We start from the raw sequence: 72,089 nt of genomic DNA, 5'->3' as shown, positions 1-72,089 counted from the left end.
AGTATGTCTCTTTGGTTTGCAGAGTCGTTCAACTTAGATGTAATCGATGCTATTAATGTCTTGCTTTTATCTTCCGATCGTTCTGTTGCATACTTATATATTGCTTATGTATTGTCTGTGAATTGGTACTAACGTTTCGTTTGGCTAGTGCATAGCGATGCCGTCGTATGTCGTGTACAAGGGTAAGGTTCCCGGAGTCTACGACGACTGGGAGGAGTGTCGGAGACAGGTTCACCGATTCAGCGGTAACAGTTACAAAGGGTACACCACTAGGGCCGAGGCCGAATCTAGATACGCCCGCTATCTAGCGGGAGAGGGGAGGGAGCGTTGGAGGAACCGGATGAAGACGAGTTTCATCGTGATGATGCTCATCGTGATGACCGCAGCTCTCTTCTATGTGATGGTAGTTTAGATGATCGATATCGACTTGTAATGTGAAGACAAACTCGCTACTCGCGGTCCGAGACTTGTAATATAATGTTCTATCTTTGTTCGGTCTTTTCAATTCGGAGACTAATATGATGAATTGTATTCAGAGACTAATATGATGAATTGTATTCAGAGACTAATCTTCTATTGTATTCGATGAATCTGTTGTTGATGTGTGCTGTCTATATTTGTCCAATTATACATTTTGTAACCTGTGCAAAAAACAGAAAATAAAAAATAAAAAAACCTAATATTCATACTAATGGCGCATCACATCACAGTGCGTCATTAGTATGCCAAAGGATACTAATGGCGCATCATTAAACAGTGCGCCATTAGTATGCCGAAGTTACTAATGACGCATCTTGTTGTTGTGCGCCATTAGTATGCCAAAGCACCTGGGTATACATGGCCCCCTGGGAGGCATACTAATGGCGCACTGTTGTATATACTAATGGCGCATCTGAGGTCCGCCATTAGTATACCAGATACTAATGGCGCACCAGTGGTGCGTCATTAGTAAAATATATTAATGGCATGGCACTAATGTCGCACCACTAATGCGCCATTAATGGCCAAATTAGGTGCGCCATTAGTAGGCCTTTTCCTAGTAGTGTATACTTCTACTTATTTGAAAGTTCAAACAATAGGAGTAATATTACCAATGCATACAGAATTAAGCTAAAACATCATCCTTTTGGAGAGATAATTTATAATATTATGTAACTATTCTATAGGAATTCCTTTTCTGTATCACATGGACAGATTTTTCACCAGTAATCCTTGCATGAACACTTGTATTATTTCAAGTGATGAAACCTATTATTGTCCCTCACAATTATCTCTGTATCAACAATGCTAGTTTTTTTTTGGGAAAAGGAGGTTAAACCCCCGGCCTCTGCATCAGTCGATGCATGCAGCCATCTTTATTAATTATTCCACAAATGTCTGACAAAGACATTCATCAATCCACCCGAAACCACCACTCACACCTACAAACTCGATAATGTAGAGTCCCCCCCCCCATATCTAAAACTGATGTTGTCGTCAATCCATCCACATAATATATCGGGACCAACACAACCGGTACAGCAGACCTAAAGCGCACACCACATGCACACGCTTTAGAAGCCGCCATCATCATCGGATCACTGACCCATATTCAGGAGAGACATCTGCATCATCCTTGCCAGTCCGAACATCCGTCGACGCCACCATGGCGCCCAACGACGCCACCGCCCTGCGCTCATCCGTCCAGACGCGAAGACTCTAGAAGACTGTCATGTGTAGCACCTGCCAACCAGGCATGACTCAGCGTAGCACCTGTCGGTCAGCCATGACTTGACAGCTCGACCAAAGCTCCGTGCAAGACGAAGCAGCTCCACCTTCTGCCTCTGTCATCCAGTGCTGCTTCACAAACGATGCTCCCAAGAGAGAAACAGCACCGTAGTACCGCCATATAAACTTGAAAGCTTAGTGATAAGGCAGCATGTGAAGGAGTTAAAAGCAAGGGCAAGCTGTCGGTGTCAAAACCGGCGGATCTCGGGTAGGGGGTCCCGAACTGTGCGTCTAACGCTAATGGTAACAGGAGGCTGGGGACACAATATTTACCCAGGTTCGGGCCCTCTCTATGGAGGTAATACCCTACTTCCTGCTTGATTGATCTTGATGATATGAGTATTACAAGAGTTGATCTACCACGAGATCGTAGAGGCTAAACCCTAGAAGCTAGCATATGATTATGATTGTTGTTGTCCTACGGACTAAACCCTCCGGTTTATATAGACACCGGAGGGGGCTAGGGTTACACAGAGTCGGTTATAGAGAAGGGAATCTACATATCCGAATTGCCAAGATTGTGTTCCACGCAAAGGAGAGTCCCACCCGGACACGGGACGAAGTCTTCAATCTTGTATCTTCATAGTCCAACAGTCCGGCATACGCATATAGTCCGGCTGTCCAAAGACCCCCTGATCCAGGATTCCCTCACAAGCCTCTCACTATGCTGAAACACCTCTGATTCTTTCTCTTCTTCCTCAACATCATAAAGTGAATATTGTCTTTCTGGCATGTACCCAGAAGCTTGCATTTATTTTTTAAGCTTGACTAGTAATGCTCGGATCTTGCTATTCTCATGTTTGGTATCCTTGGCATAGAAAACATGCAGACCATTTTTCCATGTGATCTAGCTACACCATGGATCTTCTTGATTCTGTCATTTTCATCTCAGCTGGACAAGTTTAGAAGATACATTAAATCAAGCATCGCCACAAGAACGAGATGGAGGGCACACACTTTTTCTTTATAGAAAAGGAGGATGACCCCCGGCCTTTGCATCTGGGCGATGCATACGGCCACTTTATTAATTATTTTCACAAGACCTTACAAAATCAATATAATAATAAGACGAGAGCCATCGTCTAAGCAACAAACTGTCTCTACACCTATCTAGTTGATGAAGGGGCGCAGATGGCCTGGGCCTAATATCAAATAGACATCGCAGCCAAGCCTAACATCTAAGACCTAAGACCCCAACCTAGCCACTTGCCGGGTCTGGGGCACACACTGGTCCGGCGTTCTCTCAGAGGCCACCGCCACCAACTGCCACCGCTCCATCTTCAGAACTATACTGATGCATCAACCTTGCTCGGTCTAGCTATCGTCGATGCCACCATGGAGCCCAACGGCACCTCCTCCCTGCACGCAAACAGCTGAACACGTCGCGGTGGCCACTGATACACCTCAGCGCCATGCTGCCAAGTATCACCAGCCGACACAGCTTGAAGTCCTTGAAGGATCTGTCGTGCGTAGCACCTGCCGACCAGGCATGCCCAAGCATATCACCTGTCGGTCAGGCATGACTTGACATCTCCACCGAAGCTCCGAGCAAGACGAAGCCGCTCCACCTCCTGCCTCTGACTTCCAGCGCTGCTCCACAAACGATGCTCCCAAGAGAGAAACGACACCGCAGTGCCGCCATCGTCCGATCTGGAACACCAGATCCTAGGGTTTCCCCCGGAGCAGCACGAGTGGGTCAACAGTAGTTACACGACGATGCCTTCATCAAGGTAACGGCGTAGAACGCCGCCATCGCCTGCCGTCGGCTCAGTTTTCACCGGCAACCATGTCTCCCTAACTCGCAGCCGGGACTAGATGATGGATCTCGAGGTCCGATCACCAAGCTTCTGGCCGGCGACCGCCGACGAAGAAGATGGCCACCACCACTGGCTACACCGGCCAGAACTGATCTGTCATGGGTGCCGCCAAGCAGTCCACCAGGCCCTCGACGTCGTCGCCGATCTAAAGCCAGATGACATGCCGCCGAAGACCGCATCACGCCGCTGCCCGATCCAGGCCAGCCACCGTAGCAGCCGCCCGTGGCCCGAGGCAGGGCCGACCGCCGCCGCCATTGAAGCCAACGCCGTCGCTTCTAGATCGGCCGCACCTCCACGCATGTTGGGGTCCCGCCATCCCTGAGATGCGGGAGGAAGGAAGAGCCCCCGCCACCGTCGTCGGCCTCCGGGCGCAAGCCAGCGGCGTCCTCCGATGGCGGCGGGAGGAGGGAAGGAGGATGGGCTAGGCCCCGACGGCGGCTAGGGTTGGGGAGCCCGAGTCGCCCGAGCGGGGGCGACCCAAGCGGGCCAAAGGATGGCTGGGCCTACCACGCAACCGCACTTTTCTGATTTGATTAATGAGCCGGAGGGCACACACATGGGTTTGGTGATCTCTAGGCGAAAGCCTAGCATCAACTTTAGTCGATGCCAACCATGAAGACATTCTCAGACTTTGTTACCCTTCTTGGAGGCGTCATCGTGGAGTCCCTTCACCTCCCTTCTCACATGCTTCTCGAGCTCTTTATGTGAAAACCTAAGTTTTGACTTTGACCAAACTGGATGGCGGCGGTGTACCTGTCGCTCCTCTTGTGGGGGTGTCACCATGGAGGTCCGGTCTTCCGTTTGAAGGAAGCGCCTTGCATGTTTTTGCAGATTCGCTGTTGGCTAGGCGGGTGCGTGGCCTCAGAGTCGGTGTGAAAGGCCGGAGCGGTGGCTCGGGGATTCATCTTCTAATGCAACGCGTCAGATTTTGGTCGCTTGGGGGCAGAATTGTCGGCAAGGATGGTGCGTGGCCTCGGGCCGATGGGGATGTGTGAGCGGTGGCTCTGGAATTTATCAGTGTTGCAGGACTTTGATTTTGGTCGCTTGCATGACATATTCGTCGTCAAGGCTGATGCGCGCAGCCTTGGGCGGGTGGGGATGCCTGAGCAGCGGCTCCGGAATTTGTCAATGTTGTAGGACTTTGATTTTGGTCGCTTGGATGGTAGAGTCGTCGGCAAGGCTGGTGAGCAGCCTCGGGGTCGGTGTGCGTGCGTTTGCTTGAGCTTTTAGAAGTCGGAGCAGTGGCTCCTAGTCAGGTTGTAGGGTGTCGACCTTGGTTGCTTGTGTTGCAAGGACATCGACTCGTTGGTTACACAATCTCGATGCTTGTGTGTGGTGTTCCCAATGTGTGTTTTGATTTTTGATCGGTTTTCTTTATAAACTTGATCGATATCTATCATCGTAGAGTCCATATCAGATCAATCCGAAAACGATAGTACGTGAATCATCTGTCCCGGGTCACTGTGGCCACTCGATGGAGCGCAAGAAGAACGGACAAGATGATGGGGTCAAATTGGATCAAGAAGAACGGACAAGGCTCTTCATGTACGGTTGAGAGATCAGACATCTATGAATACTTAAAAAAAAAAATGGTCCGTCTCTTAAAAAAACTAATCGGCCCGTCTCGTATTTGAATATCTGGACCGTCGAGACTCGCCATCAGACGGCCTCCATCCACCACCTCCTTCTCAACTCCAACGCCCAACCCAGTCCCAACCCCAACCCCATGGCCGCCGCCGCCGCGGTCGCTGTCGCCACTGCTGCCGACTGGACCGTCGTCCGCCGGCGCGGCGGCCGCCGTCGAGGTGACGCGCCGGTCAACACCTCCCACCTCGACGCCCCGCCGCCACTCCCGTTAACCCCGATCCCGTGGTCGCCCTCCGACCCGTCCCTCGACCCGGCCCGCGTCTCCCGCCTCCTCGACCGCGCCCGCGCCGCGATCTCCCGCGTCGAGGCCTCCCGCCTCTACCGCCGCCTCCTCCTCCCCGACTCCCCGCTCTGCCGCCGTCTCGCCTCGCTCGCCCCCGCCCGCCTATCCCTCCTCGGCGTCGGCAGCTTCGAGTCCTCCCCCGCCGCGCGCCTCCAGCTCGCGCTCGCGGCCCTCCTCCGCCGCGACCTCCTCGCGGGCGCCTCCGCCACGGCCGACCTTTTCGACCCCGTCCTCTCCTCCGTTGAGTGCGCCGTCGCCGTCGCCCTCGGCTTTGCCGTTCCGAGCCTCGACGACGGGTGCGGCCGCCGCGTGGAGGAGTCCACCCTCTTCTACATGCCCCACTGCGAGGCGTCGCTCTACGACGCGCTGCTCGCAGCCAACTGGGAGCCCCGCGCTCAGCTCCGCCGCGTCTGCGTCCTCGGCAACAGCTTCCGGCGGTATGCTCTGCAGGCGGAAGAGAACCGCTCGGGACCGGCCGCCAAGGCCAATCTCGTTCTAAAGGCAGGGCGGTTCGCGTGGGAGCAGCGGATCGACGACGCCGGGGATGTGGACGACGAGGACTGGTTCGCCCGTGCGTTCAACGAGACGAGCTGGCATTTCTTCGAGGTGGACCAAGACGTCGACCAGAGGAAGGAGATAAGTTCCCAAGCTTTGTCCTTCGAGAAATTATCACTGTAACCCAATGTATTAGTACTTGATTCGAGATGCATTTGGAGATTCAGGGTTGGCATCCTCACAAAATTTATCACTTCAATTCTGTGATTGTATACTAGTATTTGATTGGAAATGAATTCACAAGATTCAGAGTAAGCATCTGAGCATAATTTATCACTGTAATTCTATGATTGCATTACTTGATTGGAGATATATTCAAAGGTTCAGAGTTGGCATCTTAATGAAATTTATCACTGTAATTCTATGATTATATACTACTACCTTTGTACCAAAATATAAGACGTTTTTGTAGTTCGATTTGAACTACAAAAACGTCTTATATTTTGATATGGAGGGAGTACTTGATTGGAGACAAATTCATAGATTCAGTGTTGGCATTTAACACTGTAATTCTGTGATTGTATTACTTGATTAGAGATGCATTCCAAGATTCAGAGTTGGCATCTTAACGAAATTTGGAGTTTACTTTATCTTGATTATCATTGAACAAGAATGGAAGCTGAGCACTTTTGTATTTCTGAATTTAGACATTTGAGTCCCCACATTACTGGCTGTGACCCAATTTCCAGTGTCCTGCGAGGTTTATCGGTTGATTTTTCTGATATGGGAAATGGGTACTCTGCCCTAGAACATAACCTGTAAGGCTGCTTCTTTTGTAGACATTATTTCATTAAAAGGGAACCATTAAGGTTCAGTACGAACCACTTGCTCGGAATGCAAGGAGAAATATAACACATGATTTAAGGTGAATACTGAGCAGCCTGCTGTCCTATAACATTCAGAAAGGTTAAGACAGATTGGTTTGCCCCTCACATAACAAAAAGCAATCGCTAAAGAACCCCCAGGATCTATTTATCTTTTTATTTCCAGGAGCGATAGCATCATAATATTCTGAATTCTCAACTGATTTACCTAAACTCATTATATTGTGAATTTATCTCTCCTGACATCATTCTATACATGTGACTGAAAATTAGCTGGGATCTTTACATAACGGGAGCCCGCCCCTTCCATTGGTCAAAGCCCTCGGAGGCCACCATCTGCAGCCCTCCAGATCCTAGTTGGAGAACATTGCGCACATTGCAAGGATGATGCATTCAAAGATTCAAAGTTGGTGTCTTAGCAAAATCTGGTGTTTCTTTATCGGTATTTCCGATGAAGAAGAATGAGACTACATCCATTGTCTTATCCTTGTCTCACTCCTAGGAATTCAGACACCGAGTGATCCCCTGATTTCTGGCAGCGAACCGATGAATTAACAAGTAAACTCTCAATGTGGCATTGCATCTATCATTTTCAGGAAGCTGCATTGTTTCATGAGGTGGAGGCTGATTGGTTTGCCCCTCACATAAGGAAAAGAAATCCCTAAGAACCCCCAGTTCTTTTCCAGTTTCTGTAACTGAATCATCATAATGTTCTTGAATTCTCCACTGATTTACCTTCATAACTCCTGAGCACATTCTATTCCTGTGACTGAAGATCAGATCTGATCTTCACGTACCCATCAAACAAAGGCCTTTGATGGTCACCATCGCCAGCCTTCCAGATCCCAGTTCGAGAACTACAATGGAAAATCAAGTACAGATCGCATGAATTGGGCCATCTGGTGATTTTTTAAGCGGTGGCATAAACACCTAACCTGCTGAGGACTCCACGACAAACACAATTATGCGAGAGAACAAAGAGCAAATGTATAAACTTAGAAGAGCTTCAAATAACTCCATATAATGTCGAAATGGGCTTACTGAAACAATAGATGCTGCATAGATTCATAGAGGGCTGAAGACATGTGGTGCATCTTCAGCTGCTCACCGTACATCCCCGTTTTAAAACAGATTATCGTTGGCAAGAATGGTGCTTGGTATTTAACCAAAGCCCTCTTGTCACGGCAAGTTTATGTGTGCAGGTTCTGAAGGCGAGGTAGGACCCGAACGATGTCATCATCTCCGACACGGTTTTCTCTGGCAATGCATCATTGACATGGCATGCTATTGAATATGGCTTGGAATTTCTAAATAAGGGTTTGACCTGACAGATAGGTTCGGGAACTAAAGTGCTGGTCTGGAGTGACAATTGGATACCAGTCATACCACAAGACATGAGCCTTGGACCAATCGGCAGACAGCGCTGGTGCCGGTGGCTTCTGATGGGAGTTTAGCAGCGCAACCTGCTGCTGCAGTACTTCGTACCTGCAGATGTGGAGGCGAAAATGAAAATTCGGCCATCCGCTCGACACATGATGTGTTTTCTTCTGTCCAACATGCACTGAATTTCAACTTTGATCAGGGAGTCGGGGGTCCTAGTTCAAGTCCAGATAGGTCTGTTCCAAGCTGGGATTTAATGTTGAAGGCTCCGGTTGCTCAAAAGATGTGTACCTTTGCTTGGAGGCTTCAGCACCAGGCCAGAATGGCCGCTGCAGCTATCCCAGCTACAATGGGTGACGATGGTTATAAATTTCTAATGCAAAAGCCTCCGGTTGAAGCCTCCGGTTGCTCAAAAGATTTGTACATGAATCCCGTTGATTTCTCTGATATTTCTCTGAATCCCGTCAAGATTCGATTTGCTTTTTTGCACTGAAATCTGGAGGGGTTGACATCGAGTGAGTTCAGTGTCCTCAGAGGTGCATCTCTCTTGCATTGGATCCTGGAAGAAAATGTTTATAGACGTAGGACAGGCAGTATTAAGGTTATTTTTGCAAGCGGGACAAAACCACTAGAAATGCCCATCTTCACATTCACTCTCATTCAACCATTAGTAAAGTGACATTCAATATTTCGTCAAATATTAGTAAAATGGCATTTCTCCTCTCCTCTCCTACATAAAAAATGCACAAGGTTATGTCGTCTGCTCCTCCTTTGTCAAATGTAGGCAAACTCACCTTCATCCACCTCATGGATTGGCGCAGGCAAGCAACCATTGTACTCTCTCTGTCTGTGTTTATTAGGCTCCCTTTTATTTTGGGTCAAAGTTTGACCATGAATTTTAACTAATAAAGTTTAACTGATATGTCACACAAAATATACCATGAAAAATCTCTTTCAAATACAAATCTAATAATATACTTTTTATAAAATATACTTTGTATTTTTTTAGTCAAACAATGCATGGGAGGTCATGTTGTGACAAGTGTTCCAACAAGTGATGTTGACACCGATGACTTTCCGATTAAGATAGAACTGCATCAGGGTTAGCTTTGAGCCCTTATCTTTTTACTTTGGTGATGGATGAGGTCACAAGGGATATACAAGGAGATATCCCATGGTGTATACTCTTTGCGGATGATGTAGTGCTAGTTGACGATAGTCGGAGGGGGGGGGGGGGGGGGGGTTAATAGGAAGTTGGAATTATGAAGACAAACCTTGAAATCGAAAGGTTTTAGGCTTAGTAGAACTAAAACCAAGTACATGAGGTGCAGTTTCAGTACTACTAGGCATGAGGAGGAGGAGGTTAGCCTTGATGGGCAGGTGGTGCCTCAGAACGACACATTTCGATGTTTGGGGTCAATGTTGCAGAAGGATGGGGGTATTGATGAAGATGTGAACCATCGAATCAAAGCCAGATGGATGAAGTGGCGCCAAGCTTTTGGCATTCTCTGTGACAAGAGAGTGCCACAAAAGCTAAAAGGCAAGTTTTATAGGACGGCGGTTCAACCTGCAATGTTGTATGGCACTGAGTGTAGGCCGACTAAAAGGCGGCATGTTCAGCAGTTAGGTGTGGCAGAGATGCACATGTTGAGATGGATGTGTGTCCATGCGAGGAAGGATCAAGTCCGAAATGATGATATACGAGATAGAGTTAGGGTAGCACCAATTGAAGAGAAGTTTGTCCAACATCGTCTGAGATGGTTTAGGCATATTCAGCGCAGGCCTCCAAAAGCTCCAGTGCATAGCGGACGGCTAAAGCGTGCGAATAATGTCAAGAGAGGTCAGGGTAGACCGAATTTGACATGGGAGGAGTCCATAAAGAGAGATCTGAATGATTGGAGTATCATCAAAGAACTAGCCATGGACAGGGGTGTGTGGAAGCTTGCTATCCATGTGTCAGAACTATGAGTTGATCATGAGATCTTATGGGTTTCACCTCTAGCCTACCCCAACTTGTTTGGGACTAAAGGCTTTTTTTAGTCAAATAGGAAGTCAAAAGTTGGATCCAAAATACAATGGGGGCTAATAAACCCAGATGGAGGTAGTATCTACAAGCCAATGACTATGAAGTTGATGCCCTAACCTATTCACTGTCCTCGCCTCATGAAGGGGGACGAGGCCTAGTGTCACAAGAATCCTACTGACCTGAAGCCATGCTCGGCGGAGGAGTCTTTGGCATGCCTGCCAAGGTACTAGTCTTTCTTGGAGAGAGCTCCCTGCGTTAGTCGAAGGCCTTCTAAATTGTCACAACCCGCTTGCCCCTAGGGCCAGCCCAGTATCCAGCTTGCCATACGGGCCACTCCACGTGTAGCGCACCGTCATATGGTCGAGTCTTGCACAACTTTGGGTTGCCTGAACATGCCTTAGATTTCATCTTCCAAATGGTAGGGGATCACATCACCAACTTATACTCCCACCACCCCTGAATAGTTGGCAAATCTTTTTACCAAAGATAGTGGGCAGCAGAAAGACCAATTTTGGATTGAGATGCCCCCGCTAGGTCTTAATTGCGGCCGTAATATCTTGCCAAATTTTAGGAATAGCAGGCCATTGATGGCTGAGAGAGGGAACACTGCAAGATGTGAGGACAGATAACACATCAGATGTAATGGCTAGACCATTAATCGCCTCCTCCCATAGATTGTCTATAATTTACTCTACCACGATTTTGAGGGGCAAGATTAGAAGTTTGATTCATTTGCGAGCCTTGGGTAAATCCTTTGAAATTTATGAAGGAAATATGCCCTAGAGGCAATAATAAAGTCATTATTTCCTTATATCATGATAAATGTTTATTATTCATGCTAGAATTGTATTAACCGGAAACATAATACATGTGTGAATACATAGACAAACATATTGTCACTAGTATGCCTCTACTTGACTAGCTCGTTGATCAAAGATGGTTATGTTTCCTAGCCATAGACAAAGAGTTGTCATTTGATTAACGAGATCACATCATTAGGAGAATGATGTGACTGACTTGACCCATTCCGTTAGCTTAGCACTTGATCATTTAGTATGTTGCTATTGCTTTCTTCAGGACTTATACATGTTCCTATGACTATGAGATTATGCAACTCCCGTTTACCGAAGGAACACTTTGTGTGCTACCAAACGTCACAACGTAACTGGGTGATTATAAAGGTGCTCTACAGGTGTCTCCGAAGGTACTTGTTGAGTTGACGTATTTCGAGATTAGGATTTGTCACTCCGATTGTTGGAGAGGTATCTTTGGGCCCTCTCGGTAATGCACATCACTATAAGCCTTGCAAGAAATGTAGCTAATGAGTTAGTTACGGGATGACGCATTACATAACGAGTAAAGAGACTTGTCGGTAACGAGATTGAACTAGGTATTGAGATACCAACGATCGAATCTCCGGCAAGTAACATACCGATGGCAAAGGGAACAACGTATGTTGTTATGCGGTTTGACCGATAAACATCTTCGTAGAATATGTGGGAGCCAATATGAGCATCCAGGTTCCGCTATTGGTTATTGACCGAAGACGTGTCTCGGTCATGTCTACATAGTTCTCGAACCCGTAGGGTCCGCACGCTTAAAGTTCGATGATGGTTATATTATGAGTTTATGTCACTACAAGAAATATGTCAACTAGTGACCTTCTGTCAGTGACCCTGGAAGAATTGGTCATAGATCTATGACCATTTGAGACCAATTGGTCAAAAGCTGTTCGGGGGGCTCCAAACCCTAAACCATTGCGACCATTTTGGTCAGAAAGGTCGTAATTTCCTTACACCAAATGGTCACAAAGCAAACAGGGCTGGTCCGCTGCCTTATTTTTACTTGTTAACGACCAAAATAGATGGTCATAGCCTTGTAGATTGTGGTTGGTTGTGATGACTAGGCGCGATCTCATCAGTTTTGCCTATGTGTCATGTCCATGTGGCAGTTTTTGCCCTAGGTTGTGAAGCAACCTATATTTCTGTCATTCCAAAAATTCCCAAAAAAATCTCATAAATTGTTTGGATCATATCTTCATCAAATATGTCAAAAACCTTCCTTGCCTAGTTCAAAAATAACTCAACAATATGCATTTTCCTATTCTGTTCAGAGCAGCACTTTGTGAAGGAAGTACCACTTTGGCATGTCCAAATGGTATCCATTTTCTACAGTGCTTTCCTATGCCCAAATAACCATCCTCCACCAAATGCCAGCTCAATCCATTCATTATTTTGAGCCCAGCTTCAACATTCGTATTTATGTCCAGTGTGGTAGTTTGTAAAGCAAGTACCACCTAGGCTCCTCCTTTTGAGGTGAAAATTTGTGAAGACGGTCTTCTTAGTAACTGATCATCATCAGCCAAAACTCACGCCCATTAGCCATGTGCATTTCCCGTACCGCAAATCAAACACTTGGCTGCTAATTCATGTTTGAGCATCGATCGGTCTCCTCATGAGAATCTTATGTTGTGATTTTCTTCCTAGCACCTACCTGGGGAGTGCCCAACCCACTAGACATGCCTAGGCTGCCTAGAACACATGGCAACGCCACGGTCACGCGGTGACCACGCGGCGGGCATGCGAGCTTACGCGCTCTAGAGTTGGGGTCCTCGGCCACCGTCCAAACCTCGATGTCTCGCCATCAAACCATGTATTTCTGATTAAATAGATACTTATTTACCCAGAAATGATTTTTGGAAAAAATAAAGAGCAAACTATGAGGCAGATGCAGTTCAAATTTGACCCGTTTCCAGCTGAATCGACGGAAATTTGTCTTTTTCACCAGAGGTGGATCAAAAACTTTTCACCCAACCATTTTGTCAATTGTGCATTATATATGGCCTAGTATTTTATAACATTGATTCGGTCCATTTCTGCAACAATTATTTGGTAGTTCCTTCACAAAAAAAAACCCTCCTTTTGGGCACTCGGAAAATGAAAAATGAAATTTCTATGCAAAGAAAATGAAAACTTCCTTAGGCAACATTGTTTGGAATTCCAAGATGTACCCTTGTGCACAATATGAGATCATTTGAACAAACTATGCCATGAATGTGGCCATAAGATTGATCATTTGGCTTGAAAGCCATGAATCTTCACACTTGATAGCACATTTCTGAGAACACTTTTTTAAAATAATTACCGTATTAAAAGTTTATTATTTTTCCTGGAAACTTGGTCACATATAATGACACAATGCGAAGGTTTTCCAATTTTTGATTTTTTTTGAATTTTTTATGCCCGTTTCAAAATGCTGTCAAAACGGCAGGCTTGACCGTTCCTAGCTAGTGGTTGAATCTTGGATTTTTTTGGTGTTTCTATGATTAAATAGATACTTATTTACCTAGAAATGATTTTTTGAAAAAATAAAGAGCAAACTATGAGGCAGCTGCAGTTCAAATTTGACCCGCTTCCAACTGAATCAGCAGAAATTTGTCTTTTTCACGAGAGGTGGATCAAAACTTTTTGCACCCTATCATTTTTTCAATTGTGCATTAAATATGTCCTAGTATTTTAGAAAATTGATTTGGTCCAATTTTGCAACAATTATTTGGGAGGTCCTTCACAAAAAAACCTCCTTTAGGGCACTTGGAAAATGAAAAATGGTTTTTCCGTCCAAAGAAAATGAAAACTTCCCGAGGCAGCATTGTTTGCCATTCCAATATGCACCCTTGTGCACAATATGATATCATTTGAACAAACTATGCCATGAATGTGGCCATAAGATTGATCATTTGGATTGAAAGTCATGAATCTTCACACTTGATAGCTCATTTCTGAGAACACTTTTTTAAAATAATTACCGTATTACAAGTTTATTATTTTTCCTGGAAACTTGGTAACATATAATGACACAATGCGAAGGTTTTCCAATTTTTTAATTTTTTTTGAATTTTTTATGCCCGTTTCAAAATGCGGTCAAAACGGCGGGCTTGACCGTTCCTAGCTAGTGGTTGAATCCTGGAATTTTTTTGGTGTTTCTCTGATTAAATAGATACTTATGTACCTAGAAAGGATTTTTGGAAAAAATAAATAGCAAATTATGAGGCAGCTTCAATTCAAATTTGACCCGCTTCCAACTGAATCGGCGGGAATTTGTCTTTTTCACCAGAGGTGGATCAAAACTTTTTACACCCAACCACTTGGTCAATTGTGCATTAAATATGGCCTAGTATTTTATAAAATTGATTAGGTCCAATTTTGCAACAAATATATGGTAGGTCCTTCACAAAAAAAACTCATTTCAGGCACTTGGAAAATGGAAAATTAATTTTCCGTGCAAAGAAAGTGAAAACTCCCTTAGGCAAGATTGTTTGGAATTCCAATATTCACCCTTGTGCACAATATGAGATCATTTGAACAAACTATGCCATGAATGTGGCCATAAGATTGATCATTTGGCTTGAAAGCCATGAATCTTCACGCATGATAGCTCATTTCTGAGAATACCTTTTTAAAATAATTTCCGTATTACAAGTTTATTATTTTTCCTTCAAACTTGGTCATATATAATGACACAATGCGAAGGTTTTCCAATTTTTTGATTTTTTTGAATTTTTTATGCCCGTTTCGAAATGCGGTCAAAACGGCGGGAATGATCGTTCCTATCTAGTGGTTGAATCTTGGAAATTTTTTGGTGTTTCTCTGATTAAATAGATACTTATGTACCTATAAATGATTTTTTGAAAAAATAAAGAGCAAACTATGAGGTAGCTGCAGTTCAAATTTGACCCGCTTCCAACTGAATCGGCGGAAATTTGTCTTTTTCACCAGAGGTGGATCAAAACTTTTTACACCCAACCATTTGGTCAATTGTGCATTAAATATGGCCTAGTATTTTAGAAAAATTATTTGGTGCAATTTTGCAATAATTATTTGGTAGGTTCTTCACAAAAAAACCTCATTTCGGGCACTCGAAAAATAAAAAATGAATTTTCCGTGCAAAGAAAATGAAAACTCTCTTAGACAACATTGTTTGGAATTCCAAGATGCACCTCGTGCAAATATTTGATAGCTTCTTCACAAAAAAATTTCATTTTGGACACTCAAAACATAAAAATTAAAATGGTGACATGATTTTACACTTTATTTTTATTTGACCACGACCAATTTTGAATGGTCATAACGTCCAATACTAAATGGTCATAACGTTATACACGCGTACTGCGTTCTGATTGGGCCATAGCCATCTCACGTGGATCATGCATCAAGCACCGTTGGATGCTCGTGGATCCAACGGTAGCCCTCGCCCCCACCCTCTCACCCACCTAGCCCTAACACTTCTAAAAAACCCACCGCCGCCGCACACCACTCCTCCTTCTGGATCCAGATCAACGCCGCCTCCCTCTCTCTCTCTCCCCGATCCAGATCGACGCCGCCTCCCTCTCTCTCTCTCGCTTCCTGTCGCCGGCGGCGGCGCCCTCCTTCCCTCGCCCTCTTCTCCTCCCCTCCTCACGGCGCCTCCTCCATGCCACGAATCCCGGCGACCCACCCCGTCTTCGCGCCCGCCTCGGCAACCACCTCCGCCGCGCGTCCGAGTCCCATCCATGTCCGCGCCGGCTCCGTCTCTGTCTCCTTTCATGGGAGGTGACCCGCACCCGGTTCCGCGGTGGGGGAGGGGCGGCGGCGGCCTCGCGCTCCGCCCAGATCCGGTGCTCGCGTGCTCCACCGCGTCGTCGACGTGTCTCCAGCGACTAAGGTTGGTCCCCTCTCTTCCTCACCTCGTCTCCTATACCTACCAGATCCTCTCTTCCTCACCTCGTCTCCTCTCGCTACCAGATCCATCCAGCATGTCGTCGTCGCTCGCGCTCCGGGCCGCCATGGCATGGATGGGAAGCCTGCCCCGACGCCGACACCATGGAGAACCCCGACGGTCAGTCCCCTCTCCTCTCCTCTCCTTTTCGATTTCTTCTTCCATTGCATTCCCTTCTATCCTCTTCCATGACGCGATGCGGTTTCCGTCCATGAGCAGCAGCGTTAGGGGCGGTGAAGGCCAGCAGCAGAAGCATCCATCTCCGGCGCCACCTGGGGCAGGTAAAATTCTGGTTGATCTTTAGGACAGAAGGGGTAGGTCTTGAGATCCCTGTCATGAAGTACAAGATGTTCGTCATTGGAACTTGGCTGTGGTCAGTTGAGATTGCATCAAATTTTGTAGCTTCTCACCCGAGGGCAGTTATGAATTACTTTTGACTCTTGGTTGTGCATTCTGTGATGGAATTACTGTTTGGTATGGTATCTTAACTAGGAAATGATATGTACCCAATCCTCCACTGTTAAGTTTGATGCTATCTTGTGTTGTGCAATGTGGATCTTAATTTCTGCAGTAGATAAATGTCAGCTGAACTTTGTTTCTCCTTTTCTGAATTTAGCACTGCTACTGAATTGTTGAATACATGCCATGTCCTGTTGTTCTCCATAAGCTTTGTTAATTGTGCAATATCTCTGTTCTAGGCTAGAAACAGGTTTAGTTTTGCTTACCAGGGTCTGGAACTACTGTATGCTGCAGCCGGACTTATGAATGTTCATCTGTTTTTTCTGAATGTAGCCGGACTTATGAATGATCATCTGTTTTTTCTGAATGCAACCAGACTTCTGCATCTTCATTGTTGTTGGATTTCCGGGCATTACTGCAGAATGGTCAAAAATTGTAGCTTGATTGTTGTAGTGAACTGAAGATGTGCTTGGTATTTTACATGTGCTCAGAACTTAAATATGTGTTTTGTTTATAAAATAAAAATCCCGACACAATTTGTGGCTACTGTATTCTAGATGGGTCTTGTACATTTAGTAGTTTTTTGCCTGACGCTTTAACATACATCATATGTTGTTTGGAGGATACAGGTGTTGTTCATTGTTGGATTTCTGGGCTTTACTCCACAACGATATGTAGTACTATTGCACATTAAACTTTCTGACACAATATGCATTTCCCTTTTCTAAGTTGTTTTTTAGATTCAGATGATTACACAGTTTTGCTTGACAGGTGTTTTCCTTTTGCTGCTGGAACGACAGATACTTTCAATAAAATTTAACTAAATCCAACTAAAATCACTAGGAGTGTGGTGCATTACTCTACTTGTACAACCAAAATTGATTCAAATCCTACGTATCTAGAACTGCATCTTCACATTCTTTAGTGCAGCCATGTAGTAGCACTGTAGTAACCTTCTAGATCAGTTCATTTAGTGATTTTTTCCGGGGAGTTCATCTTGTAATCTATTTAGATCATGAAGTTTCTAGGACAGTTGCCTGCCTGCTTGTATGATAGGCGTCACCTTTCGTGTATGAAAGAAACAAGCTGATCCGGTTCCTTAGATGACCAAGGCATATTCCAGTCCAGCATCTATTAAACTTTGTATGCTGAATTTAAATTGGCTGTCACTATATACTTAGGAGGCAGTGACATAACAGTATATGCCTGTGCAGATTTATACATTGTTAAAATGGAGGCTTGGGAAGAACTATTTTCTTTGTAGTAATAAGTCACGAGTTGTTTGTTGCTTCAGTAGGGTGTCATACATTATAATCATCAGCTCATGTCGTCTGGGATCAAACATAGCTTTGAATTTACAAGAGTAAAGATTTATGTGAGAAGTACAAACCATGTTCACTTAGATTTCCTGCTAGTTGCATATCTACACTTCATTGTACATACGTCGTGTTGGATCTCAGTCCAAAATCCAGATCCATAGCTTGTCATGCGTTTTGTGGCAGCAACAGCAGCTAGCAGGAGCAATTCTCTTGCTGGTTTGCATTGAAGATATTGTATTCTGTTGCTATATCATTGTTTAATAAAACCACATCATGATGCTCACATGAGATATCCACATGTTTCTGTGCTGTTTTGCTACAAGTTGTGTGTTGATTTGATAACAGGAGTTTCCTTGTCCTGGTCCTATACTGCATTTTGACTCCTATGTTCCTGTGCACGTGTGTTTAATTGATGTTGTTTCAACTTTGAACTGCTTCTGCATATACTGCAATTGAGATTTAAATTTGTGGTTGTTCCTCTTTTACAGATGCTCAAGTGTGAAGCCGTGAAGTGTGAAGCAGTGCAGTATGAAGCAAGTGTGAAGCCGTGAAGTGTGAAGCCGTCAAGTGTTACTTAGTGAAGAGTAGCATATTGTAGCATATATGTGTTGTAAAGATTGTAATAGATTTATTTAGTGGTATATTTGATGATTCTTTTTGATTATGTATGTGATCTGAAAACTTGTGAAATGGAAACTTGACCAATGGGTCCACTTATGAAAATAATCTGTCAATTTTGTACATTTCTGACCTGTGGGGCCAATTTGAGAGATGATCATGACAAGTGGGACCCATCTGACTAGTGGGACCAGCTTGAATATATAATGGCTGAAAATAGAAAAGCAATAAATAATAAAAGGCCATGGGCCAACAATAAAAAAGGCTACAACGTTGGGCTTGGCCCATGAAGCCGACCAGAATTAACAAGGAAAAAATAATAAAAGGCTGAATTAATGGGCTCAGCCCATGTAAAACGCTGAATTGGACCGGGCTGAATCTTGTGCCACATCAGCTTGCCACGCTGGATGCCTACGTGGACTGGGGAGGCTGCTAGTGACCAAAACACCACAGTAGGAATATTTTGGTCATAAACGTCCACGACCTTCTCACAGAGAAGGTCGCTATAGTCAGTTTACGACCCTCAACTTTTGACCTTCTGTTTTTGGTCACAAAGAGGTCGCAAATGAAAAACTATGACCTTTCAGTGACCAATAGTGGAGGTCACAAGATAGCATATTTCTTGTAGTGTGTGTTTTGATGTACCGAAGGTAGTTCGGAGTCCCGAATGTGATCACGGACATGACGATGAGTCTCGAAATGGTCGAGACGTAAAGATCGATATATTGGACGACTATGTTCGAACACCAGAATGGTTTCGGGGAGTATCGGGCATATACCGGAGTACCTGCGGGTTACCGGAACCCCCTAGGGAGGCTAATGGGCCTATTGGGCCATAGTGGAGAAGAGGAGGGGCGACCAAGGGCAGCCGCACGCCCCCTTCCCCCCAGTCCAAATTGGACAAGGAGGGGGGCGGTGCCCCCCTTTCCTTTCCCCCTCTCTCTCCTTCCCTCTCCTCTCGTACTCCCACTTGGAAGGGGGGGTCCTACTCCCAGTGGGAGTAGGACTCCTCATGGGGCGCGCCTAGGGTGGCCGGCCCCCTCCTCCTCCTCCACTCCTTTATATACGGGGAGGGAGGCACCCCTTAGAGACACAACAATTGATCCCTTGGATCTCTTAGCCGTGTGCGGTGCCCACCCTCCATGATAATCCACCTCGATAATATCATAGCAGTACTTAGGCGAAGCCCTATGATGGTAGAACATCATCATCGTCAGCACGTCGTTGTGCTGACGGAACTCTCCCTTAAAGCTCGGCTGGATCGGAGTTCGAGGGACGTCATCGAGTTGAACATGTGCAAAATTCGGAGGTGCCGTGCGTTCGGTACTTGATCGTTCGGATCGTGAAGACGTATGACTACATCAATCGTGTTGTGCTAATGCTTCCGCTTTCGGTCTACGAGGGTACGTGGAAACACTCTCCCCTCTCGTTGCCATGCATCACCATGATCTTGCGTGTGTGTAGGAATTTTTTTGAAATTATTATGTTCCCCAACAGTGGCATCCGAGCCTGGTTTTATGCGTAGATGTTATATGCACGAGTAGAACACAAGTGAGTTGTGGGCTATACAAGTCATACTGCTTACCAGCATGTCATACTTTGGTTCGGCGATATTGCTGGATGAATCGCCCCGGACCGACATTACTCGTACGCTTACGCGAGACTGGTTCTACCGACGTGCTTTGCACACAGGTGGCTGGCGGTTGTTAGTTTCTCCAACTTTAGTTGAACCTAGTGTGGCTATGCCCGGTCCTTGAGAAGGTTAAAATAGCACTAACTTGACGAACTATCGTTGTGGTTTTGATGCGTAGGTAAGAATGGTTCTTGGTCAGCCCGTAGCAGCCACGTAAAACTTGCAACAACAAAGTAGAGGACGTCTAACTTGTTTTTGCAGGGCATGTTGTGATGTGATATGGTCAAGACGTGATGCTATATTTTATTGTATGAGATGATCATGTTTTGTAACCGAGTTATCGGCAACTGGCAGGAGCCATATGGTTGTCACTTTATTATATGCAATGCAATCGCCCTGTAATTGCTTTACTTTATCACTAAGCGGTAGCGATAGTCGTAGAAGCAATAGTTGGCGAGACGACAATGATGCTACGATGGAGATCAAGGTGTCGCGCCGGTGACGATGGTGATCATGCCGGTGCTTCGGAGATGGAGATCACATGCACAAGCTGATGATGGCCATATCATATCACTTATATTGATTGCATGTGATGTTTATCTTTTATGCATCTTATCTTGCTTTGATTGATGGTAGCATTATAAGATGATCTCTCACTAAATTTCAAGATAAAAGTGTTCTCCCTGAGTATGCACCGTTGCCAAAGTTTGTCGTGCCCAGACACCACGTGATGATCGGGTGTGATAAGCTCTATGTCCATCTACAACGGGTGCAAGCCAGTTTTGCACACACAGAATACTCGGGTTAAACTTGACGAGCCTAGCATATGCAGATATGGCCTCGGAACACTGGAGACCGAAAGGTCGAGCGTGAATCATATAGTAGATATGATCAACATAGTGATGTTCACCATTGAAAACTACTCCATTTCATGTGATGATCAGTTATGGTTTAGTTGATTTGGATCACGTGATCACTTAGATGATTAGAGAGATGTCTATCTAAGTGGGAGTTCTTAAGTAATATGATTAATTGAACTTTAATTTATCATGAACGTAGTCCTGGTAGTATTTTGCAAATTATGTTGTAGATCAATAGCTCGCGTTGTTGCTTCCCTATGTTTATTTTTGATATGTTCCTAGAGAAAAACTATGTTGAAAGATGTTAGTAGAAATGATGCGGACTTGGTCCGTGATCTGAGGTTTATCCTCATTGCTGCATAAAAGAATTATGTCCTTGATGCACCGCTAGGTGACAGACCTATTGCAGGAGCAGATGCAAACGTTATGAACGTTTGGCTAGCTCAATATGATGACTACTTGGTAGTTTAGTGCACCATGCTTAACGGCTTAGAATCGGGACTTCAAAGACGTTTTGAACGTCATGGACCATATGAGATGTTCCAGGAGTTGAAGTTAATATTTCAAGCAAATACCCGAGTTGAGAGATATGAAGTCTCCAACAAGTTCTATAGCTAAAAGATGGAGGAGAATTGCTCAACTAGTGAGCATGTGCTCAGATTGTCTGGGTACTACAATTGCTTGAATCAAGTGGGAGTTAATCTTCCAGATAAGATAGTAATTGAGAAAGTTCTCTAGTCACCATCACCAAGTTGCTAGAACTTCGTAATGAACTATAGTATGCAAGGGATGACGAAAATGATTCCCGAGCTCTTCGTGATGTTGAAATCGACGAAGGTAGAAATCAAGAAAGAGCATCAAGTGTTGATGATTGACAAGACCGCTAGTTTCAAGAAAAGGGCAAAGGGAAAGAAAGGGAACTTCATGTAGAATGACAAGAAAGTTGTCACTCCCGCGAGTAAGCCCAAAGCTGGACCAAAGCCTGAAACTGAGTGCTTATACTGCAAAGGAATTGGTCACTGGAAGCGGAAATGCCCTAGATATTTGGCGGATAAGAAGGATGGCAAAGTAAACAAGGGTATATTTGATATACAAGTTATTGATGTGTACCTTACTAGTGTTTATAGTAGCCCCTGAGTATTTGATACTTGTTCGGTTGCTAAAAAGATTAGTAACTCGAAACAGGAGTTACAGAATAAACAGAGACTAGTTGAGGGTGAAGTGACGATGTGTGTTGGAAGTGGTTCCAAGATTGATATGATCATCATCGCACACTCCCTGTACTTTCGGGATTACTGTTAAACCTAAATAAATGTTATTTGGTGTTTGCGTTGAGCATGAATATGATTTGATCATGTTTATTGCAACAGGGTTATTCATTTAAAGTTAGAGAATAATTGTCGTTCTGTTTACATGAATAAAACCTTCAATGGTCATACACCCAATGAAAATAGTTTGTTGGATCTTGATTGTAGTGATACACATATTCATAATATTGAAGCCAAAAGATGCAAAGTTAATAATGATAGTGCAACTTATTTGTGGCACTGCCGTTTGGGTCATATTGGCGTGAAGCGCATGAAAAAACTCCATACTGATTGACTTTTGGAATCACTTGATTATGAATCACTTGGTACTTGCGAACCATGCCTTATGGGCAAGATGACTAAAACGCCGTTCTCCGGAACTATGGAGCGAGCAACTGATTTGTTGGAGATCATACATACTGATGTATGTGGTCCAATGAATGTTGAGGCTCGCGGCGGGTATCGTTATTTTCTCACCTTCAGAGATGATTTAAGCAGATATGGGTATATCTACTTAACGAAACATAAGTCTGAAACATTTGAAAAGTTCAAAGAATTTCAGAGTGAAGTTGAAAATCATCGTAACAAGAAAATAAAGTTTCTACGATCTGATCGTGGAGGAGAATATTTGAGTTACGAGTTTGGTCTACATTTGAAACAATGCAGAATAGTTTCGCAACTCACGCCACCCGGAACACCACAGCGTAATGGTGTGTCCAAACATCGTAATCGTAATTTACTAGATATTGTGCGATCTATGATGTCTCTTACTGATTTACCGCTATCATTTTGGGGTTATGCTTTAGAGACGGATGCATTCACATTAAATAGGGCACCATCAAAATCCGTTGAGACGACACCTTATGAACTATGGTTTGGCAAGAAACCAAAGTTGTCGTTTCTTAAAGTTTGGGGCTGCGATGCTTATGTGAAAAAGCTTCAACCTGATAAGCTCGAACCCAAATCAGAGAAATGTGTCTTCATAGGATACCCAAAGGAAACTGTTGGGTACACCTTCTATCACAGATCCGAAGGCAAGACATTCGTTGCCAAGAATGGATCCTTTCTAGAGAAGGAGTTTCTCTCGAAAGAAGTGAGTGGGAGGAAAGTAGAACTTGATGAGGTAACTGTACCTGCTCCCTTATTGGAAAATAGTTCATCCCAGAAACCGGTTCCTGTGACGACTACACCAATTAGTGAGGAAGCTAATGATATTGATCATGAAACTTCAGATCAAGTTACTACCGAACCTCGTAGGTCAACCAGAGTAAGATCCGCACCAGAGTGGTACGGTAATCCTATTCTGGAGGTCATGTTACTTGACCATGGCGAACCTATGAACTATGAGGAAGCGATGGTGAGCCCAGATTCCGCAAAATGGCTTGAGGCCATGAAATCTGAGATGGGATCCATGTATGAGAACAAAGTGTGGACTTTGGTTGACTTGCCCGATGATCGGCAAGCCATCGAGAATAAATCGATCTTCAAGAAGAAGACTGACGCTGACGATAATGTTACTGTCTATAAAGCTCGGCTTGTTGCAAAAGGTTTTCGACAAGTTCAAGGGGTTGACTACGATGAGACTTTCTCACCCGTAGCGATGCTTAAGTCTGTCCGAATCATGTTAGCAATTGCTGCATTTTATGATTATGAAATTTGGCAAATGGATGTCAAAACTGCATTCCTGAATGGATTTCTAGAAGAAGAGTTGTATATGATGCAACCGGAAGGTTTTGTCGATCCAAAGGGAGCTAACAAAGTGTGCAAGCTCCAGTGATCCATTTATGGACTGGTGCAAGCCTCTCGGAGTTCGAATAAATGTTTTGATAGTGTGATCAAAGCATATGGTTTTATACAGACTTTTGGAGAAGCCTGTATTTACAAAAAGTGAGTGGGAGCACTACAACATTTTTGATAAGTATATGTGAATGACATATTGTTGATCGGAAATAATGTAGAATTATTCTGCAAAGCAAAAAGGAGTGTTTAAAAGGAGTTTTTCAAAGAAAGACCTCGGTGAAGCTGCTTACATATTGAGCATCAGGATCTATAGAGATAGATCAAGACGCTTGATAAATTTTTTCAATGAGTACATACCTTGACAAGATTTTGAAGTAGTTCAAAATGGAACATTCAAAGAAAGAGTTATTGCCTGTGTTACAAGGTGTGAAATTGAGTAAGACTCAAAGCCCAACCACGGCAGAAGATAGAAAGAGAATGAAAGTCATTCCCTATGCCTCAGACATAGGTTCTATAAAGTATGCCATGCTATGTACCAGATCTATTGTATACCTTACACTGATTTTGGCAAGGGAGTACAATAGTGATCTAGGAGTAGATCACTGGACAACGGTCAAAATTATCCTTAGTGGAATAAGGATATGTTTCTCGATTATGGAGGTGACAAAAAGGTTCATCGTAAAGGGTTACGTCGATGCAAGTTTTGACACTGATCCAGATGACTCTAAGTCTCAATCTGGATACATATTGAAAGTGGGAGCAATTAGCTAGAGTAGCTCCGTGCAAGAGCATTGTTGACATAAAATTTGCAAAAGACATACGGATCTGAATGTGGCAGACCCGTTAACTAAACTTCTCTCACAAGAAAAACACGATCACACCTTAGTACTCTTTGGGTGTTATTCACATAGCGATGTGAACTAGATTATTGACTCGAGTAAACCCTTTGGGTGTTGGTCACATGACGATATGAACTATGGGTGTTAATCACATCGTGATGTGAACTATTGGTGTTAAATCACATGGTGATGTGAACTAGATTATTGACTGTAGTGCAAGTGGAAGACTGAAGGAAATATGCCCTAGAGGCAATAATAAAGTTATTATTTCCTTATATCATGATAAAATGTTTATTATTCATGCTAGAATTGTATTAACCGGAAACATAATACATATGTGAATACATAGACAAACATAGTGTCACTAGTATGCCTCTACTTGACTAGCTCGTTGATCAAAGATGGTTGTGTTTCCTAGCCATAGACAAAGAGTTGTCATTTGATTAATGGGATCACATCATTAGGAGAATGATGTGATTGACTTGACCCATTCCGTTAGCTTAGCACTTAATCGTTTAGTATGTTGTTATTGCTTTCTTCATGAATTATACATGTTCCTATGACTATGAGATTATGCAACTCCCGTTTACCGGAGGAACACTTTGTGTGCTACCAAACATCACCATGTAACTGGGTGATTATAAAGGTGCTCTACAGGTGTCTCCGAAGGTACTTGTTGTGTTGACGTATTTCGAGATTAGGATTTGTCACTCCGATTTGTCACTCCGATTGTTGGAGAGGTATCTCTGGGCCCTCTCGGTAATGCACATCACTATAAGCCTTGCAAGCAATGTAGCTAATGAGTTAGTTACGGGATGATGCATTACGTAACTGAATATAGTGGATGTCGCCTAGAGGGGGGGTGAATAGGCGCTTTAAAATAATTACGGTTTAGGCTTGAACAAATGCAGAATAAACCTAGCAGTTAATTTGTCAAGCACAAAACCTACAACAACTAGGCTCACCTATGTGCACCAACAACTTATGCTAAGCAAGATAAGTAACTATGTGATAGCAAGATATATGACAAAGAACAATATAGCTATCACAAAGTAAAGTGCATAAGTAAAGGGCTCGGGTAAGAGAAAACCGAGGCACGCGGAGACGATGATGTATCCCGAAGTTCACACACTCGCGGATGCTAATCTCCTTTTGGAGCGGTGTGGAGGCACAATGCTCCCCAAGAAGCCACTAGGGCCACCGTAATCTCCTCACGCTCTCACACAATGCAAGATGTCGTGATTCCACTAAGGGACCCTTGAGGGCGGTCACCGAACCCGTACAAATGGCAACCCTTGGGGGCGGTCACCGAACCCGTACACTTTGGCAACCCTTGGGGGCGGTCACCGGTACCCGTCAAATTGCTCGGGGTGATCTCCACAACCTAATTGGAGACCCCAACGCTTGCCTGGAGCTTTACACCACAATGATTGAGCTCCGAACAACACCAACCTTCCAAGGCACCAAGGCACCTAAGAGGAAGAAGCTCTAAGGTGTCCAAACACCCAAGAGTAACAATCTCAAGGGTACCAAGCACCCAAGAGTAATAAGCTTCTCAACTTGTAACTTCCACGTATCACGTGGAGAACTCAAACCGATGCACCAAATGCAATGGCAAGGGCACACGGAGTGCCCAAGTCCTTCTCTCTCAAATCCCACCAAAGCAACTAATGCTAGGGAGGAAGATGAGAGGAAGAACAAGAAGGAGAACACCAAGAACTCCAAGATCTAGATCCAAGGGGTTCCCCTCACATAGAGGAGAAAGTGATTGGTGGAAATGTGGATCTAGATCTCCTCTCTCTTTTCCCTCAAAACTAGCAAGAATCATGGAGGGATTGAGAGTTAGCAAGCTCGAAGAAGGTCAACAATGGGGAAGAACACGAGCTCAAGAGATAAGGTTCAATGGGGAAGAAGACCCCCTTTTATAGGTGGGGGAAAATCCAACCTTTATGCTCACAGCCCGCACAGAGCGGTACTACTGCTCCAAGGAGCGGTACTACCGCTAGGGCGGTAGTACCCCTTTGAAAAACAACAGCGAGGAGGCAAAAGGCCAGTAGAACCGCCGGAGCGGTACTACCGCTCGTCCTCACGGTACTACCGCTCGACCTCACGGTACTACCGCAAATGGTAGCAGTACTACTGCTTGCGAGCAGTACAAAAAAAATACTTCCGTGCCTACCTCCATAGGACTTGGGACGAGTTTTTTGGTCTGGAGCGGTACAACCGCTGTAGGAGCCGCGGTAGTACCGCTCTGGAGCGGTAGTAAAAAATTACATCCGCTCCAATTCGCGGTAGTACCGCTGCAGCCTCTTAAGAACACCAAAACTGCCACAACCTTTGCAAACGGACTCCGAATTCGATGAAACCATGTTTGTTGGAAAGCTAGCGACAAGGGATAACACAATATTGAAAGAAATATAAATAAGAAGCAAAATAGAAAAGGCCCATAAGAAAATGGTGAGAACCCTTCCTCGGATAAGACCGGTAAAACCTCCAACACCGAAAACATCATAGAAGACGCATGCGAACTCCGTTTTCGATGAACTCAAGCTTGTCATCAAGATGACCATAAGCTCTAAGACTCACAAAGAGAACCAAACAAGAACCAAGAAACATGATGCAAGGATGCAATGGTTTGAGCTCTCTACTAACGATACGATCAAGCTACCAACTTGAGAGCCCCCCTTGATAGTACGGCAAACGATCCTATAACCCGGTCTCCCAACTACCACCACGAGACCGGTAAAATAGAAAACCTATCAAGGGCAAACCTTTGCCTTGCACATGGTCCACTTGAGCTAGATGATGACGATCTTGACTCCCTCAAGTTGGACCACCTTTCTTGATTGCGTTGGCTCGATGAAGACTAGATGATTGCTCCCCCATAGTCCACTATGGGTGAGCCACTCTTCGGCACATCTTCACAAGTCCATTGACACCACAATGGATGGCAAGATTCAAGCACTTGATCTCTTCGTGATGCTCCACTTGAACTTGCACACGGCAATCTTGATGACGATCACCACTTGATGTCATCCTTTCCATGGGTTGTATGATATCTTCCTCTTGACGCAAGCCCATGGACACGTACCTAACCCCACATAGAACTCTCACATAGACCATGGGTTAGTACACAAAGTGCAATGGACAATGCTTACCATACCATGGGATCACTTGATCCCTCTCGGTACATCTTCTACGCTTTGTGAGTTGATCAACTTGATTCACTCTTGACTTAGTCTTGATCAACCTTGAATCTTTCCAACTCTCTTCATTTGGATGATGTCTTGAAGGTAAACATGAATGATCACACAATCTTCTTCTTCAAGACATGCTTGCAATAAGCTCAACACTCACATGACCAATCTTTGGATAATTCCTTAATAGCACCTTGGTCAACTCATAAACTCCTTGAAACCAACACATGGACTTCAAGAAAAGCCTATGGACAAATCCTTCAAATATAACTCAAGACAACCATTAGTCCATAGAGATTGTCATCAATTACCAAAACCAAACATGGGGGCACCGCATGTTCTTTCAATCTCCCCCATTTTGGTAATTGATGACAATCACTTTCAAGAGAGTTTATATAAGGAATTATGCATCACCATGCAATGCAACAACCAATAGTGCATGCGAATGAGATGCAAATGCTAAGGAACAAAACCAAAGCAAGAGGAGATAACTCTCTAAACTTCTCCACAAAACTCTCTGAAACTTCTCCCCCATTGGCATCGATTGCCAAAATGGGCGAAAATCTAAGAAGGCCAATATAAATTGTGGTCCTCCATAAATTGTGTATTTCTCAACAAGAGAGTGGAATGCAATACACATACCCAAAGGTAAATACTTGGAGGAACACAAACTATATTGAGGCACAAAGATTGCTAAAGAATGATATGCCACAAAGACATAACAAAGAGAGACACAAGCAATGAAGCAGTCAAAATATACCAATTGAAGCAAGCAATCAAAGGATATCAACTGAACCAACTAGACCAAGGATCCTATGAGCCACAAGAATAAATGATATTATGATATGAGCAGAGGAGTGTTCTAAAGAAACTAGAGAAGCTCCCCATGATTTGTGCACAAATAAGAATATTTGTATTGGATACAAAGTGCACAAAATAGGATCATAGCTCCCCCAAAATCAATAGAAACTCACAACCAGTGCAAGTGAGCATATAGGAAACAAAGCCTAGCACTTGCAACAAGCACATGGTTGAGCAACATGTAAAAGAGGCAACTTAAGAATAGGCTCAACCAAAATGATGTGTGTGAGTCATGACAAAGCACTTGAGAAGACTAATATAAGGATGAGCATAAAGCATCAACATAGTCTTGGGTAAATGAGATACACGGTGCATGACATGTCCTCCCCACACACACCAAGCAAAAGGGTTCACAAGCACACTAAAAATGTAAAAAGAATAACCAACACTTGTGACAACCCATGGTGAAGATAGAAGATGAAAGCCTCATCAAGACGAGGGATACCAAGATGGCAAAAGCCTCATAGAGATAAGCATGAGGAAAATAATCTTCACCACACAAGAGTGCATCAAGATGCAACGAGATAAGACACACACTCAAGGCAAAAGCTTTCATGGAGCCACCAAAGAAAAAAACAAAAGAAAGACAAGGTGGACGTGAAAGAAAGGATATCATCTAGATATGCAACTTCTCTCACGTGTATAATATTCTAGGTAGGTGAAATCATGATGATATATATCTACAAAGAAGGATGTACACCCGGAATAGTTACAACATGAAGGAACAAGATATCCAAAAGGAAGTCATAGATATACCAATAAAATATTTTCTTGGAAGCATAGCACATGGCTAGATATGGTCTTATTGTATATAAATGAATTCCTACCACACAACCATCAAAGACATCACAACTAGCAACAAGAGATCATTGTTGGGATGCTTTGAGAAAGGAAACAAATATCACAAGAAAGAATGAATAACATGCCATGATACAACCTACACACGGTTGATGCAATAAATGTGTGCATGTAGTAGATGATGATACTTGTTACCGAGATAGCATTGGAAGGATGTAGTAGAAACCAATTGAAGGTAGAAAGTAGTTCATTGATCATCCTAGCTTGACTCCAATAAGCACATGGTGACAACACCTTCCTTTTGAATGAGCCGAGTATCCAATGCATCTCCAATTGTTCCTAGAACAACAACACAAACAAAATGGTACCCAAACTCATTGGGACCAAAGGGTTAGAAACATCAATACATAGGATAATCTCCACATAAATATGTGCAAATAGATATGAAAATGAATTTCATACACATCTCATCCGATTTGAGACTTGGTGGAGATTCCCCTATATATTGAGTCAAAGAAAGAAAGCATGCCAAATAAAATACATGAAGTAAACATGCATGCTCAAGACTTTCAAAACCCGAACCAAAAGACAAAGAAATGCCAAGTGAAAAGGATACCAAATGGAGAAATCATCACTTGGAAGATATCATTAAAGATACATCAAGGAATGAGATATCCAGTGACACACACTAAACTAAAGATTTCAAACTCCCAAAGAGAGGATGATTCCAAACAAACCAAGCTCTCAACAAAGTTGCATGATGGCACAAAGTACCAAAAGAAATGGCTTGCCTTACACCAAAACACACTTGATAAGGATCACAAGAAGAGTGTTCTAAAGAAAATAGGATAGCTCCCCCACGAGTTGTGCATTATATAGGATTTGCATTTGATTACAAAATGCACAAGGTGGGATCACCACTTTCACTATATCTAGAAAACACTAGACAAGAACAAGAAATAAACAAGATCCACAAGTGGTAGGGAAGACAACGGGAGTTGACACAAACCTTGGCAAGAGAAAAGGCAAATAAAAACAAAAGCCAAAGTAAAGATGATCAACAAATTCTACCACACATAAGTGACTACCAATTGTCAAAGACAAGAAGTATTTGAAAATAAATCCCGGTGGTAGATAACAAGGACATCCAACATCATCTTCACAACAAACACAAGCAAATTTCAACTTGTAGAGCTAACATGTCACTTAGGAACAAGATAATTAATCATATCAACTCTAAGTGACAATATCTCAAATGTACACATTTTCTAGGCTTGTAATATGCACATAGCATATTACTCGCCCATAATGTGATACCAAAGAAAACTTAACAAGAGGCAATAAGAGGATCCAACGAGAGATAATTAATGGACTATTTAGAATTTGAATTTCTCATGAGAAGACATACCACATAGCGATTAGATAATCTTGAAATATCAATACTAGATGGTATTACTCATGTACACACAATTATAGGATTGTGAGGTGTACAACCCACATCACTCCCCCATAATGGGATATTCCATTAATCTCTCGCAAGAGCCAACTAGGGTACAAACAAGAAGCATAAAGGCTCAACGCACGACACACACGTACATGATGTGCAAACCAACACACACATACTTGATTGCTCAAGATAAGCAAGTTGGAATCACAACATATACAAACACATGTAAGGAACAAAACCAAAACATGCAAGGGGGCAAGTAACTTTCAATGTAAACAATTTAAGTACAAGTTACCGCAAGGAGGCACATTGGATATAAGATAGAAACTTGATAATCCAATTGACTTGGCTTGAGACAATAAGAATGATGAAGTCCCCTTAATTCTTCATAATGTAGCCAAGTCTCCAATGCCCTCCAACAACACCTATTGATCAAGTTTGAGCTTGTTGGTCCCCAACCAAGTTGGGTCCTAAGAGGTTAGTCACAATAGGCTTGGCTACCCAAATGGTTCTTTTCTTGACGCCACTTTGAGTACCAACAACTTTGGCAAACACATTGCCAACCTTATCCTTCCCAAGAGAATAGATATCATCAATAATAATTGGGTTGGATAAGTTACCACTAGTGCATGAAGAAGCGACGTGACCTTTCTCACGACATAAGTAGCAACGTCTACTCTTCACTTTCTTATCACTTGATTCCTCAACAAGAGAAACATTAACTTGAGTCTTCTTGGGAAGTGGCCTTTCTTCAACTTGAGGTTGAGCATGAGATTGAACTTGTGGCCTCTTCCCTTGTTGCTTGTCACTAATGGCCTTCTTCTTCAATGGGCAAGATCTAACATGATGCCCTTCAATTTTGCACTTGAAGCAAATAATCTTGGCCGAATTCTTGACTTGTTCTTGGCCCTTCTTCTTGTTCAACTTGGACTTCTTCTTCTTGTTGGAGTTGAATCCAAGTCCACCTTTGTCATTGGGGGATTTTTGCACACTCAAGATATTGTTGAGTGTGGATTTCCCTTCATGACTCTTTTCCAAGTCTTTCTTCAAAGAAGTGACTTGTGCCTTGAGCTCTTTGATTTCCTCTACATGGTTAGTCTCAATACAAGCACTAGAGGAAGTATAAACTTCATCGTGAGAGCAACAAGGCAAGGAAAGCAATTCATCACAAGATGTACCAATGTTATGCATGGATGAATCATGAGGACTAGCACAAGGCAATATAGCATTTTGACTAAAAGTAGTGCTAGTATCCACATGAGGCTCACTTGATGTTACCTTAGCAATCATGGCCTCATGAGCTATCTTTAGCACATTATGGGATACTAGAAGATCATCATGAGAGCTTGAGAGCTTTTCATGGCTTTCTTCCAATTTCCCATAATTGATAGATAGCAACTCAAGTTGAGCCCGTAGCTCAACATTCTCCTTCAAAATGGATGCTTGACAAGAAATAGAGTTAGTAGCACAAGCATCATCATTGACAACAAGAGGAGAAGGCAACTTGGCAAGCTCTTTCAAATAGGAAGCTTTAAGTTGAGCATGAGACTCGGTGAGTTCGATGAGCTCACTCTTAATGACCCTAGAGCCATTTTCGAGGTGCTCAAAGTCCTCAAGGAGTCTAGCATGAGCAACTTCAAGCTTAGCATTTTTAGTTTTGAAATCATTGGCCACCTCAAGAGCTCTATCATGAGATTCCCTCACTCTAGATAATTCTAGAGCAAAAGTCTCCTCAAGAGATTCGGAGGTGGTTTGTTCATGTTCAAGAGCTTGAGATAGCTCCGCGATCTCATTTGCGTAATCACGCTCATGAGCTTCCATTTTCTCAATGGTGACCTCATGCTCCTCTAGATGAGATTCCAACTCCTCAATGTATTTCTTGCCATCAATGGCAATGGACATTATTTCCATGAAGTTGGAACAAGCAATTTTATTTTTATGAAGAGCTTTAAAAATCATTTCCCCCTTAGTTTTTAAGGAGGCAACATTATCAATCTCTTCATCATTATCCTCATCACCATTAGCATCAACATCATCATCAAGAGACATATTGGGGTACAAAGAAGGAGGTACCTTTGACGCCTTAGCCATAAGGCAAAAAGCAATAGATGATGATGTAGGATCCCTTGAGGCACCATTAAACACCACATCTTGTTCCATGGAGTGTTCGGTTTCCTCTACATTGTTAGCACAACAATTCGAGGAAATAGATGCATTTTTATCATGGCAACAAGACATAGCAAGCATATCATCATGAGATTTAGTCAAGCAATTTCTACATGATATGCTAGGACTATCAACACAAGCATGTGAAACATTTGGAGTGCTCGAAGTGTTAAAGTCCAAAGAAGGAGCATTGCAATAAGATAGTGATGAAGAGTCACCAACGATTAGCACACTATCATCATTGCAATGACCAACACTACTCACCATAGCATTACCTTGTGGCAATCCACATGTAGGTGAAGTAGAAGAAGTTGAGAAGGCAACACGGCCGGAGGTGGAGGGAGAACAATCATCGCCACAAAACTTGGACACACCATATTTATCTTGAAGCTTCGTCCACAACTCATGAGCATCCCGAAACGGCATGAGTTGAAATATAACTATATTGCTCAAAGCATCGAAAAGCACATTAGAAGCTTGAGCATTGAGATAAGAGTTTTTCTCATCCTCTAAAGATAATCTTTGGGGATCCTTTGGAGGAGAAAAACCCATATCTACAATTCGCTCTAAATTTGGGTCCATGACCCTAAAGAGATTAAGCATGCGAATTACCCAAACATCAAAATTTGTGCCATCGAAACTAAGAGTGTCAGAGAATCCTAATCCCCTAGTCGACATCTTTACTCTCTAGGCGGTTAAGCCTAACAAGGAGAGACGAGGCTCTGATACCAATTGAAAGATCGTGGATGTCGCCTAGAGGGGGGGGTGAATAGGCGCTTTAAAATAATTACGGTTTAGGCTTGAACAAATGCGGAATAAACCTAGCGGTTAATTTGTCAAGCACAAAACCTACAACAACTAGGCTCACCTATGTGCACCAACAACTTATGCTAAGCAAGATAAGCAACTATGTGATAGCAAGATATATGACAAAGAACAATATGGCTATCACAAAGTAAAGTGCATAAGTAAAGGGCTCGGGTAAGAGATAACCGAGGCACGCGGAGACGACGATGTATCCCGAAGTTCACACCCTTGCGGATGCTAATCTCCGTTTGGAGCGGTGTGGAGGCACAATGCTCCCCAAGAAGCCACTAGGGCCACCTTAATCTCCTCACGTCCTCGCACAATGCAAGATACCATGATTCCACTAAGGGACCCTTGAGGGCGGTCACCGAACCCGTACAAATGGCAACCCTTGGGGGCGGTCACCGAACCCGTACACTTTGGCAACCCTTGGGGGCGGTCACCGGTACCCGTCAAATTGCTCGGGGTGATCTCCACAACCTAATTGGAGACCCCGACGCTTGCCCGGAGCTTTACACCACAATGATTGAGCTCCGAACAACACCAACCGTCTAGGGCACCAAACCACCCAAGAGGAACAAGCTCTAGGGTGTCCAAACACCCAAGAGTAACAAGCTCAAGGGTGCCAAGCACCCAAGAGTAATAAGCCTCTCAACTTGTAACTTCCACGTATCACGTGGAGAACTCAAATCGATGCACCAAATGCAATGGCAAAGGCACACGGAGTGCCCAAGTCCTTCTCTCTCAAATCCCACCGAAGCTACTAATGCTAGGGAGGAATATGAGAGGAAGAACAAGAAAGAGAACACCAAGAACTCCAAGATCTAGATCCAAGGGGTTCCCCTCACATAGAGGAGAAAGTGATTGGTGCAAATGTGGATCTAGATCTCCTCTCTCTTTTCCCTCAAAAACTAGCAAGAATCCATGGAGGGATTGAGAGATAGCAAGCTCGGAGAAGGTCAGCAATGGGGGAAGAACACGAGCTCAAGAGATAAGGTTCAATGGGGAAGAAGACCCCCTTTTATAGGTGGGGGAAAATCCAACCGTTATGCTCACAGCCCGCACAGAGCGGTACTACCACTAGGGTGGTAGTACCCCTTTGAAAAACAACAGCGAGGAGGCAAAAGGCCAGTAGAACCGCCGGAGCAGTACTACCGCTTGTCCTCACGGTACTACCGCTCGACCTCATGGTACTACCGCAAATGGTAGCGGTACTACTGCTTGCAAGCGGTACAAAAAAATACTTCAGTGCCTACCTCCGCAGGACTTGGGACGAGTTTTTTGGTCTGGAGCGGTACTACCGCTGTAGGAGCTGTGGTAGTAAAAAATTACATCCGCTCCAATTCGCGGTAGTACCGCTGCAGCCTTTCAGAACACCAAAACTGCCACAACTTTTGCAAACGGACTCCGAATTCGATGAAACCAAGTTTGTTGGAAAGCTAGCGACAAGGGCTAACACAATATTGATAAAATATCAATAAGAAAAAAGAAAAGGCCCATAAGAAAATGGTGAGAACCCTTCCTCGGATAAGACCGGTAAAACCTCCAACACCGAAAACATCATAGAAGACGCATGCGAACTCCGTTTTCGATGAACTCAAGCTTGTCATCAAGATGACCATAAGCTCTAAGACTCACAAAGAGAACCAAACAAGAACCAAGAAACATGATGCAAGGATGCAATGGTTTGAGCTCTCTACTAACGATACGATCAAGCTACCAACTTGAGAGCCCCCCTTGATAGTACGGCAAACGATCCTATAACCCGGTCTCCCAACTACCACCATGAGACCGGTAAAATAGAAAACCTATAAAGGGCAAACCTTTGCCTTGCACATGGTCCACTTGAGCTAGATGATGACGATCTTGACTCCCTCAAGTTGGACCACCTTTCTTGATTGCGTTGGCTCGATGAAGACTAGATGATTGCTCCCCCATAGTCCACTATGGGTGAGCCACTCTTCGGCACATCTTCACAAGTCCATTGACACCACAATGGATGGCAAGATTCAAGCACTTGATCTCTTCGTGATGCTCCACTTGAACTTGCACATGGCAATCTTGATGACGATCACCACTTGATGTCATCCTTTCCATGGTTTGTATGATATATTCCTCTTGACACAAGCCCGTGGACACGTAACTAACCCCACATAGAACTCTCACATAGACCATGGGTTAGTACACAAAGTGCAATGGATAATGCTTACCATACCGTGGGATCACTTGATCCCTCTCGGTGCATCTTCTACGCTTTGTGAGTTGATCAACTTGATTCACTCTTGACTTAGTCTTGATCAACCTTGAATCTTTCTAACTCTCTTCATTTGGATGATGTCTTGAAGGTAAACATGAATGATCACACAATCTTATTCTTCAAGACATGCTTGCAATAAACTCAACACTCACATGACCAATCTTTGGATAATTCCTTAATAGCACCTTGGTCAACTCATAAACTCCTTGAAACCAACACATGGACTTCAATAAAAGCCTATGGAAAAATCCTTCAAATATAACTCAAGACAACCATTAGTCCATAGAGATTGTCATCAATTACCAAAACCAAACATGGGGGCACCGCATGTTCCTTCAGTAACGAGTAAAGAGACTTGCCGGTAACGAGATTGAACTAGGTATTGAGATACCAACGATCGAATCTCGGGCAAGTAACATACCGATGACAAAGGGAAACAACGTATTGTTGTTATCCGGTTTTGACCGATAATGATCTCGTTAGAATATGTGGGAGCCAATATGAGCATCCAGGTTCCTCAGCTATTGTATTGACCGGGGAAGTGTCTGGGTCATGTTACATAGTCTCGAAACCCGGGGTCCGCACACTTAAAGTTTGTGCACGGTTAATATTATGCAGTTTATGTGTTTTGATGTACCGAAGGTAGTTCGGGAGTCCCGGATGTGTCATGGACACGACGAGGGAGTCTCGAAATGGTCCAAGACATAAAGGATCGATATACTGGGACGACTATGTTTCGTGTTGGGGAAACATAGTAATTTCAAGAAAAATATCCATACGCACAGCAAGATCATGGTGATGCATAGCAACGAGAGGGAGGAGTGTTGTCCACGTACCCTTGTAGACCGATAGCGGAAGCGTTATAACAACGCGGTTGATGTAGTCGTACGTCTTCACGGCCCAACCGATCAAGCACCGAAACTACGGCACCTCCGAGTTCTAGCACACATTCAGCTCGATGACGATCCCCGGACTCCGATCCAGCAAAGTGTTGGGGAAGAGTTCTGTCAGCACGACGGCGTGGTGACGATCTTGATGTTCTACCGTCGCAGGGCTTCTCCTAAGCACCGCTACAGTATTATCGAGGTGGACTATGGTGGAGGGGGGCACCGCACACGGCTAAGAGATCCAAGGGATTAATTGTTGTGTCTATGGGGCGCCCCCCTCCTCCGTATATAAAGGAGTGGAGGAGGGGTCCGGCCAAGGGGGGTGGCGTGCCCAAGGGGGGGAGTCCAACTCCCACCGGGAGTAGGACTCCCCCTTTTTCCTATTAGGAGTAGGAGAGGGAAGGAAGAGGAAGGAGGGAGGAAGGAAAGGGTGTTCGGGAACGTTGCAGAAAATTAAAATTTTTCCTACGGTTTCACCAAGATCCATCTATGAGTTCATCTAAGCAACGAGTCAAGGGAGTGAGTTTGCATCTACATACCACTTGTAGATCGCGTGCGGAAGCGTTCAAGGGAAGGGTGATGATGGAGTCGTACTCGACGTGATTCAGATCACCGATGACCAAGTGTCGAACGGACAGCACCTCCGCGTTCAACACACGTACGGGACGGACGACGTCTCCTCCGTCTTGATCCAGCAAGCAGGAAGGAGAGGTTGAGGAAGACAGCTCCAACGGCAGCACGACGGCGTGGTGTTGGTGGAGAAGCAGCACTCCGGCAGGGCTTCGCCAAGCTCGTGACGGAGGAGGAGAGGTGTTGGGGAGGGGAGGGGCTGCGCCTTGGGTTGTGTGTTGCAGCCCTCCCCTCACCCCTCTATTTATAGGGGAAGGGGCAAGGGGGCCGGCCCCTCTAGATGGGATCTAGAGGGGGGCGGCGGCCAGGGAGGGGGGACTTGCCCCCCAAGCAAAGGGGGCGCCCCCTCTAGGGTTCCCCCCAAACCCTAGGCGCATGGGCCCAAGGGGGGGGCGCCCAGCCCTCCAGGGGCTGGTGCCCTGCCCCACGCGGCCCATGTGGCCCACCAAGAGGGTGGCCCCTCCCGGTGGACCCCCGGAACCCTTCCGGTGGCCCCGGTACAATACCGATATGTCACCGAAACTTTCCGGTGTCCGCATGACAACTTCCCATATATAAATCTTTACCTCCGGACCCTTCCGGAACTCCTCGTGACGTCCGGGATCTCATCCGGGACTCCGAACAACATTCGGTAATCACATACAAGTCTTCCTAATAACCCTAGCGTCACCGAACCTTAAGTGTGTAGACCCTACGGGTTCGGGAGACACGCAGACATGACCGAGACGGCTCTCCGGTCAATAACCAACAGCGGGATCTGGATACCCATGTTGGCTCCCACATGCTCCTCGATGATGTCATCGGATGAACCACGATGTCGAGGATTCAAGCAACCCCGTATACTATTCCCTTTGTCAATCGGTACGTTACATGCCCGAGACTCGATCGTCGGTATCCCAATACCTCGTTCAGTCTCGTTACCGGCAAGTCACTTTACTCGTACCGTAATGCATGATCCCGTGACCAAACACTTGGTCACTTTGAGCTCATTATGATGATGCATTACCGAGTGGGCCCAGAGATACCTCTCCGTCATACGGAGTGACAAATCCCAGTCTCGATCCGTGTCAACCCAACAGACACTTTCGGAGATACCTGTAGTGCACCTTTATAGCCAACCAGTTACGTTGTGACGTTTGGTACACCCAAAGCACTCCTACGGTATCCGGGAGTTACACGATCTCATGGTCTAAGGAAGAGATACTTGACATTGGAAAAGCTCTAGCAAAACGAACTACACGATCTTGTGCTATGCTTAGGATTGGGTCTTGTCCATCACATCATTCTCCTAATGATGTGATCCCGTTGTCAACGACATCTAATGTCCATAGTCAGGAAACCATGACTATCTGTTGACCAACGAGCTAGTCAACTAGAGGCTTACTAGGGACGTATTATGGTCTATGTATTCACACGTGTATTACGATTTCCGGATAATACAATTATAGCATGAATAAAAGACAATTATCATGAACAAGGAAATATAATAATAATGCTTTTATTATTGCCTCTAGGGCATATTTCCAACAGTCTCCCACTTGCACTAGAGTCAATAATCTAGTTACATTGTGATGAATCGAACACCCATAGAGTTCTGGTGTTGATCATGTTTTGCTCGCGAGAGAGGTTTAGTCAACGGATCTGCGACATTCAGATCCGTATGTACTTTGCAAATATCTATGTCTCCATCTTGAACATTTTCACGGATGGAGTTGAAACGACGCTTGATGTGCCTGGTCTTCTTGTGAAACCTGGGCTCCTTGGCAAGGGCAATAGCTCCAGTGTTGTCACAGAAGAGTTTGATCGGCCCCGACGCATTGGGTATGACTCCTAGGTCGGTGATGAACTCCTTCACCCAAATTGCTTCATGCGCTGCCTCCGAGGCTGCCATGTACTCCGCTTCACATGTAGATCCCGCCACGACGCTCTGCTTGCAGCTGCACCAGCTTACTGCTCCACCATTCAACATATACACGTATCCGGTTTGTGACTTAGAGTCATCCAGATCTGTGTCGAAGCTAGCGTCGACGTAACCCTTTACGACGAGCTCTTCGTCACCTCCATAAACGAGAAACATGTCCTTTGTCCTTTTCAGGTACTTCAGGATATTCTTGACCGCTGTCCAGTGTTCCTTGCCGGGATTACTTTGGTACCTTCCTACCAAACTTACGGCAAGGTTTACATCAGGTCTGGTACACAGCATGGCATACATAATAGATCCTATGGCTGAAGCATAGGGGATGACACTCATCTCTTCTTTATCTTTTGCCGTGGTCGGGCATTGAGCCGAGCTCAATCTCACACCTTGCAATACAGGCAAGAACCCCTTCTTGGACTGATCCATTTTGAACTTCTTCAAAATCTTATCAAGGTATGTGCTTTGTGAAAGACCTATGAGGCGTCTCGATCTATCTCTATAGATCTTGATGCCTAATATATAAGCAGCTTCTCCAAGGTCCTTCATTGGAAAACACTTATTCAAGTAGGCCTTAATGCTGTCCAAAAGTTCTATATCATTTCCCATCAAAAGTATGTCATCTACATATAATATGAGAAATGCTACAGAGCTCCCACTCACTTTCTTGTAAACGCAGGCTTCTCCATAAGTCTGCATAAACCCAAACGCTTTGATCATCTCATCAAAGCGAATGTTCCAACTCCGAGATGCTTGCACCAGCCCATAAATGGATCGCTGGAGCTTGCATACTTTGTTAGCATTCTTAGGATCGACAAAACCCTCCGGCTGCATCATATACAGTTCTTCCTTAAGATGTCCGTTAAGGAATGCCGTTTTGACGTCCATCTGCCATATCTCATAATCATAGTATGCGGCAATTGCTAACATGATTCGGACGGACTTCAGCTTCGCTACGGGAGAGAATGTCTCGTCGTAGTCAATCCCTTGAACTTGTCGATAACCCTTAGCGACAAGTCGAGCTTTATAGACGGTAATATTACCATCCGCGTCCGTCTTCTTCTTAAAGATCCATTTGTTTTCTATCGCTCGCCGTTCATCGGGCAAGTCTGTCAAAGTCCATACTTTGTTTTCATACATGGATTCTATCTCGGATTTCATGGCTTCAAGCCATTTGTTGGAATCTGGGCCCGCCATCGCTTCTTCATAGTTCGAAGGTTCACCGTTGTCTAACAACATGATTTCCAGGACAGGGTTGCCGTACCACTCTGGTGCGGAACGTGTCCTTGTGGACCTACGAAGTTCAGTAGCAACTTGATCCGAAGTACCTTGATCATCATCATTATTTTCCTCTTCAGTTGGTGTAGGCATCACAGGAACATTTTCCTGAGCTGTACTACTATCCCGTTCAAGAGGTAGTACTTCATCGAGTTCTACTTTCCTCCCACTTACCTCTTTCGAGAGAAACTCTTTTTCCAGAAAGGATCCGTTCTTGGCAACAAAGATCTTGCCCTCGGATCTTAAGTAGAAGGTATACCCAATGGTTTCTTTAGGGTATCCTATGAAGACGCATTTTTCCGACTTGGGTTCGAGCTTTTCAGGTTGAAGTTTCTTGACATAAGCATCGCATCCCCAAACTTTTAGAAACGACAGCTTAGGTTTCTTCCCAAACCATAATTCATACGGTGTCGTCTCAACGGATTTAGACGGTGCCCTATTTAAAGTGAATGTAGCTGTCTCTAGAGCGTATCCCCAAAATGATAGCGGTAAATCGGTAAGAGACATCATAGATCGCACCATATCCAATAGAGTGCGATTACGACGTTCGGACACACCGTTACGCTGAGGTGTTCCAGGCGGCGTGAGTTGTGAAACGATTCCACATTTTCTTAAGTGTGTACCAAATTCGTGACTTAAATATTCTCCTCCACGATCCGATCGTAAGAATTTTATCTTTCGGTCACGTTGATTCTCTACTTCATTCTGAAATTCCTTGAACTTTTCAAAGGTCTCAGACTTGTGTTTCATCAAGTAGACATACCCATATCTACTCAAGTCATCAGTGAGAGTGAGAACATAACGATATCCTCCGCGAGCCTCAACGCTCATTGGACCGCACACATCGGTATGTATGATTTCCAACAAGTTGGTTGCTCGCTCCATTGTTCCGGAGAACGGGGTCTTGGTCATTTTGCCCATGAGGCATGGTTCGCATGTGTCAAATGATTCATAATCGAGAGACTCTAAAAGTCCATCAGCATGGAGCTTCTTCATGCGCTTGACACCAATGTGACCAAGGCGGCAGTGCCACAAGTATGTGGGACTATCGTTATCAACTTTACATCTTTTGGTATTCACGCTATGAATATGTGTAACATTACGTTCGAGATTCATTAAGAATAAACCATTGACCATCGGGGCATGACCATAAAACATATCTCTCATATAAATAGAACAACCATTATTCTCGGATTTAAATGAGTAGCCATCTCGTATTAAACGAGATCCAGATACAATGTTCATGCTCAAACTTGGCACTAAATAACAATTATTGAGGTTTAAAACTAATCCCGTAGGTAAATGTAGAGGTAGCGTGCCGACGGCGATCACATCGACCTTGGAACCATTCCCGACGCGCATCGTCACCTCGTCCTTCGCCAGTCTCCGCTTATTCCGCAGCTCCTGCTGTGAGTTACAAATGTGAGCAACGGCACCGGTATCAAATACCCAGGAGTTACTACGAGTACTGGTAAGGTACACATCAATTACATGTATATCAAATATACCTTTAGTGTTGCCGGCCTTCTTGTCTGCTAAGTATTTGGGGCAGTTCCGCTTCCAGTGACCCTTCCCCTTGCAATAAAAGCACTCAGTTTCAGGCTTGGGTCCATTCTTTGACTTCTTCCCGGCAACTGGCTTACCGGGCGCGGCAACATCTTTGCCGTCCTTCTTGAAGTTCTTCTTACCCTTGCCCTTCTTGAACTTAGTGGTCTTATTGACCATCAACACTTGATGTTCTTTCTTGATTTCAACCTCTGCTGACTTCAGCATTGAAAATACTTCAGGAATGGTCTTCACCATCCCCTGCATATTGTAGTTCATCACAAAGCTCTTGTAGCTTGGTGGGAGCGACTGAAGGATTCTGTCAATGACCGCCTCGTCCGGGAGGTTAATGTCCAGCTGGGACAGGCGGTTGTGCAACCCAGACATTTTGAGTATGTGCTCACTGACAGAACTATTTTCCTCCATCTTACAACTATAGAACTTGTCGGAGACTTCATATCTCTCGACCCGGGCATGAGCTTGGAAAACTAGTTTCAGCTCCTCGAACATCTCATATGCTCCGTGTTGCTCAAAACGCTTTTGGAGCCCCGGTTCTAAGCTGTAAAGCATGCCGCACTGAACGAGGGAGTAATCATCAGCACGAGACTGCCAAGCATTCATAATGTCTTGGTTCTCTGGGACGGGAGCGTCACCTAGCGGTCCTTCTAGGACATATTGTTTCCTGGCAGCTATGAGGATGATCCTCAGGTTCCGGACCCAGTCCGTATAGTTGCTGCCATCATCTTTCAGCTTGGTTTTCTCTAGGAACGCGTTGAAGTTCATGTTGACATGAGCGTTGGCCATTTGATCTACAAGACATATTTGCAAAGGTTTTAGACTAAGTTCATGATAATTAAGTTCATCTTATCAAATTATTATAATGAACTCCCACTCAGATTAGACATCCCTCTAGTCATCTAAGTGTTACACGATCCGAGTCGACTAGGCCGTGTCCGATCATCACGTGAGACGGACTAGTCATCGTCGGTGAACATCTCCATGTTGATCGTATCTTCCATACGACTCGTGTTCGACCTTTCGGTCTCTGTGTTCCGAGGCCATGTCTGTACATGCTAGGCTCGTCAAGTTAACCCTAAGTGTTCTGCATGTGTAAATCTGCCTTACACCCGTTGTATGTGAACGTAAGGATCTATCACACCCGATCATCACGTGGTGCTTCGAAACGACGAACTTTAGCAACGGTGCACAGTTAGGGGAGAACACTTCTTGAAATTGTTGTAAGGGATCATCTTATTTACTACCGTCGTTCTAAGTAAACAAGATGCATAAAACATAATAAACATCACATGCAATTATATAGTAGTGACATGATATGGCCAATATCATATAGCTCCTTCGATCTCCATCTTCGGGGCTCCATGATCATCTTCGTCACCGGCATGACACCATGATCTCCATCATCATGATCTCCATCATTGTGTCTTCATGAAGTTGTCACGCCAACGACTACTTCTACTTCTATGGCTAACGCGTTTAGCAATAAAGTAAAGTAATTTACATGGCGTTCTTCAATGACACGCAGGTCATACAAAAAATAAAGACAACTCCTATGGCTCCTGCCGGTTGTCATACTCATCGACATGCAAGTCGTGATTCCTATTACAAGAACATGATCTCATACATCACAATATATCATTCATCATTCATCACAACTTCTGGCCATATCACATCACATGACAATTGCTGCAAAAACAAGTTAGACGTCCTCTAATTGTTGTTGCATCTTTTACGTGGCTGCAATTGGGTTCTAGCAAGAACGTTTTCTGACCTACGAATAACCACAACGTGATTTTGTCAACTTCTATTTACCCTTCATAAGGACCCTTTTCATCGAATCCGCTCCAATTAAAGTGGGAGAGACAGACACCCGCCAGCCACCTTATGCAACTAGTGCATGTCAGTCGGTGGAACCGGTCTCACGTAAGCGTACGTGTAAGGTTGGTCCGGGCCGCTTCATCCCACAATACCGCTGAAGCAAGATAAGACTAGTAGCGGCAAGCAAGTTGACAAGATCTACGCCCACAACAAAATTGTGTTCTACTCGTGCAATAGAGAACTACGCATAGATCTAGCTGATGATGCCATTGTTGGGGAACGTTGCAGAAAATTAAAAATTTTCCTATGGTTTCACCAAGATCCATCTATGAGTTCATCTAAGCAACGAGTCAAGGGAGTGAGTTTGCATCTACATACCACTTGTAGATCGCGTGCGGAAGCGTTCAAGGGAAGGGTGATGATGGAGTCGTACTCGACGTGATTCAGATCACCGATGACCAAGTGCCGAACGGACAGCACCTCCGCGTTCAACACACGTACGGAACGGACGACGTCTCCTCCGTCTTGATCCAGCAAGGAGGAAGGAGAGTTTGAGGAAGACAGCTCCAACGGCAGCACGACGGCGTGGTGTTGGTGGAGAAGCAGCACCCCGGCAGGGCTTCGCCAAGCTCGTGACGGAGGAGGAGAGGTGTTGGGGAGGGGAGGGGCTGCGCCTTGGGTTGTGTGTTGCAGCCCTCCCCTCACCCCTCTATTTATAGGGGAAGGGGCAAGGGGGCCCGGCCCCTCTAGATGGGATCTAGAGGGGGGGGCGGCGGCCAGGGAGGGGGGACTTGCCCCCCAAGCAAAGGGGGCGCCCCCTCTAGGGTTCCCCCCCCCCCCCAAACCCTAGGCGCATGGGCCCAAGGGGGGCGCCCAGCCCTCCAGGGGCTGGTGCCCTACCCCACGCGGCCCATGTGGCCCACCAAGAGGGGTGGCCCCTCCCGGTGGACCCCCGGAACCCTTCTGGTGGCCCCGGTACAATACCAATATGTCACCGAAACTTTCCGGTGTCCGCATGACAACTTCCCATATATAAATCTTTACCTCCGGACCCTTCCGGGACTCCTCGTGACGTCCGGGATCTCATCCGGGACTCCGAACAGCATTCGGTAATCACATACAAGTCTTCCTAATAACCCTAGCGTCACCGAACCTTAAGTGTGTAGACCCTACGGGTTCGGGAGACACGCAGACATGACCGAGACGGCTCTCCGGTCAATAACCAACAGCGGGATCTGGATACCCATGTTGGCTCCCACATGCTCCTCGATGATGTCATCGGATGAACCACGATGTCGAGGATTCAAGCAACCCCGTATACTATTCCCTTTGTCAATCGGTACGTTACAAGCCCGAGACTCGATCGTCGGTATCCCAATACCTCGTTCAGTCTCGTTACCGGCAAGTCACTTTACTCGTACCGTAATGCATGATCCCGTGACCAAACACTTGGTCACTTTGAGCTCATTATGATGATGCATTACCGAGTGGGCCCAGAGATACCTCTCCGTCATACGGAGTGACAAATCCCAGTCTCGATCCGTGTCAACCCAACAGACACTTTCGGAGATACCTGTAGTGCACCTTTATAGTCACCCAGTTACTTTGTGACGTTTGGTACATCCAAAGCACTCCTACGGTATCCGGGAGTTACACGATCTCATGGTCTAAGGAAGAGATACTTGACATTGGAAAAGCTCTAGCAAAACGAACTACACGATCTTGTGCTATGCTTAGGATTGGGTCTTGTCCATCACATCATTCTCCTAATGATGTGATCCCATTGTCAACGACATCTAATGTCCATAGTCAGGAAACCATGACTATCTGTTGACCAACGAGCTAGTCAACTAGAGGCTTACTAGGGACGTATTGTGGTCTATGTATTCCCACGTGTATTATGATTTCCGGATAATACAGTTATAGCATGAATAAAAGACAATTATCATGAACAAGGAAATATAATAATAACCCTTTTATTATTGCCTCTAGGGCATATTTCCAACAAAGGGGGGGGGGGGGTCGGCCCCCTTCCCAAATCAGATTGGGCTTGGGGGGGGGCGCCCCCTCCCTTGCTCCTTTCCCCTCCTTTCCACTAAGGCCCAACAAGGCCCATATACCTCCCGGGGGGTTCCGATAACCTCCCGATGATCCGGTATTGTCCCAATCTCACCCGGAACCTTTCCGGTGTCCAAATATAGTCGTCCAATATATCGATCTTTATGTCTCGACCATTTCGAGACTCCTCGTCAAGTCCGTGATCATATCCGGGACTCCGAACAACCTTCGGTACATCAAAATATATAAACTCATAATGAAACTGTCATCGTAATGTTAAGCGTGAGGGCCCTACGGGTTCGAGAACAATGTAGACATGACCGAGACACGTCTCCGGTCAATAACCAATAGCGGAACATGGATGCTCATATTGGCTCCCACATATTCTACGAAGATCTTTATCGGTCAGACCGCATAACAACATACGTTGTTCCCTTTGTCATCGGTATGTTACTTGCCCGAGATTCGATCGTCGGTATCTCAATACCTAGTTCAATCTCGTTACTGGCAAGTCTCTTTACTCGTTTCATAATACATCATCTCACAACTAACTCATTAGTTGCAATGCTTGCAAGGCTTAAGTGATGTGCATTACCGAGAGGGCCCAGAGATACCTCTCCGACAATCGGAGTGACAAATCCTAATCTCGAAATACGCCAACCCAACATGTACCTTTGGAGACACCTATAGAGCTCCTTTATAATCACCCAGTTACGTTGTGATGTTTGGTAGCACACAAAGTGTTCCTCCGGTAAACGGGAGTTGCATAATCTCATAGTCATAGGAACATGTATAAGTCATGAAGAAAGCAATAGCAATATACTAAACGATTGTGTGCTAAGCTAACGGAATGGGTCATGTCAATCACATCATTCTCCTAATGATGTGATCCCGTTAATCAAATGACAACACATGTCTATGGTTAGGAAACATAACCATCTTTGATCAACAAGCTAGTCAAGTAGAGGCATACTAGTGACACTCTGTTTGTCTATGTATTCACATATGTATTATGTTTCCGGTTAATACAATTCTAGCATGAATAATAAACATTTATCATGATATAAGGAAATAGATAATAACTTTATTATTGCCTCTAGGGCATATTTCCTTCAGTTCGGACACCGGAATGGTTTTGGGGAGTATCGGGCATATACCGGAGTACCGGGGGGTTACCGGAACCCCCCGGGGAGACTAATGGGCCTATTGGGCCATAGTGGAGAAGAGGATGGGCGGCCAAGGGCAGCCGCGCGCCCCTCCCACACCCCCCCAGTCCGAATTGGACAAGGAGGGGGGCGGCGCCCCCCTTTCCTTTCCCCCCCTCTCTCCTTCCCTCTCCTCTCCTACTCCCACTTGGAAGGGGGGAGTCCTACTCCCGGCGGGAGTAGGACTCCTCATGGGGCGCGCCTAGGGTGGCCGGCCCCCTCCCCCTCCTCCACTCCTTTATATATGAGGAGGGAGGCACCCCTTGGAGACACAACAATTGATCCATTGGATCTCTTAGCCGTGTGCGGTGCCCCCTCCACGATAATCCACCTTGATAATATCGTAGCAGTGCTTAGGCAAAGCCCTGCGACGATAGAACATCATCGTCGTTACCACGCCGTCGTGCTGACGGAACTCTCCCTCAAAGCTCGGCTGGATCGAAGTTCGAGGGACGTCATCGAGTTGAACGTGTGCAGAACTCGGAGGTGTCGTGCGTTCGGTACTTGATCGGTCGGATCGTGAAGACGTATGACTACATCAACCGTGTTGTGCTAACGCTTCCACTTTGGGTCTACGAGAGTACGTGGACACACTCTCCCCTCTCGTTGCTATGCATCACCATGATCTTGCGTGTGCGTAGGAATTTTTTTTGAAATTACTACATTCCCCAACAAGTTATGCCCCCTATTTTGGGTTGGAGATGTGCCACGAATCTTTCGGGTCGAGTTGCATGGAAATTTGTATTGAAATACATCGTTTCAAATGGACAATACATGACTTGAGATGATCAAAGGTATTAGGAATACGAATAACAAAGGAATCTGATAGGTTTGGAAGTGCAAAACATAGGATTGTCACAAAAGATATGAAACTGTAGGAACAGTCGCTCGGGTACAACAAAGAAAAAAACCCGCCTGATCCCATGTTGATGAGGGTTAAAAATAGATTGGAGCAAATATTCAAATTCACATGGAATTAAGATACAGGAGGCTAATCCAACGAATTTTGGTGGCACCATTCCTTTGTTCCAAATGGCATTTATAGGAAAGGAAACCATATGGATTAGAATCACACACATAACCCCCAAACAATATGAAGAGTAGCTTAAGCTTGTTTCAGATACATATGCATGCATGTCAATGTTGCGTTCCATAACTAAGGTAGATGCGTTGTTAGGGTTATCGGTATGATCTACCGATCTCGGCAATCTGTTGCAAAATCGGACGGCTAGGAGACCAACCAAGATCATTGATGGATTAAGGAATCAATCAAACCATCTATTTCACAGCATGGCGTTTTTTTCATTGATACGAACCAAATTTGTTTAATATATGCTAAGAAATAAGCGGCTCAACAGATCACCCAGGGTTCAGATATATGTATGTCATTCAACTACCTCACTCGGGCCTCCTGACACGCTAACCCCACAAGGGGCGACAAATTGCGCAACACCCACTGCCAAGGCCACACGGTGCCAGAGTTTTCGAAACCTTTTGGTTCGGGGCCCACACGCCAACCAGCTATATTGCGACCAAGTAGTACTTGCACTCGCCACAGCAGTTAGCTAGCAAAAACATCTTCTAGAGAAAGAAGAGCAAGAAACATACTAACTGGAGCACGGAGATTGCAATAGGGATGGATGTTAACGAATGTACTAGCATTAAGATTGCAATAGGGGATAGACATCAACGAACGTACTACTAACTGGAGCATCGAGGACAATGAAATACTAGTACACCACATTACGTCCTTCCAATTGCTGATGATATCAAAGCAACGAACCACCACTAGTGCTATTACAGAAATGAATATCACTGAGTACAACTCAAAATTAAAAATCACTAACAGGTCATCACTTGCTGCTTACAACTAGTTTCCTGGTGGGATCCATACATACCAACTCTGACTCTATCTGAACAATTAATCGATGGATTATGCAGCTAACAATGGCAGCACCGAATTGAATGTGAATTGTGATCCTTGAATTCACTTTGCTTGCTTACTCTTGGGTGGAGGCGCTTGTTGAGTTGACAGGGTCAGCGATTGTCCGACACCCGGTAGGACTCCATGTTGATCTGCGATAACCGCGCGCCGGGAAATAGCAGCTGGGGGCAGGAGCGTTTATGGAATTAAAAACGGGTACCTAGGGAGGAGCGGCAGGGGCTGGAATGTAAGGGGGTCGGGGGAGGGAGCAGAGGAGGCACGGGAACTCACATCGATCTGCTTTTGCACTTTGCGGGGCCGACCGCGAGGGCGGCTATGCGGGAGTGTGCCGGTGAGGCCGTAGATGTCTTCCTCAATCTCCTCTGCGGAGAGTGATACGGAGAATCGTGGCCTCTTGAGCGCATCTGCGCGGATCAACCGCCGCTCGCGCTCGAATGCCTGCGGCGACGCACTCGCGACAGTCGTGGCCGCGAGGGATGGCATAGCAAGGCGACGCGGGCGGCCACGGCGTGCCTTCAACGGCTCTGGAGAAATCGCCTCCGTGACCTCAGGGTACTTGTCGATTGCGGGGTTGTCGGCGCCCGGCGCCTCTGCCACCTTGCCGAGGCCAAGCTGTAGCCTCTCGCTGACCTCATATTGCTGATAAGAGGACGATCCCGTGTCCGGGGTGATGGCTGCGCCATGGCGGTTGACATGAACACACCGCAGCAGCCGTTGGCTCCCCCAGGGCTTGAGAATTGATGGTAGCGACATCAACCTCCCGCGGTGGGCGCTCGACGACGTTGTAACTACCTCCGTGGCCCCACCCCCCGCCTCCGTAATGCCGCCTTCCTTGGTGAGATCCGATGGGAAAGCCGCGGGCGGCGACTCCGCCGAGTTCACCATGGCCGAGGGTGATATCGCGCCCACAATCGCCGCTTTTGCAGCCGCTCTAGATCTGGCCACGGCGGCAATGAGAGGGGTATGTTGTGATGCAGTGAGGACGAGATCTGAGATACGACGAGGACGAGGGTGGATTTGCCTGCGGCGTTAAAAGCGTGGGCTAAAGGGGAAATAGATGGATGTGTCGTTGGTGAATAAGTAATTGGGGGAGCGTGTGTACGCGTGAATTCAACGCTACCCGGGGGGGGGGGGGGGTACAATGAGGTTTCCCCCTCTGCTTTATGTCTTTTTTGGGATTATTTATGAAACGGTGTGTTTTTGCCGTTTTATGTGGACTTCCGTGTGTGTACGCTCCATTTCTCTATGAATTTTCCCTCTAGTCCATTGTATGGATCACCGTTTTTAACTAATGTTTCAGTGTACCTTCCTCCTAGGGAAAAAAGTGCATACCATGAAATGCTGATATATATACCTTCATGTTGAATGATCATATAAAAACAGAAAAAATACTTTAAAGCTTCATTCGACAGCGAAACTAAGGATATATTTTTAATGACGTGCAGGACGTGTTTCGGTAGTCGAATTGACAACCTAAAACCGTGCATGCCATACAAAACTGGATATGGTAACCATGCTCATAAGAGCATCTCCAACAATAAGGCAACCCTGCCTTTTTAGGCTTCTGGAGGCCAAAAAACCTCTCCAATAGCTGCCCAAAAACTCCAACATGGTCAAAAACGTTTTTGCGTAGCCCAAAAAACGCTATGCAACAACAGAGCGGAAGGACACACACAAAACGCTATGGAGATGGCCGCTAACACCATATAAAGAATCACGAGGCATATTTCAAACATCTCTCCACAGGAATTCTTTGCACACTCGTCACCTATAAACCAACATGGAAGGTTAGGTGGAGAGGAGCATACCAAAAAAAAACTCGTTCTCGAAGAACTGCGAAGTTACTTATCCTCAATGTATCTGGGCAGAAGTGGAGAGTAGATTATTACTAGCAACAAGGGAGACAATAGATACTAGCAACTAAGTTCTACTTCCTCCATTCCTAAATATAAGTCTTTTTAGAGATTCCAATATGGACTACATTCGAAGCAAAATGAGTGAATCTACACTCTAAAATACGTCTACATAAATCCGTATGTAGTTCATATTGAATCTCTAAAAAGACTTATATTTAGGAACGGAGGGAGTATAACTCAATGCATAGCAGAAAGAAATGTTACTGAATCACATAGTCCATGTTCATGTTCTTTCTTCCAAATATACACCTATGCATTAGTTATGCATGTTTGCTTTCAGTGTGAAACGGGTAAGGATTTTTGTAAATAACCAGGGCAAAGAAAAAAAGTCTTATTCTAACACATCAGAAGTAGTTAAAATGAGGCCAACCTTCTAAAACTCAATAGACTTCATTTGGAATCCTGAAGGTAGTTAAAAGGTCTTAGATAACAGCAGCATCATCAACTGAGGCACTGGAGGTTAGTAGCCTTCTCATATGTTTCAATCTTAACCCCACTCTTTGGCTCAAATTCACGCACTGCAACCTTATTTACTATATCAGCCGGATTATCCATTATTCACCCAGTCCGGTATGGGGATCCCAAAAGACACCGTTCTCAATATGGAAGCAGACAGTATAAATTGAATGTGAGATGAATCGACAGCTGAGAATTGCACCGGGCAAGGGAAACGCTTAAGGGCAGACCAGAAAGGAGCACCAGTGCTAGTGGCAGCATCTTGAGGAAACGTGAATGTTAGCTGCTTCACACGATTAGAGAAGTAATCTTCAAACCTGGCAAAAGAAAACAAATGTTATTACATGGCATCTGGAGCACAAAAGATACTGCCCTATTTGTTGGCAATATAATCAAAGTTTTTAACTTCAAATAGCTAAGATGAAAAGAAGGCGGAAGAAAGCCAATAACAAATTGTTGAATTCAAAGGGGCATGTAGTAGAGATATATATCGTACTTCAGTCTTGCCCAGGCTATGCAGTCTTCTATCGCATCGCTCCTTGTCAAGGCATTCACGTACACGCTCCAACAATGCCCTGGCTTGAGCATCACCTGCCTTTCTCATAGCAGCAGCATATTCAGCAGGATTATACATAAATGAGTTCACTTCATTTGGAGTTTTCTCTAGCAGAGACCCTCAAATTCTGAGCGAGCCCACGTTAGACAATGCTCAATATTGTGCGGAAAATAATGAACTGTGCACATTGGTGCCTGTTTCTCAGGAGGATCTCGTGAAGCTCCATAGTTTTCAGTAAGGTCACGAATCACCATCTGTTTCTGGACCCAGCGTTCAAGATTCCAAGAGTGGTTTCTGGAAGTACAGGCATCCCATGTCCATGTACATCCTGGCATTTACATTATCAAGTGCATTGATGACAGCATCAAGGCCCTCCCAGAATGCATCATTGAAAACAAGTCTCTGGACAGGCACGATTCTGCAAAGCATCAATATGGAAGCTGGAGTTGATAGCACTAGCAGCTGTAGCGGATACTGTAGATTTTGCCTGTCCAGTGCTCCAATCACGAAACAGAATTGCCGGCTCAAGTTGCTTTTCTCAATGACATTATCATCTGTTATAGTTAGCCCATATTTGCCCATATATGTTTTCTATCTTCCATAATGTAAATGCTTTACAGCCACAAGAAAGCCCCATTAAAGCAAAGTTCTTCAAGAATTCACATCCAAGAGCACCAGATCCCACAACAAAAATATTAGAGTCTCGCATCTTCTTCTGAAGCTTAGAACCAAAAACAGAAATCTGAGCATCGCAGCAGCTATTCAATGGCTTCAAGTCTTTAGGGTCCAATGCATACATACTTGAGCTCTAGATTGTTGTTTAACAGAGCTGAAAAAATCCATTTGTAATTAGAATTTTCAATTTTGTGCGCCTTTCTCTGCTAGTTGAGTACCTGAAATGAAATGGAAGGTCGGCTTTGAGGTGGAGCACTTCAGTTTTCTGCCAATAGGAGCGCTCACGGATTACAAGCTAATATCTAATTTTTGCCTTTTGTTTCAGGTGTGTGATCATTGATTCATATGATTAATTAATTGGTACTTGAGATCATTGATCACCGCTTTCCACAATGATCAAGGAAGTTCAGTATAATAGGTATAGATGTTAAACTGTGTGGGGAACCTTATTTGATTGTTCATAGACCATCATCTTTTGTTTCAGGTATGTTATCATTGCTTCATTATGATGATCTGATATTTGAGAACAGGGAGAGCCATGGTGTTCCACATGACTCAAGCAAGTGACTATATATATGATTCTAAACGATCAGGGAGATCTAATTGGCCAATCTTTCTGGAGCATTTGTGCTTTATCATGCAAAAGTTCAAGCCGTTAAGAGCATGCTGTTAGGTTTATACACAGAAGATACTGCTATATTTAGTGAGATTGCCTTTTACAACGATAGTGCAGAACTTCTACCAAGGATAATCACTAACTGTACAAATCATTTTAAGATTTTGTTCTATTTAGTAAACACTGAATCCATACAGATTTTCAAGGTTAATCAATAAAGATAAAAATATCCATGTTTATTTATGTAGCTTATTGCGTTGATGTGATTCCAAATATTAGAAATACGATATTCATGTTTGCTTTGCCCTAAATGTAAAATACTAAAAAGGTCTGGGTGCTACTTCAATTGGAATTTTACTGTGTTTTCCTTATAATATATACATACTATGCCTTGCAGGAGTACTCCCTTCTCCCAAGATAAATTGCTTCATGTGTTCCATGGTGTAATTAAAACAGAGAGAAACATGCTAGACTCAATAATTTAATAAGGTTTTGATGGGACCCTTTCTTCTATTACCCCTGTTCCATTGCATAATGTGTAGAGAAAATGTAATGGTGTCTATTTTTACTCGGATGGTGCATCCAGCGGAGAAAGATGAGTACTATCCCCACTCCCCAGCAGTAACAAGTAATGTTAGTCTCTGTATTGCTTTCACGTCTATTGTGATGGAGTTTCTATGCAATTATATGTAGTGATTAGTTATGCAATTCTAGCCACAAGCTTAGCATATATTATATACTTTGGTTTGTACATACTGCATAAATATATGGCTCAGTAGAAAGCCTTGGAAGCATTGCACTACCAATGCCCATTCCATGCTACCATTGTGTACATAGACAAGAAGTTTGCTTCAGAAAGAGGAGCATGCTTGGTGTCATCTCCTCTGGATTCTACTGTTGTATGTATCCTTTATAAAAAAAAAGCTTTTGACACCATGATGCTGATCTGTGCTGCCATTTTGTTATTTTTCTTTAATGAAAATACCAAGATCTGTATTCTTCCATAATAAGCTATTCAGCAGGATTTTTGAATCATTTTTAAGATTGCAAACCACACCATTCATGGCAAGGAAGAAACTCCATTTACTGCTGAGGACCAAAGCATACAACAGATCGATTTACTTGGTGCGAAGAAATTGGCAAGGACCACAACTTGGACATAATAGGAAGTGGCGGTAATAGTTTTTAGCTGTAATAATTTTAAAAAGCACGCCCTTGTGTTAAAATAAACCTCCTTTACAGTTAATGTATTACTGAAAATTTTAACACATCCACCTGCACGGGTTGATGACTAGTTCAAATAGTAAGAATATTACCGTTGAAAAACAGGTTATTTCCTACATAGCACTGCATAAAAGTTTTGAGCTCTTAATACTAGTGTGTAAACCTTATGTCAGTAGAGTTCTGTTAAATCACATGAAAGTTGTCATTATTATCCTTCACTTTGGTGCCAAACACGGATAGGAAGTTATTGCCATTCACAATGCTGCCAAATGCGAATTAGACTGGTCTTTATATAAACTACGTGGCTCTAACAAGAGATTAATGGAATGGTGTTAACAGAACCCAAAATTGTTATCCACTAATACATAGGAACTAATATATAGAGAAATTGATTTAATTGTGGGGGGAAAACTCAAATTATTAATCTATAATACAACAAAAAAATGACAATAATCAAGCCAAAAATTATGCAGTGACACATAGTGAAAAGTTCATAACTTAATATATAGAGAGAATTGATATAATTGTGGGACAACAACTCAAATTATTAAGCTGTAATACAACAACAAAATTGACAGTAATCAAAGTCAAGAACAAGTGTGCAAGCCTGCAAGGTCTACAATGGCATCACTAATAAAAAGTCACTTACTAGAAAAGGGAGGGTGTTATCCAAACCGGAGAAGGCCAGTTCATCCAGGAATTAGTAAGCAAATCACTATCAAAAGTCTGCAGGCTCTTGTTTTCTATATCCCAAACTCCGCTTTTGTCGCCAGTTATGCTTACACATGTTGACATACTCAAGAGGGTCATCTGTGATATAGACACAGTTCGGCTTCAGTGCTGGGAAATCTTTCGTGGCGAAACACATGGTGCTATTATAACCAAGGAATAGTGCATGATTCGCTAAGCTTGTCAACTTCCCAAGTGCCTGGTTCTCAAGGTCAACCTTATAGACCTTATTTCAGTTGTTCTCAGCTCAATATACCGGTCTATCTCATCTTCGTTGTGACCCAGCAGATCTCTAGGAAGCTCCACAGGTGTTGACGAGTCAGTGTAGCTCCTCCACCTCCATATTTGCAAAATATCACCCCATGGAGCTTGCAGGATGTACATGCTAGAAGGATCATCTCCCTTCCTAACTCTTCGCATGATCTTTTTGACAACAAGGGATGGCCCATTGAAATTCAGGGTGAAGACGGACCTGTGGCTGCGAAGCACATAGAACAAACCATCATCCTCGTTGTAGAAAGAGTCCATGAAGCCCCAGCTGATGCTCATGAGCTGGTGGTCGTCGGGGGAGATCCACGTCCACCGCTTGTCGCCGAGCCGGGCATAAGAGAGCTCGCCGACCGGCATGTGCACCAGCAGCACGATGCAAGCGCTCCCAGCTGACGGGCTGCAGGAGAGCGTGACACGGTGGTACATGCAGTCCCTGGCCTCGCGCGCGTCCAAGGGCGTCGGCTCGGGATCGCCCCTGTCGAAGACGTTGTACATGAGGCGGCCTTCGGCGTCGGCGCAGCTCTCGACGTGGTGGAGAGTGGAGATGGGCGGGAGCGCGGCGTGGGCGCCCGTGATGGGATTGAGAAGGTGGAGGTTCGAGGCCTCGTCGGCGGTGACGAGCCAGCCGTGCGCGGAGCCGACCGTGGAATGGCGGGTGAGCGGGGGCAGCGGAAGGGGGACTCGGACGGAATCACCGGTGAAGGGGCAGCGGACGACGGCGCCGTCTGCGGCGGAATCGCGGCATGCGTAGAGCAGGCAGGGCAGCTGATTCCGGGGGATCGGAAGGGGGAAGCGATGGCGGCGGACGGCTAGGTAAACAGCATGCCACGAGGCGCAGACAGCACCTGAGCGGACGAGGTCGGGGATCTCCAGCTCCCGCATGAACATCAGGAGTATTTCCTCCGGCAGCCCCGCCCAATCGCGATCGTAAGAACCGGCGGCGGCGGCGATTGCGAGAGCGCCCGCCATGGTCGGCGGCGGAGGCGCGCGAGGGTTTCCTCGGCGTCTCGATTTTTTTGAGGGGGTTTCCTTTGTGGATCTACTTGTTGTCCTTGGGCCCTTGACATTTTTTTTTAGAATTTGGGCCGTTGACACATAAACAAGGCCTATAGGCGCATCCGATTAGAAAAGATGCTACAAAAAGGGGCGCGACTATTTTTCGCGTTAGGCAAGAGCCAACCACTCAAAAAAAATGATGCTCAAAAAAAAAGAACCACTCAAAAAAAAAGGCAACATGAGCCACGGGGAGCTCATGTTCCGCGCTTAAGGACCCGCTAGCAATATTAACCAAAATTACTAGTCAAGGAATACTCATTGTAAAGATCACTCCAACCTTTCCCCGTTGCGACAAGTGGCGCGCTGCATGTGCGCCAGTTGTCGCAACCTGGGAGTTTTCCCTTTTCCGTAGATCCGTTTATTCAAAATGTTTTATCTTTTAAACCATGCGTCCAAATTTCGAACCGCTTTCACCGTTGGATTTCTCACGTCGAGATCTTCAAAACTAGATCTCATGTTGATAAGTTTTGACGAACCTTTTTTTCACGAAAAAAACGGACGCAAAAATCGAACCAGAAACACGGGTTTTTTTCCTTTCTGAAAGAAGCACGCCCGTACCTTTCACGAAATCACAACCGTGCCTCTCGCAGAAGCAAAACTGTGACTCTCGTGGAAGGAAAAAAAAGAAAAAACACGTTTTTTTCGTTTCCGAGGAGGCACGGCCATGCTTCTCGCGAAAGCACAACCATGCCTCTCGCGGAAGTAAAACTGTAACTCTCGTGAAAGGAAAAAAATAGCTCACTAGAAGTTCGAAGAGATAGAAGAAAGGTTCCTGCACATTTTCTTGGTGAGTTGAAAGCAGCTCATAGTAAAAGTTGGCGTAGATTGGAGCCCAGACTTGACAAGTACCTCCCTTGCTGTCTTGGAGAGCCCTTGGCCCCTCCATCCTGCCACCTTCCCACGTGCACTCTCACTGACATATTTGAAAGTCCCGTCCTTGGATCTCCCCACCACCGTAGGGAGCCCCAAGTATCTCTCACTTAAGGCCTCAGAAGCTATCCCAATCACCCGTTTGAGGTCCTCTTTACTCTCCTCCGTGCTCCCCTTACCAAAAAAATATTGATGAATTCTGCAAGTTAACTTTCTGACCCGAGGCAACCTCATAGTCCTGGAGAATGGTTCGGAGTGAAGCAAAGTTTTGTTGAATTCCCTCTAGAAACACCACGCTATCATCTGCAAAGAGAAGATGAGTAACAGTGGGGCCGTTGCTCCCAAACAATACTCCCTTTATTTCCCTTTCCCTTTGTGCATTCCTTAGCAGCGCCGAAAACCCTCCACACAAAAAAGAAAAAGATATGGGGATAGGGGGGTCTCCCTGCCGAAGCCCTCTTGAAGGGACAGAACTGTTGGAGAGTCCTCCATTCATCTTTCCAGAGAATTTTGTTGTTTTAACACACCTCATGACCATCTCCGTCCAGTGACTAGAGAAGCCAAACTTCATCAACATTTGCTTAAGGAAATCTTGTTCTACCCTATCATACGCCTTCATCATATCTAGCTTTACCGCACATAATGGTTTCCTCCTCTTGTGTGTCCTAATGGCGTGCACACATTCATATGCCACCAAAATATTGTCCGTTATCAACCTTCCGGGAACGAAGGCACTTTGCTCCTCCGAGATCATAAAAGGCAGCGCCACTTTGAGGCGGTTGGCCAGTGCCTTCGCCACAATTTTATACAATACATTACACAAGCTTATAGGTCGGAATTGTGACAGTAACTCCAGTGAGTTTACATTCGGAATCATCACAATTATGGTGTCATTAAATCTGTTAAATATTAGTAAAATGACATTCAACATTTCTTCAAATATTAGTAAAATGTCATTTCTCTTCTCTCATGGATTCAAACTCACCTTTATCCACCTCCCATGGATTGGCGCAGGCAAGCCACCATTGTACTCTCTCTGTCCGGGGTTTATTAGGCTCCCTTTTATTTTTGGTCAAAGTTTGACCATGAGTTTTAACTAATAAAATTTAACTTATATGTCACACGAAATATATCATGAAAAATCTCTTTCAAATACAAATCTAACAATATGCTTTTTATAAAATATACTTTGTATTTTCTAGTCATAAGAAAGTCAAAGTTGAATCCAAAATACAAGGGGGGCTAATAAATCCGGATAGAGGTACTGGGCCAAAATCAAACCGGGACTAATGTGTCTCACTACTAGGAAAAGGCTAATTAGTGGCGCACCTGTTTTGGCCATTAATGGCGCACTACAGGTGCGTCACTATCATCACGCCACTAGGTGCACCCCTGGTGCGCCACTAGTATACTAGACAATAGCGGCGCACCTGAAAGTGCGCCATTAGTATGTCAAATGGTGCGCCATTACTATGCCTCCCAGGGGGCCATATTTACCTTGTGCTCTGGGTTACTAATGGCGCACTTCTAGTTAATGCGCCACTAGTGTGTTTATTACAGTGCGTCACTAAAGTGCAGTATGATGCGCCACTAGTATGAATATTAGGATTTTTTTCTTTTCTAATATTTGCACATGTTACAAAATATATTACTGCACAGAATATAGACAGCACAACATATAAACAACAGATTTATCGAATACAACAGAAGATTAGTCTCTGAATACAATTCATCATATTAGTCTCCGAATTCAAATACCGAACAAAGTTAGAACATTACAAGTCTCGAGACCGCGAGTAGCGAAATTGTCTTCACATTATAAGTCGATATCGATCATCTAAACTACCATCACATAGAAGAGAGTTGCGATCATCACGATGAGCATCATCACGATAAAACTGGTCTTCATCCGATTCCTCCAACGCTTCCTCCTCTCTCCTGCTAGATAGCGCGCGTATCTAGCTTCCGCCTCCATCCTAGTGGTGTACCCTTTGTAACTGTTACCGCTGAAACGGTGAACCTGTCTCCGACACTCCTCCCAGTCATCGTAGACTCCGGAAATCTTACCCTTGTACACGACATACGACGGCATCTTTATGCACTAGACAAACAAAACGTTAGTAGCAATTCACAGATAATACATAAGCAATATATAAGTATGCAACAAAAGGATCGGAAGAGAAAAGCAACACATTAATAGCATGATTCATGGTCCTACTAATAAATAGCATCAATTACATATAAGTTGAACGACTGTCAAAACTAAAGAGACATACAAGTTCATTAAAGTTTAATTACAACATGAACTAATCAATATTTTAGAACTACATAGCATCACTATTTTCGACTCGACTCAGGGACCGGAGCGTGGATGAAGCCTCCGTCTATCATGATGGTCATGAAATCGCGGTCGTTGTTAGCCTGCATTTGTAGCATTGTTTCTATCTCACTGTTGGACGGTTGATATCTGAGGTAGAACTGCCCCGAGGTACGAAGGACATCTTGATGGATGATTTTCGCAAACTCCGACTGGATGCGAAAGAATTCTTGTCTGATGTCCACGTCCTGGATTGCCGACAAGCATGCGGTCCAATCTTTGAGATTATTTGGTAGCAGAAGGTGATTATGGTCCCGTACGATCGCCCGCATGTGATGGAGGGCGTAGTAGGCATCCTTCTGACCGCCAGGCGGCTGCTTGATGCAGGGGAACGTCGTATTTGTGGGTGAACACGTGCTTGCTGTACCTACGAATTGGCCTGCTGAAGGTGCCTCCAGATCTGGCGTAGCCGGGGAGAGCTTCATCAAGAACTTTCTTGATATTTGTGTAGTCTTTCTTCAACTGACGATCCGAGTCGAAATACGTGGCCATGGAATATTTTAGGCTTAAGAGGATGAGTGTGCAATGTGCGCCTCGGCACAAAACACGGAATGTTAGAAAAAAAGAACGATCGAAATCTAAGAAATCATATGTTATGGGGCGGTGAGGGGATGACTTACTCGGGAAAGTAAGGCACAAGGAAGTTATCCTTATCTAGGTTTGCCAGAATGACGCCTTCGAGGTAAGAACTCGCGACTTGCCGGTCCCTAGCACTGCCCAAGATCTTGGCACGCATATAGAAGGGGTCGACTATCACGATGTCTGGGGTCTAGTCTCTAATGACCCGCATCTCCATACTCAGCGAAAATAGCCGAATGAAGGTGTAGTGCAGCGGATGAAGGTTAAACATAGCAAAGATGTCATCAAACCGCAGGACGATCATACCCCCGATGGTGCTATCGACAAAGCCATTGCCCTCTGACACCTTGGCCATGAAAATCGGGTACGCCACATCATTCTCGAAGAGACGCCGCTTCTCCAAAGAAAGAACACTGTCATGCAGACTCCGCATAGCACCGGTTGCAGCATTGAGCAGATTAGTCGGTAGCATTGGCCTACCCGCCACATGCACCCTCCTCGAGATATCTTTAGGTGAAGGTGGCCCGTCCTAAGCACGGATCGTACTCGGTGCCGGCTGGCTCGCACCCTTGTTATTCCTTCTTTTCCGTCCCTTCTTCTTCTGCTGTAATGGGATCGAGTTCTACTCAGAGACCGCCTTATTGAGTGTGTTGGGGCTGATAATATTTCGCATCTCGGCTATCTGAGGCTCGGTGAAGGCGGCAGTTGGAGGCGTCTCCTGAGAACTGAACGCCAGACGACGCCTGTTGCAATTGGGTTTCTTCGCGGTACCAGCTAGATCGCGGTCGTCTTTTGCAGGGTTGGGTTCTTGAGAAGGAGGCCCCAAGAATTCATCACCGTACTCATGTTCGTTGAAGTACTTATCGACGTTGGGAAATGTACCGTCGTCGTCCGGATCCTGTGCCATATGCATGTCCAGATCCTGTGCCATATGCATGTCCGGCATGTCTGGTAGCGTTGTGGCGGTCTTGCCATGGCTTGGCGCCGGCACGACTAGCGGTGTTGTCTGTGGGGTGGTGTCCCCCGCCCCCAAATGAATCTGGCTCTTTGGCCAAAGCAGGGGCCAACTTAAGCAGGCGCTGAGGGTCATCACATCATCTTCGTCGGCCCGAGCGGGTCGAAACGGAGGTAACAAGTCGTCGTAGCCCGGCAGCACCCGAACCAGTTGAACCCTATACACGGTGGGTGGCATCAGATTACCGTGGAACACGGGGTTGCCCGGTTGAACGATTCTGCCCTTGGCGACATCGATCAACTCGCCGCCCATGAAGTGTAGGAGAGTGCATGTAACGTCGGCGACGCCCTGTGATAACATGTAGGGCGTTAGGGATGCCCAGTCAAAGGCAAGGAGATGAAGTCATCGGCCGAGAGGCTTAGTTACCGTGATGGCGTCGAGCTCGGCTAATGTCGAGGCACCGCCAACGGCGGGCGTGTAAGTGACGGAGGGGCCACTTGCTGCCGAGGTGCCGGCCGACGTATTCTTCCCGCACCCGGGTGCATTAAGCTCCAATGCCCGCGCCGGCGCCGGAGACACCAATACCGCCTCCGCCGGAGACACCAATGGCGTCGTCGGCGCGTTGTGCGAGTTGCTAGCCGTGAAGCTGGGAATCGGGGGCGGCCCCTGTTGGCCACCCGCAATCCATGCCTGCAGCCCCTCAATCAAGGTAGGCACAATGGTGGTGATCGTCGCTCCCAGTTGGTCTCGCACTTGCTCTTGGACCATCTCCGGAATCCGTGCCACTTGTGCCTTGAGTTCTTGAACCTCGCGCTCCTGGCTTTCCGAGTTGGTCTTTCTCTCCTTTCGCCCACCAACGTTATAGTATTCCGACCATTTCACGGACAAGCCTTTGCCGGCCACACGACCAGCTGACGACGGCTTACTGAACTTATCCTTGTTTTTCATTACGTTCAACGCCCTATTTAAAGTGATGTCCCAAGGGGAGCTCTGAGACGCCCCCGCGCTACTGCTTTCAGTGTCCTGCGGAAGGAACGTGAACCGTTTAGAAATTTGGCTTCATTAATTAGAATGCAACCATATGGAGCTAATTACGCGGGGGTGTATTCCTTACCAGAACAAGGTCAAGCGCCTTGGTCTTCGGATCCGTGGTAAGCTCCTTTGTTACCGGGTCCACCTTGTACCGGGCCCTGACATAGTTCCTGGTCTGCTTGCCACGGTATTTATCGAAGAGGGGCGGTAGGCCTTGCTCGGCACGCTCTGCGTCCTCCTTGTCCCATATAGGTTCCTCCACTCTGTAACCGCCGGGACCGAGTTTGTGGACCCCTAAGTTCAAGTCCCGCATATCTTTCCCCCACTGACTTGATTCCACGGTTACGTTGCTCTCGCACTTGATCTTGAACTCCTTGTAGTCATCTTTGATGATCAAAGGATTTGTCTCCTTGATCTTCTCATAACTTCACCTCTTAGAATTCTTCTCCTCACCGCAGCTCTCCAAGTAGCCAGGGCCGTGCTCATCTTCGTAAGGGCGGCACCGTTCACTTTATTCCCTGAGAGGCGTGTGTTTGCGACGTCACCGGGGAACTTGTATCGTTCGTGCAGTAGGACCCTCGCGGTGACCCCATCCAGCGAGCCTGCCGAGGTGCCTGTTGACGCGGAGACCAACGGGGTTCTCGATGCCTAGATAATTCGTGCAGTAGGAGATGCACTCTTAGGTCAGAAAGCCCCTGGCTATACTTCCCTCTGGACGTGACATGTTGCAAATGTATCCTTTGATGACACCATTCATCCTTTCGAAGGGCATCATGATGTGCAGGAACGTCGGCCCGAGTTGGATGATATCCTCCACGATATGGACCAGCAGATGCACCATAACATCGAAGAATGCGGGCGGTAAGTACATCTCAAGCTCGCATAGTATCACCATGATCTCTTCATGTAGCCTTCTGAGTTGCCTCACACCAATCGACTTCCGAGAGATGACGTCAAAAAAGTTGCATAGGCCAAAAAGCATTTCACGGACGTGCGCGTCCATGATCCCATGGATTGCAACTGGAAGTATCTGCATCATCAGCACGTGACAGTCGTGAGACTTCATCCCGCTGAACTTCTGCTTCGCTGAGTCTAGGTGTCTGCTTATCTTCCTCGCGTAACCGTAAGGAAGTTTTACTCCTACGACGCAGGTGAAAAACTGCTCGATCTTCTCCTGACTTAGAGTGAAGCACGCGGGAGGGAAGTCATTTCCGATCTTCTTGGCCTTTTTGCCTTTGCGACGACTTTTCGTGTCCTTCGCCTCATAGTCGTCATTTTTAGCTTGAAGCTCCTCCCTGATGCCCATTGATTTCAAGTATGCCCTTGCTTTCGGCCCATCTTTGGTCCTCTCTGGCATGTTGAGCAGGGTACTAAGCAGACTCCCGCACATGTTCTTCGTGATATGCATGACATCAAGGCTATGAGGCACACGGAGGATCTTCCAGTACGGCAAGTCCCAGAAAACAGACCTCGTTTTCCATATCTTCAGCAGTGGCTCTCGCGCCTTTCGCTTCTTTCCCGGCTCCGGGCACTCTTTTCAATTTTTCAACAGCTCGTCTATTTCCTCGCCGCTCCTCGTACGCGGGCGTCTTCGGGGTTCGATTTCATCATCGAACAGATCCTTGCGTTTTCTCCACGAGTCCTCGTCGCGAAGCCACCTTCGATGTCCCATGAACACGATTTTCGAAGACCTGGGATCTCTTTCTAGCTGGCGATACGTTGTGTCATCCATGCACCTGACGCATCCAGAAAATCCGTGAACCACCTGCCCTGCGACATATCCGTAACCGAGATAGTCGTGCACCGTTGTGAGCAGTGCGGCTCTCATAGGGAAATATTCTTTCTCTGCAGCGTCCCACGTATGGGCTGGCATTTTCCACAGTGTGTCTAGCTCCTCTTTCAGCAGCCCCAGATACAGATTGATGTCGTTCCCTGATTGTTTTGGCCCTTCAATTAGCATACTCATGTGAATGTACTTCCTCTTCATGCACAACCAGGGGGGAGGTTGTACATCCACACAAACACATGCCAGGTGCTATATGTGCTTCTCTGGCTGCCAAACAATTGACTCCATCGGTGCTCGCGCCCAGCACGATGTTCCTTGGATCGTCCCCAAATTTTGGGTGTTCGAAGTTCAACGCTTGCCACTGGCTCACATCCTTAGGGTGACTCAGCATCTTGTCTTTTTTATTTATCTCCGGATCATTTCCGTCATCTTCTCGCTTCTTCTCCTCCCTATCCGCGTGCCAACGTAGGAGCTTTGCTACCTTAGGGTCCGCGAAATACCGCTGCAGACAAGGAGTGATCGGAAAGTACCACACCACTTTTCGAGGAGCTTTCTTCCTCTTTTTGTATCGAGTGACGTCGCACATCGGACATATGGTAGACTCCGCGTGCTCGTCCCGATAAATGATGCAATCGTTCATGCACACATGGTATTTCACGTGCGGTAAATCCAAAGGACACATGATTTTCTTCGCCTCCTCGAAACTGGTCGGGCACTTGTTCCCCTTGGGAAGACGTTCGTGCCAGAATGACATGTTCTCGTCGAAGCATGCGTCGGTCATTTTGTGTTTTACCTTCATCTCCAGAGCCATGAGCGTTACTTTCAGGCGGGCATCCTCGGGTCTGCATCCTTCATACAATGGAGTAACCGCGTCTATCTCCAGTTGGTCCAGGTTGGCTTTCTCTCGGGCGGCAGCTCTTGCGTTATCTGTCTGCTTGAGAAGCAGCTCTTGAATATGAGGGTCCTGCACCCAGCCCATCGATGGTCCATCGTCGTCTGCTCCAACATCTTCATCTTCATGATCATGCCCTTCGTCTGCTCTGGCATATCTTCCTTATCATCATGTCCGACATCTTCTACATGATGACTGTGTACTGCATCTACTTCATGATCATGTCCTGGAGATTCTTCGTCTTCTCCCCCGCCCTCGCCGCGGTTGTCTTGCTGCCCTTCCTCATTTCTTACCCGGCCGCCATGGACGACTTCGTAATCATCTTCATCACCTTGCCACCGATAGCCATCCATGAAACCACGCAAGAGCAGGTGGTCCCGCACCTATACGAAATCCGGGACCATAAGGCTCTTCAGCTTGCATCTTCGACACGGACATCTTATCTCCGTCTCGTTCTTTTGAAGCATCTCAGCCTTCGCGGAGCTCAAAAACCTATTCACAATGCCGTCAGTCATCGTGCGGACCATGGTCGCCTGCGGGGTAGAGCAAAACGATATTTTAGAACCAAGAAATTTTTTGGCATGACTTTGCCTAAAAATAGGACCAAAAAGAATGCATAGTGCCAAATTCTCGCCGAAACGGAAATGAATCAACATTCTGGCAAAATATTGGCAACTATCGCATTTCAAATACCGGTACCTGCAAACACAAGCATATGTAACACCACAAACATATGCAACACCACAAACATACATAGATCTATGCCATAAAAAGTGCATGTGCACGTTGTTGGAGGGAGAAAAAAGTAGATCTACAACATAAAGAAGCTTTCCCCTTAGTTACCTATCAAAAAAAGGAAATTTAACCACTTAATTTGGGTGAACCTATGGTGCAAATGAGGTGAGGAGGAGGCAGCCGAGACAAGCTTGGAGGAGGAGGTGGAGAGAATGAAGTGGGAAAAGTGAGTGTGGTAGGTGGCTGTCTAAAATATCTAGCCACTCTCAGGTTACCAATGGCGCACCACCTAATAATGCTCCATTAGTAACCCTGGTTACTAATGGCGCACCTGTTACGTGGTGCGCCATTACTAGTTTTGCAAAAAAATAAAAAAATAATTATTAGTAGTGGCGCACCGTGGTTGTGGTGCGCCATTACTAGTTTGAACTAGTAATAGCGCACCACAACCACGGTGCGCCATTACTAGTTTTGAAAAAAGGTAAAATAAAAATTTGTTAGTAGTGGCGCACAGGGTGTGTGGTGCGCCACTAGTTCTGAAAAAAAAAGAATTTGTTAGTAGTGGCGTACCTACACATGGTGCGCCACTGCTATATAGCAGTGGTGCATCACATATGTGGTGCGTTATTAATGTCCATATTAGCTATAGCCCTTTTTTTAGTAGAACTGAGAGAGGGAACAGTGTGAGATGTGACGAGAGAGAACACATCGGATGTAAAAGCTAGATCATTAATCGTCTCCTCACATAGATTGCCTATAATTACTCTCCACCACGATTTAGAGGGGCAAGATTAGAAGTTTGATTCATTTGCGAGCCTTAGTTAAATCGTTTGAAATTCATGCCGCCTATTTTGGGCTGGAGATATGCTACAAATCTTTTGGGTCGAGTTGCATGGAAATTTATTATGAAATACATCATTTCAAATAGACAATAAATGACTTGAGATGAATCAAAGGTATTAGGAATACGAATAACAAATGAATCTGATAGGTTTGGAAGTGCAAAACATAGCATTGTCACAAAAGACATGAAAACTGTAGGAATAGTCGCTCTGGTAGAACAAAAAAATAACCCCCCTTGATCCCATAAAAAACACGTGCACGAACTGTGCCCATCCATCAGCCCCACTCACACCCAGAAAGCGCATGAACCATGCGGCGTCATCGAACTCTGGGACGCTCCAGGACGACGATAAGGACCACCAAAGGTTTGGATACATGTATGTCATTTAATTACCTCACTCGGGTTTCCCAGACACGCCAACCCCATGAGGAATCAGGAAGCAAGTGACGAACTACGCAGCACCCACTGGCAAGGCCACGCGGTGCCAGGGTTTTCAAAACCTTTTGGTCCCGGCCCCACATGTCAACCAGCTACAACGCGACCAAGCAGTACTGGCACTCGCCACAACAGTTAGCTAGCAGAACACATCTTCTAGAGAAAAAATAGCAAGAAATTGTATGCACTGAAGCTGGTACTAGCATTGAAATCGCAATAGGGATGTATGTGAACGAATGTACTAGCATCAACGAACATACTAACTCGAGCATCAAGAGCAATGCATTTACTAGTACACCAAAGTAACGAACCACTAGTGCTATTACAGAAATGAATATCACTGAGTACAACTCAAAATTGAAAATCACTAACAGGTCATCACTTGCTGCTTACAACTAGTTTCCTGGTGGGATCCATACATACCAACTCTGACTCTATCTGAACAATTAATCGATGGATTATGCAGCTAACAATGGCAGCACCGAATTGAATGTGAATTGTGATCCTTGAATTCACTTTGCTTGCTTACTCTTGGGTGGAGGCGCTTGTTGAGTTGACAGGGTCAGCGATTGTCCGACACCCGGTAGGACTCCATGTTGATCTGCGATAACCGCGCGCCGGGAAATAGCAGCTGGGGGCAGGAGCGTTTATGGAATTAAAAACGGGTACCTAGGGAGGAGCGGCAGGGGCTGGAATGTAAGGGGGTCGGGGGAGGGAGCAGAGGAGGCACGGGAACTCACATCGATCTGCTTTTGCACTTTGCGGGGCCGACCGCGAGGGCGGCTACGCGGGAGTGCGCCGGTGAGGCCGTAGATGTCTTCCTCAATCTCCTCTGCGGAGAGTGATACGGAGAATCGTGGCCTCTTGAGTGCATCTGCGCGGATCGACCGCCGCTCGCGCTCGAATGCCTGCGGCGACACACTCGCGATAGTCGTGGCCGCGAGGGATGGCATAGCAAGGCGACGCGGGCGGCCACGGCGTGCCTTCAACGGCTCTGGAGAAATCGCCTTCGTGACCTCAGGGTACTTGTCGACTGCGGGGTTGTCGGCCCCCGGCGCCTCTGCCACCTTGCCGAGGCCAAGCTGTAGCCTCTCGCTGACCTCATATTGCTGATAAGAGGAGGATCCCGTGTCCGGGGCGATGGCTTCGCCATGGCGGTTGACATGAACACACCACAGCAGCCGTTGGCTCCCCCCAGGGCTTGAGAATTGATGGTAGCGACATCAACCTCCCGTGGTGGGCGCTCGACGACGTTGTAACTACCTCCGCGGCCCCACCCCCCGCCTCCGTAATGCCGCCTTCCTTGGTGAGATCCCATGGGAAAGCCGCAGGCGGCGACTCCGCCGTGTTCACCATGGCCGAGGGCGATATCGCGCCCACAATCGCCGCTTTTGCAGCCGCTCTAGATCTGGCCGCGGCGGCAATGAGAGGGGTATGTTGTGATGCGGTGAGGACGAGATCTGAGATACGACGAGGACGAGGGTGGATTTGCCTGCGGCGTTAAAAGCGTGGGCTAAAGGGGAAATAGATGGATGTGTCGTTGGTGAATAAGTAATGGGGGGAGCGTGTGTATGCGTGAATTCAACACTACCCGGGGGGGGGGGGGGTACATTGAGGTTTCCCCCTCTGCTTTATGTCTTTTTGGGGATTATTTATGTCTTTTTTGGGATTATTTATGAAACGGTGTGTTTTGCCGTTTTATGTGGACTTTCGTGTGTGTACACTCCATTTCTCTATGAATTTTCCCTCTAGTCCATTGTATGGATCACCGTTTTTAACTAATGTTTCAGTGTACCTTTCTGCTAGAGAAAAAAGTGCATACCATGAAATGCTGATGTGTATACCTTCATGTTGAATGATCATATAAAAACAGAAAAAATACTTTAAAGCTTCATTCGACAGCGAAACTAAGGATATGTTTTTAATGACGTGCAGGACGCGCTTCGATAGTCGAATTGACAACCTAAAACTGTGCATGCCATGCAAAACTGGATATGGTAACCATGCTCATAAGAGCATTCTCCAACAATAAGGCAACCCTGACTTATATTTAGGAACGGAGGGAGTATAACTTAATGCATCTATACTACTATTAAAAGAGCAAACATAAACTCTCCTAAAGCCACACAACAAACTGTACACGGGATAACCAGGACCCTTCGATTAAATTAAATTAAACACATCCTACCGTCCGTATTACGTCAATGACCAACCAACCAGATCAACGTCTCAGATCAAATGTTCTGCCAAGCAGACGCTATAGTCTGTCAATCGTCCGCACTCCCCATCCTTCGATCCCGGCGGCCCATCCTGCCTGATTTGTGGAATGAATTAGTCCGTGATTTTCCTTCCATGATCCCCTTAATTGCGGAAACAATCGAAGCTAATCTTCCTTGTTTCTCTCCACCTCTTTCTCCAAAAAAAATAAAACTGCTCCCTTCCCTTGCCCGCTTACCTCTCCCACGCGACCACCATCTCCTCTCCGTCGCCCCGCTCTGACTCACCCTCCGCCGCCTCCTCTCGCCCACCCCCGGCAGGCCTCACACTTCCAGACACCCTCCTCGAAGGAGGTAGCCGCCTCAACTGTCTCCAGGCCCGGTGGGGGCGCGGGAGTAGGCTGCACGTGGTGCTCGACCGGGCGCTCACCGGCGAGGATCAAGACTGCCGCGAGCTCAGTGCTCCTGATGCTCCGCTGCCCGCTCCAGATGCTCGGCCTCCCCTGTCCGCTCAGTGCTCCAGATGCTCGGCCGCGCCCCTAACACGGGATCGTCAACTCCTCTCCCGTCCTCATGTCCGCTGACGTTGACGGTGCTCATCACATCGGCGAGGAGGACCTCGAGGATTGCCGCATGGCGGTGCACGCGTGTAACTGCTCCTCGATCCCGTGCGATGACCGCCGGGTCGGTAACTTGCCGCAGCGATGGTAGCGAACGAGGCCACACCGCGCGCTGGATTGGTGTTGTGGTTGGGCTTGGATCTAGCGAGATTGTTGTGGATGTGTCTTGTGCCTCGTGTGGCCAGAACCCTCTCCCCGATTTGGATTCCTCCTCCGGCCAGCACCCCTACTCACGCACTACCTAGGCGGGAGGGCCATAGAAGAGGGCGGACGAGGGGGTTCTCTTCTTCTTCCGTCCAATCCACACACATCACAGTCCTTCTCTTCTTCTTCCGTCGGATTCACACACATCACAGTCCACCAAGGACTTGCTCAGGTGGGGAGTTAGTTAAATTGGGGGTTTCTGGTTTAGTTTGCTGAATTGTGTGTGATGTGTGTGGTGTGTCGTGTAGGGCAAAGGAAGCTTCGGTTTCGCCAGTGGATGTAGAATTGATGGTGAGCATCCCGGATTTCATGCACCTCTACAGTGTCATCGAGGAGATGGACGGCAGCCCGGGCCTGCATACACATGATGGAACGCACCTTGCCAGCGATGCGGTACCATGCCTGGAGAAGAGATCCTGAGGTTTGTATGAAACATTCTGGGCTTTTTAGTTGAGTGACTGCAAAACTGAAGAATTTTGTGCGTGTAGTCTTTTAAAGTCGATTCAGTCATAGCCTTAGAATTCAAGAGCATGTGTGTCTGAATTTTTTGAAATTATATCAATATATTGTACAATTTTTTGGATTAACGATGTGTTGTAAATTTGTGAGATTAGTTGCAACGTAATTCAGTTCAGTAATTCAGTGTTTAGATGTACACGATACTATACTAGAGCTCAGGATTAAAATGTTTGATCGCTCTCTCTCATAAGCAGTTCTGCATTTCGCAAGTCCTACTGACTTTTCTATGTGTGCTAGGAGGAGAGGATATTTGGATCTGAGTACGTGAAGGAGGAGCAAAAGGATATTCAGATTTCTATTGCTCCTGATGGTATTAGATAACTGATGAAAAGTGGATGTTATACGGACTGACGAAACTGCTATTTCACCTCAGGAAGTAAGTAAAGCTTGAGATAGTTGTTCCCCGGCTTGCTACCTTGCATTTGGGAGCTCACTGCTAGGTCATACAAATGAATTCTGATTCTGATGTATGACTAAAGGTGAAGATTTACAGTGATGCATCATAACTGAAGCTATCTTGTCGAGGATATAAGTTGTTTGGTTGTTATACTTAAATTTGAGGATGCAAATTCGGAACCTCTAATTTGCATTCCTAATTTTTAATAGTCCTTTTAGTGATGAACATTTTAAGGGTGTCAGGGTTGATATGTGCTATAAAAACCCACATGATTCTTTTAGCCTCTTTCATTAATGATGTTTCCTCATCTTTTGTACTACCGATTATTATGGCAGGAAGTCTCACTATTGCACAACTCAAGTCTGCCAAATATACTAATCATTTGTATTTTTTAAGTTGTAGATGATTAGATTTTCAGCGGAATTTCTATTGTAGCATACACATCGTGGCAAGCTGACATTGACAAGCAG

At 45.5% G+C, this 72,089-nt stretch overlaps 3 protein-coding genes across 3 annotated transcripts; 1 reads left to right on the top strand and 2 right to left on the bottom strand.

Moving 5' to 3' along the window:
• The first annotated feature begins 5,230 nt into the window (after positions 1-5,230).
• On the top strand, positions 5,231-6,415 carry LOC123106849 (protein SENSITIVITY TO RED LIGHT REDUCED 1). Its single transcript, XM_044528892.1, has one exon. It carries the CDS (start codon positions 5,311-5,313, stop codon positions 6,190-6,192), a length of 882 nt encoding a protein of 293 aa, XP_044384827.1. The 5' UTR covers positions 5,231-5,310; the 3' UTR covers positions 6,193-6,415.
• A 43,163-nt stretch (positions 6,416-49,578) lies between these two features.
• LOC123077123 (uncharacterized) lies at positions 49,579-50,545 on the bottom strand. The gene is made up of 2 exons (XM_044499341.1): positions 49,931-50,545; positions 49,579-49,821 (listed from the first exon to the last, which is right to left on the bottom strand). The coding sequence occupies exons 1-2, from the start codon at positions 50,543-50,545 to the stop codon at positions 49,753-49,755; spliced, it is 684 nt and encodes a 227-aa protein (XP_044355276.1). The 3' UTR covers positions 49,579-49,752.
• A 1,277-nt stretch (positions 50,546-51,822) lies between these two features.
• On the bottom strand, positions 51,823-57,114 carry LOC123106838 (uncharacterized). The gene is made up of 3 exons (XM_044528882.1): positions 55,753-57,114; positions 52,529-53,481; positions 51,823-52,349 (listed from the first exon to the last, which is right to left on the bottom strand). The coding sequence occupies exon 1, from the start codon at positions 57,069-57,071 to the stop codon at positions 56,016-56,018; it is 1,056 nt and encodes a 351-aa protein (XP_044384817.1). The 5' UTR covers positions 57,072-57,114; the 3' UTR covers positions 51,823-52,349; positions 52,529-53,481; positions 55,753-56,015.
• Between the last annotated feature and the right edge of the window lie 14,975 nt (positions 57,115-72,089).

Source organism: Triticum aestivum, chromosome 1B, assembly GCF_018294505.1.
Source record: "Triticum aestivum cultivar Chinese Spring chromosome 1B, IWGSC CS RefSeq v2.1, whole genome shotgun sequence".
Taxonomy (NCBI): Eukaryota; Viridiplantae; Streptophyta; class Magnoliopsida; order Poales; family Poaceae; genus Triticum; species Triticum aestivum.
The sequence above is the reverse complement of the archived record's forward strand: the minus strand, read 5'-3'. Positions and strand labels throughout refer to the sequence as shown.

Excerpts from the sequence above, each read along its gene's own strand:
- LOC123106849 (XM_044528892.1), top strand. The coding sequence starts at position 5,311 with ATGGCCGCCGCCGCCGCGGTCGCTGTCGCCACTGCTGCCGACTGGACC.
- LOC123077123 (XM_044499341.1), bottom strand. The coding sequence starts at position 50,545 with ATGGTGAACTCGGCGGAGTCGCCGCCCGCGGCTTTCCCATCGGATCTC. Across the intron at positions 49,822-49,930 it reads AAGTGCAAAAGCAGATCGAT|CTGCTATTTCCCGGCGCGCG; the intron begins GTGAGTTCCCGT and ends TCCTGCCCCCAG.
- LOC123106838 (XM_044528882.1), bottom strand. The coding sequence starts at position 57,071 with ATGGCGGGCGCTCTCGCAATCGCCGCCGCCGCCGGTTCTTACGATCGC.